Source organism: Panicum virgatum, chromosome 5N (assembly GCF_016808335.1).
Source record: "Panicum virgatum strain AP13 chromosome 5N, P.virgatum_v5, whole genome shotgun sequence".
Classification (NCBI taxonomy): Eukaryota; Viridiplantae; Streptophyta; class Magnoliopsida; order Poales; family Poaceae; genus Panicum; species Panicum virgatum.
Genome location: NC_053149.1, coordinates 9,652,886 through 9,722,441, shown reverse-complemented (window position 1 = coordinate 9,722,441; position 69,556 = coordinate 9,652,886). Strand labels below are relative to the sequence as shown.

General features: G+C 45.6%; 6 protein-coding genes, 1 long non-coding RNA gene and 1 pseudogene across 9 annotated transcripts in view; 4 read left to right on the top strand and 4 right to left on the bottom strand.

Moving 5' to 3' along the window:
• Positions 1-1,941: 1,941 nt before the first annotated feature.
• LOC120676162 (endonuclease 2-like) lies at positions 1,942-6,916 on the bottom strand. Its single transcript, XM_039957385.1, has 10 exons — positions 6,772-6,916; positions 3,722-3,914; positions 3,445-3,619; positions 3,231-3,335; positions 3,080-3,135; positions 2,878-2,961; positions 2,686-2,778; positions 2,516-2,583; positions 2,259-2,332; positions 1,942-2,152 (listed from the first exon to the last, which is right to left on the bottom strand). The coding sequence occupies exons 2-10, from the start codon at positions 3,833-3,835 to the stop codon at positions 2,058-2,060; spliced, it is 864 nt and encodes a 287-aa protein (XP_039813319.1). The 5' UTR covers positions 3,836-3,914; positions 6,772-6,916; the 3' UTR covers positions 1,942-2,057.
• On the top strand, positions 4,867-8,559 carry LOC120676161 (endonuclease 2-like). The gene is made up of 8 exons (XM_039957384.1): positions 4,867-5,065; positions 5,182-5,353; positions 7,143-7,241; positions 7,358-7,497; positions 7,584-7,676; positions 7,826-7,893; positions 7,992-8,065; positions 8,178-8,559. The coding sequence occupies exons 1-8, from the start codon at positions 4,874-4,876 to the stop codon at positions 8,306-8,308; spliced, it is 969 nt and encodes a 322-aa protein (XP_039813318.1). The 5' UTR covers positions 4,867-4,873; the 3' UTR covers positions 8,309-8,559.
• LOC120676160 (protein MAO HUZI 4, chloroplastic-like) lies at positions 6,804-14,935 on the bottom strand. Of its 3 annotated transcripts, none has more exons than XM_039957382.1 (7): positions 14,278-14,884; positions 14,015-14,201; positions 13,777-13,877; positions 13,554-13,682; positions 13,351-13,439; positions 13,161-13,266; positions 6,804-6,941 (listed from the first exon to the last, which is right to left on the bottom strand). In XM_039957382.1, exons 1-7 carry the CDS (start codon positions 14,326-14,328, stop codon positions 6,906-6,908), a joined length of 699 nt encoding a protein of 232 aa, XP_039813316.1. In that variant the 5' UTR covers positions 14,329-14,884; the 3' UTR covers positions 6,804-6,905. The 3 variants fall into 3 exon arrangements, with proteins under 3 accessions (XP_039813316.1, XP_039813315.1, XP_039813317.1); XM_039957381.1 differs by lacking the exon at positions 6,804-6,941 and adding an exon at positions 12,420-12,792 and having other exon boundaries at positions 13,161-13,280; positions 14,278-14,935; XM_039957383.1 differs by lacking the exon at positions 6,804-6,941 and adding an exon at positions 12,668-12,792 and having other exon boundaries at positions 14,278-14,883.
• A 476-nt stretch (positions 14,936-15,411) lies between these two features.
• Positions 15,412-21,338, bottom strand: LOC120676158. The gene is made up of 10 exons (XM_039957380.1): positions 20,602-21,338; positions 20,174-20,311; positions 19,234-19,419; positions 17,529-17,666; positions 17,305-17,426; positions 17,042-17,174; positions 16,833-16,962; positions 16,648-16,727; positions 16,439-16,570; positions 15,412-16,094 (listed from the first exon to the last, which is right to left on the bottom strand). The coding sequence occupies exons 1-10, from the start codon at positions 21,049-21,051 to the stop codon at positions 15,858-15,860; spliced, it is 1,746 nt and encodes a 581-aa protein (XP_039813314.1). The 5' UTR covers positions 21,052-21,338; the 3' UTR covers positions 15,412-15,857.
• A 6,708-nt stretch (positions 21,339-28,046) lies between these two features.
• Positions 28,047-41,193, top strand: LOC120676793 (annotated as a pseudogene).
• A 3,400-nt stretch (positions 41,194-44,593) lies between these two features.
• Positions 44,594-45,987, top strand: LOC120672228. The gene is made up of 2 exons (XR_005674011.1): positions 44,594-45,326; positions 45,614-45,987. It is a non-coding gene; the product is annotated as an uncharacterized LOC120672228 (long non-coding RNA).
• Positions 45,988-57,345: 11,358 nt separating this feature from the next.
• On the top strand, positions 57,346-59,391 carry LOC120676967 (zinc finger protein STAMENLESS 1-like). The gene is made up of 5 exons (XM_039958313.1): positions 57,346-57,407; positions 57,957-58,069; positions 58,471-58,593; positions 58,694-58,775; positions 58,872-59,391. Coding segments are annotated over exons 1-5 (774 nt in total). The 5' UTR covers positions 57,346-57,405; the 3' UTR covers positions 59,326-59,391.
• An 8,735-nt stretch (positions 59,392-68,126) lies between these two features.
• The window catches only part of LOC120673809, a 12,134-nt gene continuing 10,704 nt past the window's right edge, over positions 68,127-69,556 (bottom strand). Inside the window, exons 6-7 of the mRNA XM_039954819.1 lie at positions 68,767-68,807; positions 68,127-68,633 (exon numbers count right to left, since the gene is read on the bottom strand). Coding sequence (XP_039810753.1) covers positions 68,385-68,633; positions 68,767-68,807 — 290 coding nt within the window. The 3' untranslated portion in view covers positions 68,127-68,384. The remainder of the gene's footprint in view (positions 68,634-68,766; positions 68,808-69,556) is intronic.

The following is a 69,556-nucleotide window of genomic DNA, read 5'->3' as shown; positions in this document are numbered from 1 at the left end:
TCGTTGTGTTCTGGAGGTTGTTCTCGTTTCTAATAAAATCGTGCATTATCCGGCATTGATAAAATATCATACATAGTACTTTGGAAAATGCAATAAATCCGATCAACTACCTGCATAATCGGTCAGCAGAACCAATAAAGTTTCTAAACAATTCTTGGTTACACCGGCGGACCGTCCGCACCATAGGATCCAACACTCCGCTAAGTAGTATGGATTGTCCGCCTGTTAAGATGTTCGGACATCGAAACCATCTTTCAATATTTTCGGACGTCCGAACCACTATTATTTTCGAACGTCCAAACCGCTACAAATAACGTTAGAATTGTGTGAGGCTGTCTATCGCCGGTTCAAACGGCGACAACATACTGTACCGTCTATAGAACAGTTATAGCCGGCTGTAGCACGGCGGTAACACCTTCCGCCGGTTCATCTAGAGGTAGGTCTTACTGCCGGATGATCCAGCAGTATCTTGAATGGGCTGTGAGCCAGTTCACATACCGCCGGTTTATCCGGCGGTAATTCTATACCACCACATGAATCGGCGGTCAAATGACAAATTTATATAAAAAAATTGAAGTATATATTTTCAAGAAATCGAAAAAAAAAATCGCTCTGCGCGGTCGGCTCGCTTTTTGTTTTCCTGGCCTATTAATGATTTTGCGGCCCAGGTTTGCTAATTCCTTCTTTCTTTTTTTCTTTTCCTCCTGGAACAAATGAGTTAATTTTTTGTTCCATGCGACAAATGTTTTTGTTACACATTAAATCTAATAAAATTTATTTAATCATTAAAATACAACATTTATCATTTTTTCTAATGGAACAGATTGTTTATTTTATCTTTCTTTATTTAAATAGAACATTTATCATTTGGTCTAATGAAACAAATTATAAAACTCCTCTGACTTGATGTATTTTTATTCCTCCTAATTAAATTTTAAGTTACACAAGCATCAATAAAATTTTATACTAAAATATTATCAAATCATCACCCCTTTTTGTTCCATTTTTTTTCTATTTTGAACGGTGTATCTAATTTACTTCACAGAGCACACACGTGCCCACAAAGAAAAGGAAGTGGGTGGACAGCCCAACAAGAAAGGAATCAAATTTCAGCCCAAGAAAAAAAACAACTGACACGAATTTGCTTGTGCGAACGATCGGATCGCAGTAACATATCTTACCCCTAATCGGACCCGTTCTCGCCAGGAGAGTTCGGGAATGTCGCTGGGAAGGAGTTTTCCCTCTTGTTATATTTTTTCCTTTTTAAAAATATTTTATTAATTGTTGTTCTAAAATTTTGCAAGCAAAAGCAGGAGATCCCATATATACCTGTTAACCTAGCTAGCTCTAATAACTTCCGAATCGATACTCCCAAGTCAAATGTTTAACTTGGTAGTTCTGGACCAAACGCCAATGTTTCGGAATTATCTGGCCTCCTAAATTGCTAGAAAAGAAAAAAGAAATGAAAAGGCATGCGAGGATATCCAATATTTGAGGAGTTACCTTCTCATGGGCCTCCCTTTCAATTTAGGTAGAGAACGGAGCCGATCTAGATAGGAGAAGGTGAGCCTCCATGGGTGAGCTTGGTCCCCGGCAACGGAGGTTGCTGCCTATCCTTTAATTTGTATGGTGGAACTGTGATGATTAGCACTGAATTTTCGTTTTGGTGTGGGCCCACTGAAGCCTACATAGCTCTGTTTCTGATCATGCCAATGCATGTGACGTGATCCAGTAGAATTCTACTTGCACGAAATTGTCAGTCCTTTTTTAAAAAAAAAACTAAGAAATTGTTAGTTCTTAAAAATTCAAGTTGGTGGAGCTACCAAAACATTAACTTTCTAGGTTAAAAAAGGATACACGGCCTGCCAAGCTGGCTTGCCAGTTCCTTCGCATTTCGCTCTGGCATTTTGTCCTCGTCGTTTCCATCAGATTGCACAGACATCAGTAAACACCTCTTTTTGAAAGAACGCTCTAGTGCATAACTCAAAATATTGCGTGACAAACTTAAGAAACGAGAATAATGTTTATCCTCTCATAGTGAACGTATTACATCGTTTTTAACTAAATATCCTGTTCAAAGTAGCAGCTAACCGGACACCGCCCTGCGCTAGCCTCAAGTTGACGACCGGCAGCCTGCTGGAGAAATAAGCATCTGCACCAACAACACAAGTACCAAGCAATTAGGACATACCCTGAAGAATGTCTTAAAAGTTAAAACAGTTTCAATCAGACGGCAAGAGCGTTCTTTGTACTAGTACCTTCCAGTGTCGAGTCTTCATCAACACCCTTGTACGCCCAGTCGCACGCTGCAGCGATGCTCTCAGATGCATATCTTGCAGCATTTACAACCACAGATCCAAGTCATGACTCACAAAGATACGGTACTGAAGAATTAGCAGCATAAAGAAATATCTTGGAGATTACTGAATTAACTAACGAACATGCCAAGCTGTCCCGACAAAAGTCAACTAAATACCCAAGCAAAATTCTGAATGCGAAGCAAAGTAAAGCATACATGTCTGGGCATGCAGTCTGGTTCTTGCCGCAATCTTCCCAGCTAGGCACTTGCTCCGACCATTCTCCCTGCAGCGTGGATGAAGGTCTCAATGATCCATCACTTAGCAGTTGCCAATTGACATATATGGCAAAAAAAAAGCAAGCAAACAATTAATCCTAGTTTCATACAGCTATGTTTTTCTTCAGTGCGTCGATATAATCCGCGACGCCATCGCCGTAGAAGTCGTCCTCGGCCGTCTGGATGATATTGGCGTCCCAAACCTGACAAAATGGTGCAGAAAACCAATTAGTTCCAGTTGGAAGGTTCCTTCAGAAATCAGAATCATGGCAGTGTTTGGTTAGCACGAGCGGTATGCTTACATGGTGCAGGACAGTCTTCCTTCTGTACCAGTGGACGTCGATGGTGTTCCCTCCTCTGTCAGAAGTAAACCCCACATGAAGTGGCTGTAAAATAGAGCAGCAGTTGAGTGTGCAGAGTACAGGACAATAATAGCTTGAGTGATGAAGACAGAGCAGATCACAATGGACAGGGCACGGTAATCCTGTTCCAAGATTTTTGTACCTGGTGAATGTCTCCAATGAAGTGTGAAAGGAACAGAAGCGCTTGCGTCAGGTTATCTGCACTCAATAGGAGGCTTTTTATCACTGTCACAGAAGAGTATGCGACGACTGAAATTATTCAGAAGTTTGCAGGACTCGAACATGAGCATTACATTGGGCAGCAGAAGATCTCCCGTACGTGAGGAGCTGCGAGGTGTAGTTGTTGATGGCGCCGGCGACGCACCGTCCCTTGACGCCGTCCTCATCCTTGCAGTCCCCTGTCGAAACGGGGACGAGAAAACGACGCTCAATTCAAAACCGGCGCCGTCTGCGTGTGAAATCCAGAGTTTGAGAACGAAATTCAGAACGAGTGGCGTGGTCGCTTACGGTCGTAGCTGTAGGCGCAGAGTTCGTCGGGGGTGTCGATGTAGTGGAGCGCCGACGACCAGGGGTACCGGAACTTGACGTCGTCGGCCCAGGAGCAGAGGCTGCTGAGGTTGCTGCCGGCGTAGGAGGGCAGCAGGTCCCTCACCGCCGCCGCCGCCGCGCCGCTCAGGCGGCCCTGGGCAGCATCCCCAGCGAACAGGTTTCAGAAGAATGCCGCCGGACGAGTTGCGGAATGGATTCGCAGGCAAGGAGTGGTGAGAACTAGGCACACGCGTACCTGCGCGATCTGGCAGACCATGAGATGGCCGTCGACTCCCCAGCCGTGCGACGGAGCCGGCAGGGCCGCGGCCAGGAGCAGCAGCAGCGGAAGCAATGCCGCCGTCGCCTCCATCCTGGACTTCCTCTTGAGGAGCGAAGGTGGAGAGGAAGACGAAGAGGGAACACGGAGTGGTGGATCGATCGGTGCAGGACTGCAGGTGCAGCAGAGAGGGAGGTGATTTAAAACGGAATGCCAGGAGGGTATCTATGGAAAGAGTGATTGGCGCGGTGTGTGCGAGATACGGCACAAATGTTCGGATATCCCGTCGGATTACGGCGCGTGAACGCTCATCGGCTCATCGCGCTCACACCTGGTTGAAATTCGCAGACCGTGTTCAGACTGCTCTACACTGCACGCCGCTGCCGGCCTGCTGCATCCATGGGAGCGTTTCCTTTCTTTCTTTTCCCCCCTTTCGTGCTACCATGCTGCCGCATGTGCATCAGCACTCAAGCATTCACCCTCCGTTCTAGCGGAACTTTGAAAAAAAAAACAGCAATAAGCATGTTCAAATCCAGACAACTTCGGTGCAAACTGCAAAGTGAAAGCGCGGCAACAGGCGACACAACAAAACATAATAGTGTTATGTGATTTAATAGTTCGGCTGGTAAGTCGGCTGATTTAGTAGTGTTCTGTTAAAAAGAATAAGCTAGAATAAATCGGAATTCACACTGTACTCTAGTTTTTTTTTTTACCTTTTATGATCTGTCATCTAAAGTCTCAAAACTCTCGAATCCAATTTTGAAATTCTTCAATTCAGGCACTCTGCAAAAGGAAATTTCTGCTATTTTTTTCAATGTTTTGTTTGTTCTTCAGTTGATGGTTTTTTTCATGAAGCCGACATGTCATATATTGTTGGATGTTCGTGAGGCAATGGAAACAGTACAGAGTACATCACGTGTTTTTTAAAAAAAGAAAAAAGGAATGCTGCCATCGCATAAGCATAAGGCCAGCCCATAAAGGCCATCATTTGCTACTAGGCCTAAATCGCCATCGACGCACTATTCGGCCTTTATTCGGGCCGGGCCCAAAATCTACTGCCCACGTTTACGTTTACTGCGCCCAAAATTCTCGAGCTCCAATAAATACCAGCCCAGCACCAAAAGCTCGCCCATGCCTCCAGGAAAAAGACAGCGGCAACGGAGAAGAGGAAGGCAGGAAGAGAGCCGAGAGCAGAGAGAGATGGCGCCCCCGCCCCACCAGCGGGCGCTGCTCCTGTTCCCGCTCGTCTTCCTCCTCCTCGCCCCGCCCCGCGCCGACGCGTGGGGCAAGGAGGGCCACATCATGGTCTGCAAGATCGCCGAGGTCGCGCCCGATTCCACCCCCCGGGACAGTCAGATCGAACGGTCGAGCAGAGCAGGGCGAGTACTTGCTTGTTCCTTCCTGAATTCTGATAGGTGCGCCTCTTCCGCGGCGTGCAGAAGTACCTGTCGGAGAAGGCGGCGGCGGCGGTGCAGGCGCTGCTGCCGGAGTCGGCCGGCGGGGAGCTCTCGACGGTGTGCCCGTGGGCGGACCAGGTGCGCTGGCACTACCATTGGTCCAGCCCCCTCCACTACGCCAACACCCCGCAAGTCTGCAACTTCAAGTACTCTCGTATGGCCCCTCTCTCCTCGCTTGATTCGTTTCCCTTTCCATTCCATCTCTCCCCAGCTCCATGCTCGCCGAGGTCTTGTGTGAACGGTTCGGGGTTTAATTGCGGTCCGTTAATTGCTCTAGGACAGTTCACGGGCCAGAAGCCAGCGTTGTAAAAATGTTGAGTAGCAATGTTGTTAGGTGCCATTCTCCAATAGAGTTCAGGAAATTTTCACTGGTAAAGAAAAAAAAACTTCCCACCAGTAAAGGAAATATAGTAACCGTGGCCTTACACGATCCTTTTTCAGAAAAATGCGTTCTCGGTTCGAACATAAAAAGGTGAGAGAAAAAGAGGAATGCGTCGATGAAATTTAGTGTCGGCATGAGCAAAGGTAAGCAGTGCCGAGTGTGGTGGAGCCAGGCATAGTTCCAGAGCATAATTGAGCAAATAGTTATGCTTTTCTAAGGCCCTGTTTGTTAGCCGCTCTAGATTATATAATCTAGCTTATTGGTGGTGAATTATATAATCCAGATTATTAGGTGGGGATGATAACCTGAAATAAGCTCATTTTTATAGCTTATTGGATTATCACATTTTGAGGTTGGATTATATAATCTAGATTATAACCTAGGCTGTTTGTTGACCATCTTAGATTAGATAAGCTAGATTATATAATCTGAGGGTAAACAAACAGGGCCTAAGACTACAAATTGGCAAATACTAGATATTTTCCTAAAGTAGGACAAGTGTTGGGCTATCTGGTCGAGCAAGCTTACATGTTATTTCCGGCCTCTCCAACTAAAAGAGCAAACTTGCATGTGGTTTGGAGTTTCCTTAGGTTCATAAAAGGCTCGCCGTCCTAAATGTCAATGTCATTGGCGCATGTTTCCACCACTCTTCGTGGTCGCTTGCCTTGAGAGGTTCATTAACGGGCATTGTCAATCAAAGAATTTGAGTTAAAATTGGTGATCCATGAAAGAGATGCCGCGCATATCCATTCTGAACCTGTGCCTTGCTGATTGGCTCGTGCACGCTGAGGCATCTTCAAGCTCCATTGCCAACCATAAGAATGTTGCTTCTTGGAGTGGACAAGGGGTGGTTGAGTGAAGATGCAGATCTCCAATCTGCCTTTGCTTCACGCATCACCACATGCCCCGGCCCGGCCTCATTGGCTCATTGCTAAGCCCATGTCTTTTCAACCAGCCGCTTTCATCATAAATAACACTACTTTGGCCACCTATCTTAACCTCTCCCAAATTTCCTCTTCTTGAAAATATTGTAGTGCCAGTGGAATGCATAGATCCAGTGGGAAATAATTTAAAAACAAAACAAAATAAGGGGTGAACTAATAATTTGCACGTGGGCAGATGAGACAGCGAGACAGTTGTGTCGTTTGTCCCAGTTCAGAAAACTATAAAAGGGTATTTATTGTTCGTACCTCGATATCTTTGGCCCACGTTCTTATATATGGGATTATGAATGCGAGTATGTGACCACCTCCACCTGCGAGCACGTCGCCGGACACCGGCACCCGGCACCCACATGTGCAAGCATAATCTCTTGTAGCCTTGTTTAGAGCTGGATATGTAACATGTGATGCCAAATGACCTGGGAAATCCGATTGGCAATGCAAAAACATAGTCTTATGAATCACTTGCTTTAGCAAATAATTCTCTGTTTACTTGAGGTAATGTTCATGTGGCAAATCAAAGAGACGTGTCCGGCAACCCAGAAACTTACCAGACAGTGACTAACGGAGGTGTGCAGCAGCGTCAAACATGCACTCATGCACTTGGATGTACCTTTCAGGTGATTGCCACAATTCTCGTGGCGAGCAAGGGATGTGCGTCGTCGGGGCCATCAACAACTACACCGAACAGCTCTACAGCTATGGCCAGAAGACTTCGTGTAAGAGTGTGCCGAACTATATGCATCACATGTCAACACCCTGTGTCGTCCCTGTCTAATCTAGCAGGAAGAAGCTAAGCCGTTCTGAATTTCTGAACATTCGTATGTGCAACCAGATAACCTGACGGAGAGCCTCATGTTCCTGGCGCATTTCGTCGGCGACGTGCACCAGCCGCTGCACGTCGGCTACGAGGACGATGAGGGCGGGAACACGATCGTCGTGCACTGGTACCGGAGGAAAACAAACCTCCACCACGTATGTTCTTTCACCTCTGATAGAAATTCTTTGCTTCGTTCAGATTTACTCGCAAGGCATTCAGTCAGAACCTTGTGTTTTGCTAGGTGTGGGATGTCAGCATCATAGACACGGAAATCAAGGACTTCTACAACAAAAGCATGGATACCATGGTAGAGGCTCTCAAGACGAACCTTACAGTGAGTATGCTAGAACATTTCTATGCCGATTTATTGGTTTCTTCCATCCAGTTCAAGGGTGCTTCTCTTGTTTCTAAGAGAGCAAGAGACTAAGACTGTAAGTTGTAGTTCAAGGATGCTTTTCTAGTTTCTAAGACTGGAAGTTGTAGGGTGGATGGTCTGATGACATTACACAGTGGGAAAATTGCGAGAACAAACGGGCAACCTGCGCAAACGAGTAAGACTAGTATCCAATTCAGAAACTTCCATTTCGGTTATGTGTACTACAGTTTCAGACAGAAACTGGCATTATATGACCTTGATGATATCATGCAGCTATGCCATTGAGAGCATTCATTATTCCTGCAACTATGCCTACAAAGATGTGGAGCAAGACATTACTCTAGGAGGTAAGCAAAGCATATATATATATAGCACACACTCATATGACTAGAACTACATGCCATTTCATGTTTTTGTTTTGCATAACATTACTTAGAAATTCCACATTCTGGTATGCAGATGATTATTTCTTCACTCGATACCCGGTTGTGGAGAAGAGGCTAGCACAGGCCGGCATCAGATTAGCATTAATACTTAACCGGATATTTGATGGGGATAAAGTAGATGATATACCATTACAAGTACAGTAATAGTTATAATCAATATAAATATATGTGGGGTTATCCTTTGTTGCCACTATTACAAGGATGGGTACATTACATTACTAGTTTACTACACTAGTAAATCAGCATGAATTCTAGTAAGGAAGCACATCGTCCAGAGAAGTGATTCAGTTTTCTCTGCATTTGTAATTATAAACCACTTCTTATATATTTTTAATTAATACAGGCAGGCAACGCCCTTCTGTTGTTCCCTCAAAGTTAAATGAAGTTTTTCCACTCATTTTCCTGGTGTAGTGGTGTCTAAATTTTTCGGTTTGTCTGGGATCTCATGAATTTACTAGAATATATCTAATCAGTAGCTATTGAGTGCTACCTTAAATGAGTGAATGTGAAAACAGAGTCTGCAGTTGTGGTATATGAGGTAGTCCATATGGGCCTATGGGCCCTGATCATACTTAACACCCCCCTTCAAACTCAAGGCGGAGGTGGAGGATTAGAAGCATTGAGTTTGAGCAAATGAAGTCGATGTTGCTCTCGAGTTTGTGCTTTGGTGAAAAAATCTGCTACTTGCAACTCTGATGGCACATACTGAAGAGCAATTGTCTGTTGCTGACAATGAGACCGAGTAAAAGAGGCATCAACACCAATATGTTTTGTGAGTTCATGCTTCACAGGTTCATTTGCAATCTGTATGGCTCCGGTATTATCACAAAGGAGAGGTGTGGGGGTATCACAGGAAATACCAAAATCAGCTAGCAACCATCGAAGCCATACAATCTCTGAAGTGGTAGTGGCAAGTGCTCGAAGTTCTGCCTCCATACTTGATCGAGATACAGCTGACTGCTTCTTGGACTTCCAAACAAGAGAAGAACCAAGAAAAATACAATAACCAGTGACTGAACGACGGTCTGTGGGATCACTCGCCCAAGTGGAGTCCGAGTAAGCATGAAGACGTAGTGGACTATCATGAGCATAGAGTAAGCACTGAGATGATGTCCCTCTTAAGTACCGTAGGACACGAAGCAAGTGTCCAAAGTGAACCGATGTAGGAGCACTCACAAACTGACTCAAGATATGCACAACATGAGTAATGTCAGGTCGAGTAACAGTGAGATAAACAAGACTCCCGACAATATGCCTATACCGAGAGGGATCCTCTAAGGGAGCACCATCAGTAGGACGAAGTTGCAAGTGAAGATCCATAGGTGTTGCAGCCGTCCGATTATCAGTAATGCCAGAGCGGGCAAGAAGATCTTGTATATATTTGGACTGAGAAAGATAATAGCCCTTGGCAGAATGCAAAACCTCAATCCCTAAGAAATAATTGAGAGGACCTAAATCAGACATCTGAAATTGCTCCCCAAGTTGCTTCTTCACATGAGAAATGTGTTCTATATCATCTCCCGTAATCAACATATCATCAACATATAGAAGAAGCAAAGTACGTCCATGCGGAGAATGATGAATAAATAGGGCTGGATCATGTTCACTTGGTGAAAAGCCTGCAGCCTGTATTACAGAAATGAAGCGTTGAAACCAAGCACGAGGAGCCTGTTTGAGACCATATAATGCACGACGAAGACGACAAACATATCCTGAAGGTGCATGGACACCTGGTGGGGGTTGCATATACACTTCCTCATGCAAATCACCATGGAGAAAGGCATTCTTAACATCCATCTGAGAGATAGTCCAAGAACAAGAAGCAGCAACTGCAATTAGAGTGCGAACAGTGGTCATGTGAGCAACGGGAGCAAATGTCTCATCATAATCAAGACCTTGAGTTTGCTGAAAACCCCTGGCAACCAAGCGGGCTTTATATCTCTCAATAGAACCATCTGATTTGGTTTTAATTTTGAATACCCATTTGCATGTGATAGGTACTGCATGAGATGGTAATGGAACAAGATCCCAAGTACATGTGCGCTCAAGTGCAGCCAGTTCCTCAGTCATAGCAGCCTGCCACTCTGGAATATTGGCAGCTTCATGATAAGTTGATGGCTCATCAATAACAGCACCAACATGTGAGAAACCAAACTTGTCAGGTCGCTCAATAGTGGTACGATCACGTAAATTGTAGTGCTGACCAATCTGTGACTCATTAGAAACATCATGTGACTGATGAAGAGTATTAGAATCATTAGAAACAAGAGCATCAGGAGTGGCCAAGGAAGGCGGATTAGATGGAGGTTCGGTAGGAGCTTTGGGACGACGAGTGTAAACTTTTGTGACAGGTGGTTGTGGTGTTGTAGGAGCAGTATCGCTGGATGAAATAGGAGGAAGAAAAAGAAACGATGTGGACTCTGTGGGCGAATACGAGGGCTGAGTAGAAGGGTTGTAAAAGAACGGATGATTCTCAACAAATGTCACATCACGAGAGATACGCATGCGACGAGAGGAAGGATCATAACAACAGTAACCCTTATGCTCAGGACTATAACCAAGAAAAACACATTCAACAGACTGGGCAGTTAACTTAGTTCGCTCACGAGGTGCAAGCAAGACATAGCACGTGCACCCAAAAACTCGGAGATGGTCAGTTAGGAGGTATACCAAAAAGAACCTCACCAGGACATTTACCAGCAAGTTTGGAGGAAGGTTGCCGATTAATAAGATAAACAGCAGTAGAGACAGCTTCTCCCCAAAAATGAGAATGCACAAATGATGCAATGAGAAGTGTGCGAGCAGTCTCAATAAGATGGCGATGTTTACGTTCAGCAACACCATTTTGAGCATGAGCACCTGCACATGAGAGCTGAGCAAGGGTGCCCTCGGAGGTGAGAAACTGGCGAAAAGCTGACGACAAGTATTCACCTCCAGAATCAGAACGAAAAACTCTAACAGCAGTGGAAAATTGAGTGTGCACCATGCGAGCAAAGGACCGGTAAATAGAACATAGTTGGGATCGATGTTTCATAAAATAGATCCAAGTGTATCGAGAATAGTCATCAATGAAAATGACATAGTAACTGTGACCACCCTTGGAAGCAAAAGGTGAAGGACCCCAGACATCTGAGTGAATAAGATCAAAAGGTCGAGTGGAATGAGAAGTACTACTAGAATATGGGAGTTGTACCTGTTTGCCAAGCCTGCAACCCTTGCAGTGGAAACTAGAATCAATAGGGATACGACCAAGACGACCCTCATGAATTAGGGTAGACAATCGAGACCCACATAGGTGGCCAAGACGATGATGCCACTTGGCGAAAGATGACCCTGATGATGACACAGCAGATGACACACGAGCAGTGGAAGAAGGAAGATGTAAGGTGTCCAAAACATAGAGGTTAGAAGAATCTCTACGGCAATGACCAGTCCCAATCACACTTCCACTCTTACGGTCTTGGATAAAACATGATGAATCATCAAATCCAACAAAGCAGTTCAGATCAGCTATTTGACCAAATGATAAAAGATTCATAGATAGCTGAGGTACGCAGAAAACATCAGGTATATAAAAATAGGGAGAGTGAAGGGAACCCTGGTGAGTAACATGACATGATGTACCATCAGCAGTGTGGACAGAAGTAGCATTAGTGACTGATTTACATGCTACTAACTTAGACTTGTCAGACGTCACATGAAAAGAAGCCCCTGAATCCAGTATCCAAGACTGCGAAACAATGTTCTGAGAGGCAGCAGCGATTGACACGGTTCCATTAGTATGAACCCCAGCATCAAGTTTGATATCACTAGCCATAACACTGGATTGCAATATGTTGAAGAAATGCTGATACTTAATGTTGAAGAAATGCTGATACTTGTACTCAAACCAGAGAACAAAGGCTGGGCAGAGCTCCCGTACAGCAACAGACCAACCAGCAGAGGGCAAAAACCAACCAGAACAGAGCTGCACAGCAGAACAACAGCAGACCAGATCAGAGCATCACCCTTCTTCCGTTCTTCAGAACACCAGCGGAGCAGAGCACCCCCTTTCTTGCGCCAGCAGAACAAGGCAGCCCCCCCTCCGTGCTGCAGTACAGGGGGCGGGCGCAGAGCAGAGCAGCCCCCCACCTACCGTGCTGCAGAACAGGGGCGGGCGCGGACGGGGCGGGCAGCGACGTCCGCGCGCGGCGACGCGCACGGACAGGCGCGGCGCGCGAACGGGCGGCCGGCGACCCGCAACAGGCGGACGACCGCGACGGGCGGCGCGTCAGCGGTGACAGACGCCGCGACGGGCGGCGGACGAGGACGCCGCGACCAGCGGCGACCTGAAGTGCCGCGACGAGCAGCAGGCGACGGCGACGGCGGACAGACGGGGGACGGCCGCGACGAACCGCGACGGGCGGCCGCGCGAACAGCAGCGACGATGGGCGGGGTGTGAGACAAGGCGGGGCGGCGACGGGCCACGCCGCACGCGAGCCGCGACGGGCGGCTGCAAAAACGGGTCCGCAACTCGCGGATCCGCGACGGCAGACGGTCGCCGGACGGCCGCCGGCGGCGGAACAGTGGATCTCGGCGGCGGAACAGTGGATCTCGGGTGGGATGAGGTATCCCTAACCCTACCTGCTCTGTACCATGTTACCTTAAATGAGTGAATGTGAAAACAGAGTCTGCAGTTGTGGTATATGAGGTAGTCCATATGGGCCTATGGGCCCTGATCATACTTAACATTGAGAAAGTATAGACTATCACCCGCAAAGAAAAAAGAAAAGACAAGACAATTGTATAACTATCATGAACTGCTAGGAGACCCTGACAGTAAGTAAATTCAATTGCCGATAATTGGTGTGAGCCCATTTGTGAAAAGAATCGGTGCACTGAATCAATTTTATTGATATTCAAATCGCATAAAATCCACCAGCTAAACAATGGAATCCTACGTACAACCACCCAATTCCAATCATCAATGTGAGCGGCCAACCGCCCCCGCCAGTACCTTAGTCGCCACATGACACAGGATCCCAACCGGGCAGAAGAGCAAGCACAGCGAGACCGAGTGCCTGGTTTCGATGTTGTTCTTGAGGCCGTCGTGGTACACCTGCCTGCATTGCAAACACTAAACGCAGATGTTAACGAGTTCTCCAGAGTTCCACGATGGCATATGGTTCAGAGGCGTGCCTACTGACCTTGCCGCGAAGAGGTCGACGGCGAGGAGGTGGATCCAAGCAGAGGCGACAGTCATCTCGCTCGCGAACATCCTCACGATGCCCTGCAACTGCAGAATTCATAAGGCGAAAGCGTCTCATTTCTCTGAGCAGCAGTTAACAGCAGCAGAACATTCAGAGAATCCGTGGTTAATTCTTCAGTGGTGCTGTTGCAGTAGTAGTACCTCAGGAAGCCAGTACTTGCTTGCGAACATGGCGCGCAGGGTGTCAGGCGTCCACGACAGGTAGAGCAGGTAGGCGTAGAGGAGGCCGAGCGCAACGTAGGGGGCGCTGCTCTCCACGGTGCGTTTGGTCTGCGCGCGAGAGCAGGGAGATGAGGTGAGGGCGAGCTCGGAGACCGCCATGGCGTGTGCTCTCGAGTCGGGAAGGAGGATTGGTTAGACTCACGATGCTGGCGTTGGGCGCGACGACCATGAGGGTGTAGAAGGGGAGGACGGCGACGGTGCCCCAGGTGAAGGCGGCGCTGGCAATCTGAGACGTCGTCATCACTGCTCTCGGAAGGGAACAATTCATTTCACCCAGGGCAATTTAAGCAAACAAAATTCGAAGCTTTAATGCTCTCTTTACCAAAATTGAATTGTCGGAGGAAGCAGGGGGGGGGGGGGGGGGGGGGGTGAATGCGTACCCGCGCGGGGCCGGAACGGCGGCGGCCCCCTGCCGGTGCCGCGGGAGCCGGCACGAGGGGACGCCGCGGCGAACTCGGGCGAGAAGGGGCCGCCCAACCACGAGCGCGCGGCCGGCGGGCGGAGCGGCGCGCGGGGGGCACGCGCCTCCGGCCGCTGCCGCAGCGCCAGCGCCAGCGGGAGGCTGACCTGCAGCGAACCAGAGGCAGAGCGGTTCAGCCAATTGCACTCGGGGATTGACGCTGTAGTTGAGTCGGCTACATACCCGCGTGCTGGAGGAGAGCGCGAGGGCGGATGGGGACGCGCAGGGCGCCATGGCTCGGGAGGGGGCGGAGCGGGCGCGGGTGGGAGAGGTGGTGGGCTGCCATTCGAGCCGGGGCGCAGGTGGAGTCCCCTTTGTAGTTTGTAACAGCAGCGTCGTTGCTCGCTCTGCAGCAGTGGCGAGCGCACCTCAGGCCGACCGGCCTCAGCAGCAGCCAGCAGCTTAGTGCCGGAGCACTCACCGACTAGGCCACTCGCGCGCGCGCTGCCCTTGCCATGATGGGCGGGGCGGTGCCGGGGCCCGCCGGAGGAGGTCGGCCGGGGCGGTGGCGACCGGACGCGTGGGCGGGCGCACCGTCCGCACACCAACCCAGCCCGTGCTGGCACTGACTCCATCGAATTGCATCACGAGTCAAGCAAAGCTAACGCGCGGCCATGTGCCGCCGTGCGGGGGCTACCCCCTGTCCGAGCCCCGTCCATCGCCGCCGGCACGGCGCCGCCGCCTTGGCACGTCGCCGCCCGGGAATATCCATGCCGCACGGCTTCGCTCGTATGATTTCCCACACGAAAAGGATGTCCGGGTTCATGGTATCTGAATCCAAACTTTTGTCCGTCTGGTTGTACTTCTACTTTTTGTAACCAAAAAAACAATCACGGAGATCCAAGAGCTGTTCACTCTAATCAAGAAATGGTAGATTACGGGCAAATCAGTGAGATTGTCCAATTTTCAGATAAACTGCAGATAATTTTGTCATAAAGGAAAGCTTTCCTATCCACACCACCAAGAAATACTCCAAAGAGTCATTGTACAGACCAATTCGTCAAAAACTCACAATCCCTGAAATTAACCAGATAGCAGCAACACCGTGGCGATCCTTCTAGTTCGCCTCCAGAAATAGTAGATTAAGGACAAATCCGTGAGATCTAATCCAATTTCAGATATATTGCAATAAATTGCAATAAAGTAAAACAAACTTCCTCATCCACACCACCAAGAAAAACTCTAAAGAAAGTCATTCGACATAGTCCAATTCGTCAAAAACTCAAAATCCCAGAAATTCACCAGACAGCGACCGCACCGTGGGGATCCATCCAACATCACAGCTGCAAAAAGGGGCATCTTGGGCAAAAGGAAAACTGAGATCAGTACAGCAGCACATGCAATTTAACCCGATATCAACGCTAACAGATACATTTACCGGACAAGAACACAGCACACGGAATACAATTCAGGATTCTAGATTTAATTAAAGCAAAACCGTTTGCCATCATCATCTTAGATGTTGAACGAGAAAAAGCAAAAGTGTTAGTCATCTGGTTGAGCCCATTTGACCGAACCTTCTTCGCACTCATCAGTCTACTGATCCCCCAACTCTCTGCAAAGTTGACTACATCTCCTCCCAGGCTCTGTTGCTATTGGGAGGAGATGGGAAAAAAAACAGGCAACTCAACTCACGAAACTATATCCTTTTGATTCTAGCATCTATCCCCTCTTATTATGTCTCCCCCTGAGCTCCCTTCACTGCTGAGCGAGCCATCCCCTTTGGATGGTTTGTATAACTTTGATCAACATCTGGACTATGTTTAGAACGACAGGTGTGATGAGACCATCGCCTGGAGCTTCTCCAGCTCAGATGGAATGTTCATGTCAGGAGATAGCACGAAGCCAGCAGCAACAGCGAGCGCGATCACAACGAGGCTGCTCTTCAGGCAGGTGGCACCACGGGTCAGCTTTCCAAGGATCACCTTGCAGTGCTTATCTGCTTCTTTGATAGATGCCTGCTTCCCAGCATCTGTCACTGACTCTAGCGCTGCCTCATTCTGCAATTGCAACAAATGAATAAATTAGAACACTTGAATATCTGGATTTACTGAGCGTTCAATTAATAATGTGTTTGCCTCGATCAAACTAGCTCCCTTGGTTTTTGCATATGGTTCAGAGTGGGAAATGCGAAGTAACAGAATATGTATCTCATTTTTGACATCATAAAGCCTTTAGGTACTTTATGAAGTGAGCTAACATTCATCAAACTATTCCTGAAGTTTTAGTTTTCAGGAGAAGCAAAAGTTGCACACAAAGCAAAATTTGGATGACGCAAACATCTAAATCGTAGAAGGTTAATAAAGACGAACAAAGTAATTTATGAAAACTGACTTAGCTTTACCTTAGCCTTTAAGTTCTTCACGGTTGCCTTAAGAGCTTCAACACTGAGCTTAGGAGACATATCTTTCCAATCAATTGCAATTTTGCTCAGGACAGCAGCACTGGCTTCAATATTTTCAAGATAGATTCTTTCCTGAAAATCAAGATTATTCAGCTACAGCTTTCTTTCATGGGGCAACAATACAAGACCAAATAGGTAAGACTACTCACCCATTGCTTGTATGACTCTGTGTTTTGAGTCAAGCACCAAATAAATACATCAACAGCCTCCCTGGTGAGCTCTGCATTGTCTGAATATGATATCACCAAAAGCTAATTAGATGTGTATCAAAACAAAAGCAAAACATAGAATATGGTACAAAGTTAAGTGAATAAAACACTGTTTTACAACTTACTTTCTTGTATTGCCTTTGCACACAAAGGCAAAAGTTGTTGTGATGCTTGTTTCACAGTTTTAGAGCCAGGAGGACCAGCAAGAGCCAACTCCTTGACTGTTGGATAGGCCGCTTCAAACCTTTCTGTAGCCTACAGAATTGCTTTAGGTAGTCAGAACATGACTCATTCGAAGTTTAGTGAACAGGAGTGTAGAAATAGCAGAACGAACCTTGACCCGAGCACTAGAAACAGGAAACGTGGCTCTCATGAATAAATCAAATGAAGCAGGGGGAACCAGGCGCTCCCCCTTTCTAACAGCTCCATTCAATAAGATTGATCGAGCTTTGGGGACAGACAAAATTCTACACATAAACAATGTGGACTGTTAAGATTACAAATATTTTTAAGTGTATTAAAGTAGAATCAGAATGTGCTCTAATAGAGAACACAAACAACGCAATGTCATTAATCAGATTTACAATAAGCCAGTACCTTTCAAGCAACTGCAAAGCGAAATCTCTTGCCTGAGGATTCCCACTTGACTTCGCACATAATGTGGGAAATAAGGAATGAGCCCAGCAAAACATACCAGTCACTAGGTCACCTTGAGATGCCTGTGGCATATCAGAAAAGAATTAGTGTAACAAAGTTATAAAATGGAAAAAAAATAGCACAGCGTAGGTAACTAGCATAACTGCTACCAGACAAAAGAATACCTGAGCAATAACCCAGACAATGATGGGAAGCTTTTCCTGTCCAAGATATTTATTGTTTCCCATTATCTTCGGCATAATGTTTATTAGTACCTCAGGCTTCCTTCTTAAAGTCATGGCAAGAACAACAAAGATTGCAACCTGTCAACAGTAACTTCAGTAAAAAATTACAACAACAACAACAACATAGCCTTTTTTCCCAAGTAAGTTGGGGTAGGCTAGAGATGAAACCCGAAAGAAATAAGTTCAAGGTTCAGGCACATTGATAGCTAGTCTCCAAGCGCTCCTATCCAAAGCTATCTCTTTAGAGATATTCCAATCCTTAAGGTCTCTCTTAACAGACTCATCCCACGTCAGTTTAGGTCTACCTCTACCCCTCTTTACATTATCGACCCGCTCAAGAACCCCATTACGCACCGGCGCCTCAGGAGGCCTTCGTTGGACATGTCCAAACCATCTCAGCCGATGCTGGGTAAGTTTCTCCTCAATTGGTGCCACTCCGACCCTATCCCGAATAACTTCGTTCCGGACTCTATCCCTCCTTGTGTGCCCGCAAAACCACCGCAACATCCGCATCTCTGCTACACTCAGTTGTTGGACATGTCGCCTTTTTGTAGGCCAACATTCAGCACCGTATAGCATCGCCGGACGAATTGCTGTCCTATAGAATTTGCCTTTTAGCTTTTGTGGCACCCTCTTGTCACAAAGGATGCCAGAAGCTTGCCGCCATTTCATTCAGTAAAAAATTACCATCCAAAAAAAATAATGGAGCTGTGCATCTTAACAAATGAAAGGCCAATAATGCACAAGTGTTTTGTCAAAAAGAAAATGATTTATCATATATACATATATGTCTGCAGACGCTATCGCGGGCTGCTGGCTAGTGGAGCTCGCTCTCAGCCAGCAGACCCGGGTTCGAGTCCTGCCTTCTTCTAAGTGTAATGCGGGGAGGCAGTCTGCCTCTTCCATCTCGTTTTTTTTTTCTGATGCAATCTTGGAAGATCTTACAACAATTATTTGATTCCACTCATGAACATCTTGCAGAAAGAAAATAAAAAGGGGAAGATACAGCATACTGGACAATCAAACTTCACATCAATAATTTGAAACCACAAGTCATGAATGTAATTAACGCTATAATTTCAGGATCAGATGATGAACAAAAGCTCATTTGAATAAACATTGAAGCAGTCCTAGTGATCAGATAACTATGGTATCATCAAATTACTTACTCATCATCATATAAAAAGGTCTAAAAAGAACCACAACAGGTTATTTGTAACTGTTGATACACAATCACGAACCTGAGCACATGCCACTACAAATTGTATATTCCTATCTAACCAAGTCTCTATAAATGCACTAGCAAATATATTACTTCTTGACTCTAGTAAGAGGGAACCAGTTTAACTCATGATTAAAACAAATGGCATGGCATGTCCACTCAGCTTAAGTTACAGGTTTATAAAGTTGACTAAATACATTTCATCATTTCCCCCAGGATGCTAAGATAGTGTAGTACACTCATTTCAAACCAAAAACCAAATGCACATTTCATCTTTTCCCCTAAGATGCTAAATTGCTAAGAATAGTGTAGTACACTCATACCAAACCAAAAAGAATATGATTCTAAGTATAATATTATTTGCAGTTGATCGCATCTACATTATACCTCATTCGATTACAGTTAGAGTTGTCATGAGATTACCTGAGCCCTTGGAGACTGTTGGACAACCTTCTTTGAACCCTTAGTTCCTGCTGCTGGCCCTGACAATTCAGACATGATGCTATCTATACACCACAAAACAAAGTCTCCCAGGGCACCGGATGATCTTTGACTGATCCAATCACCGGCCGTCTTGATGACTGGCTCGGGAATATGGCACAATGGGATCTGCCCAATACAGAAACCAATTAGATGCATACCACAAATAAGTGAATAACCAATAAACAGAAAGCAAAGGAAATTATCATGCTTAAATATCTCAGTGTAAGGTATAAATACGACCATGCTAACGGAACCAAAACGGCAGTGTCCAGTACCGCCAATACACTCAAAACATTAATTGCATGTGTAGCTACCATTTTAGTGTTGTACAAGACACATAATAACAAATCAATGTGATCCATGAAAGACTATCTCCATCCTAATATGAAACAGGTGGCGAAATAATAGTAATTAAATGACATGATCCAGCTGTATACTATGATAAAATTAATCATGAATCCCAAACACATGCGAATATGGTGTGATCAAGCCAATACTCTTGACATGCACGCTACAATCATCATGTTGATGGCTAATCAGGACTCGAGCACTCATAATCAGGGCGCCTCCCTGCATACTGCCACCATGCAGGGAACACACCCGTGAAGGTAATAATCTTGGGGATTTAATTACTTCTCATGGTAGGCCATCTCAGTTCGTTACGAATACGAAGATACGACAAAAAGTACATAACCGTTTTCCAAAACAGGGATGCTGCTGCATGAATTTTCTAAGTTTTGGCGCGAAAACATAATTTCCAAATACATCAGTACGTACGGCTACAAGATAGCAATCTATAGTGCAAGCATATAGCTATCCTAAAAACAGCAATTGCATCACATGCATAGATTGCGGAATCTCTAGGGAAAAGATAACTCACGTCAACCATCTTGGACACTGGGGATTCCTTGAACATCTTTGCCCATGGAAACTGGGCTGCGCTTACTGTTACAAATGCTCGGCCAAAGTAGTCAGCAAACCTCATCAGTTGAATGTCCTGCTGATTCTCGTACGATCCCTGCGCACAGAATAAATGATAAGAATCTGCACACATAAAAAAGGATTCCAACCTTTTGCAGGATCTAACACTTGAACCCAAACCCAAAGCTCCACCGAGATCCCAACTTTACACCCTAAGATCCGACTTTCTGTAGAACTTCCTAACTATAGGAGCCAGAATTTCGACTCGTGTTGATCCGGAACCCCGCCGGACCTCAGCATTCAGTCGGAATTTCAACAAACCCCGCGAGATCCAACGCTAAACCCTACCCAGATCTGAGCGCACTTCCACGGAGACGGGAGCGTTACCGAGATGTCGATGAGGTGCGCGGCGAGGTTCTCGGCGTCGATCAGCGCGGCGGCCTCGGTCACCGTCACCTTGGGCTTCTTCACCTTGGGCTTCTTGGGCTTCTTGGGCTCCCCCTCCTGGCGCGGGGCCGCGGCCTCGTCCGAGTCCTCGTCGTCGGAGTAGCCGGCGGCCGCGGCGATCCGCGCGTCGTCGAGGTCGGCCGCCCTGGCGGCGAGCTGCTGCTGCAGCGCGCGGTGGCGCTCCTGCGAGCGCTTCTCGACGGCGTCGAAGACGCCCGCCTTGCCGTTGGCCTGCAGCGCCAGATCGGGCGCGGCGGCGCGGGGCGGCTGCGGCTGATGCTTGCGGTTGCGCTTGGGGTAGGACACCGTCTGCCAGCCGTGCGAGGGGTCGGAGGCGGCCGCCGCCATCGAGGAGGAGGAGGAGGCCCCCGCGACGTCTTCCATCGCCATCGCCGGCACGCGGGGCGGGGGTCAGGGCCGGGCCCGTCGAGTCCTGATCTCCGAGAGGCGGCGAGCAGGAAGAAGGGTGGAGAGTCTGTCAGAGGGGGGAGAGACGAGGACGCGCAGGGGAGGCCGGATTTTATTGCGCCCCGACGAGCCCCGGTGCCGCGTGCGTCGCGTGCACTGCACCAGCACCACCCCGCCCGGCCGCCCCGCTCTGGCCAGGTCTCCGCGCCGCGCTCCCCCTCTCCGTCCGGAGTTTTTTTTTTCTTTTCCGTTTCTGTCGGAGTGCTCTCAGTTCTGGAACTGCTTGCCGATCTTTTCCTTTTTACCTTTTTCTTCTGCTGCAGCCTGCAGCTTTGGGATCGTGTTAGTTTTGGAAACAACTTTGGTGATGGAGATATGAGCTGGATATGGATATGGATATGGTTTTCGTCACCATGGATGGATGGGGTAGGGTCGTGTGTGGAAAGGCTGCCGGCTCGTTTCCGGTGTCGCCTGAAGCTCATGACGCTGGTGGTGTCCTTGCTAACCTTTTTTCTTCGCAAAAAAACGTGACGGATATACAGTACGTACCGTGCTAGTTTCACGCTTCTAGAAACTAGCAAGATATGTGTAGCCTTGTAGATGGAATCACATCAAACTAGCAAGATATGTGTAGCCTTGTAGATGGAATCACATCACTGGCCGTCCAGTCCAAATCAGATGGGAAGCGATTCACCGGGTAGAAATTGAAGGTGGTAGGTGATAGTCTGATGTGAGAGATGACGGCATGACGCTGTGATCTGTGGGACTGTGGCTGCGGGGTGGAGTGGAGGACGCCAGCGCCACGGTGCTGGACGCCGTCTGATCATCTCGTCCGATCCCTTCTCCTGGAGTCGTCTGAACTGAATCTGAATTTCTGGCGCTGCCATCATCTGCCCGCCTGTCCGTATGTGATACATAAGGTCGAGATAAATCCTGCCACATCACGGGTGATCTTACGGCTAATGATCTTGTCCTCTAGAAGCAATTCATGTCAGCCCACATGGCGTGACCCCGGCCGTGAAAGAACGAGATCACTGTCCCGTTGTGGGACGGGCAATTATGTGGCACGACCATGCAGCTGCGATTGCGTCACCATGGTATCAAGTCGTTGCCCTCTTTTGTTATACCATGTATGAAAAAAAAAACAAAGCTTGAAGATGTGAATGGCCACACCTAGCAGAAGATAGAGATGCCAACACGCGTCGCGCGTCCCTAGCGCAGCCATCACACTTGTCCTCTGCCCTCTCGATCTCTGACTTAGCTTCCATCGAAATTGTTCGGCCACTCTACCGTGCCACTCGGCTTAAATAGCATGCATGGTCACTTATTACATACTCTATTTTTTTTATCCATGCATGTTTCCTTGTCCCTCAATTTGAATTCTAATCAAAATCCGAATAAATTAATCGAAAATAATCAGAACCGAACAATTCAATCGAATTCCAATTAAAATATGAACAATTAATGTCTCGCACAATCACAACACGAATAAGGCGGATAAACACAAAATTGATGGTAATACATAGATCTATTACATATTACCTATAGCAATGCATGGGCAGTCGTGCACTACACTAGTATATGTAATGTTTAGAACAAATAGTTCACGGCGCTTCTTTTAGAACTGAAGGAAACAACTCATGTAACAATGAATCTTTATCCAATATTTATTATAAAAACATATATATAATGTTTATGTATGAATATGTGTTGCATGTCAACACATATATTAGACTAGTGTCGGTGGGGAGTGTTATCGCACAATTACCAAAATTGTAAACTAGATAGCGAGTTAAAGGAGTGTCATGGTGATGACACTCCTCTCACATTCCATGACACTCTTTCTCTCTCTCTTCTGTTATGTCAGCAAATTTAATGCTTATGCTACTACCATGATACTCCCATTGAAATTGGCGTTGTAGGACTTGAGTAAAAAGTGGTTACTATTAGGATGTAGGAAGTAGATATGTAGTTTTCTTATATTATAGGACTTTATAAGGACGTAGGAAGTAGATATGTAGTTTTCTTATATTATAGGACTTTGATAAAAAGTGGTTACGCCTTGTGTATTAGGACGTAGGGAGTAGATATGTAGCTTTTTTATTTTGAGATTACACAGTATAACTTAGACCCTCATAACGCACGCATATTCATATCTATGAACACATGTACGCAAACTACACTATCTCTATAAGTATCTTCGAAGATTGATTAAGTAAATTCAATTATCGAGATTGATGAAGTCATCACAGACACCTCGCTATCGACAGAACATCACTCTATCACTGAAAGCACAATATCGTTAAATTTTAGAATATTCGCTCACATAATAAGTCGAACTCGGGACCTAAAGTGCTACTGTAACTATAGTCTAGGTTCTTTCGAACTCCAATTATGTAGCGGTGCATCACTAACTAGCAGTGGCAGCTCATCGTTCCACCAGATTTCCAAAGGAAAATATCACACATGCATGTCTCGCCGATGGACCATCATGGGCTGTTCGGAAGTTAGGCCGAGATTTTGCTAAACCAGGCTGCATGTGGCTGAACATATGGCCCATGACGATAAGATTAGCAGCCTCAGCCATCTTGGTGATCGGTCACTTGTTGTACAATTTATTACTTACTCTCTGTTCCAAATTATCGATCATTTAATTTTTTAATTTTAAATTTGATCACCTGTCTTATTCAAAATATCATGCTAAATATCACTTTTTTTTGTTGTGGCTTACTTTATCAATACAAATTTTTAGCAATAACTTAAATTTGCATAAATTTTTTTAATAAAACGAGTGATCAACCTTGAGGTTTAAAGCCAAATGATTTATAATTTTTGGAACGGTGTGAGTACAAGTTAATTCCTCTGTCACTAAGCAATCATAATTTTTTTAAGAAAAAAAGACGACCAAACGGCAAAGCCTTTCACTAAGAATTTCTAATATCTAAAAAAGAAGTTATAATATAACTACTCTCATGACTTACAAGTTACTCCCTCTTTTTCAAACTAGGTGCATAGTTTTGTTATGTATTTGGATATATATTATATCTAAATATATAGTAAAATCTATCCATATAAAAAATAAAATAACTAATAATTTAAAATGGAGATAATTTAAAAGCAAATAATCGCTCGAGAAAAGTTTTGGCAGCAGCCTATTCCATGGTCGGACAGATAGCGCCCCTTTAAAATAAGAGTAAATTGCACTCATCATACAACAACTTGGCAGGTGAGTGCAAATTGATCCAACAACTTATAAAATACTTAATTTAGTACAATAACTTAATAGCTAGGTGCAGATTGATCCAACAATTTAGAAAATACTTAATTTAGTACAATAACTTGGTAAATTGGTGTATTCACAGTCCAAACATTACACGACAATATTTTTGCTATCGTCAAGTCACAATAAAAAGTATATTCACATCGGAACATATTATTTGACCGTAGATTTTTGTATCGCAATGGACACCAATAATTGTATTCTCAAAATAAATTAATTTTGGTTTTATTAAAAATAATATATTATTTAACCACCATTACAACAGCAACATATTAAGCAAAGTAGATGAACGTCAATAATTCTTAAATTTTATAAATGAAAATTATTGATGGTGATCCGGTTGTTGCTTTTCAACTATGTACAATTTTCTATTAGTTCGAATGCAAAAAATAGAATTATACCATTAGCATCACCCAAACACTGAAGTTCATAAGAGAGACCCTGAAACCTTAGGTTTTTCTGCGCTTCTGCTCATGTATTCAACAATGCTTATGTTTATTTCTGTTTATTTAGATCATTTTCCTTTTGAGACTTTAAAAACGAATATATGATACTTTAAAAATATGTGTACCAAGCTCCTAAAAGATATCAATAGTTTGCATCATTGTATTGACTTTTTTAGTTCAACAGTGCATATAATCAAACAAATCATAAACAGTGTCAAATTAAATAGTTTTAATTAAAATTAAATCACTATACAAAAATAATTAATGTAAAGACATAACACTAATTTCTAAACAGGGAGGGTTTTTATTCTGGCAAAATACATTGCCACGCAGGCGCAACACAAAAATCAATGGTCAAATAATACTTAATAATTTGTCCAAACATGAATATACTCTTTATTGAGAATTTGCGTTAGTTATATTGCCGTGTAATGTTTGGACTGTGAATGCACCTATTTTTCAAGTTATTGCATTAAGTTGGGCATTTTACAAGTTGTTGGATCGATCTGCACCCATCTGTCAAGTTATTACATTAAATTAAGTATTTTACAAGTTGTTGGACTAATTTGCACCCACCTGACAAATTGTTGTATGGCCGGTACAATTTAATCTTAAAATAACTAGTGGTGTTTCTCTACCGCACCGAGACGAGAAGCCTTCACATGTAAGGATGGAGTGATGGACCTACGAAGCTTCTGCGCCCGTCAACAACGTAGGGCCTCGTCTTGCACAGCAGCAACAGCAGAAGAAGAAGGCAAACACATAAAGGTCTCGACACGAGACGACGACTTTTGACTCGGACGTTTTCTAGGCTTCTAGTAAACGAACACTCGTATGGTGTATTCAGATCCGTGCACGCACATGGGTTCCAAGTCTCCAAACAAGTCACAACTAACTGACGCTGACCCTTTGGACGACGATGGATAGTAACTTATCAAACAGGCATCCATTCAAGAACCAGATGACATTGCTGTTGGATCCACGTGGTGTGGTCTAGTCTACTCGATATGTGAGATGACCGAGATAAAGGATATGTACGGACGTATGAAGTTATGGATCTATGATCTTAATACTCTCTTCAGAGTCCAACTCAGCCCTTGATCACTTGTATATAAACATATAAAGAATATGAGTCAGATCCATTTAAGTGTACTACTCACCATAAGCATATCTAAACTTGATGAATAGCCATAGCAATGTTCAAACACTTTGCCTAATTGCAGTAGAAAAAGAGCCATATGCCCACATCCACCATCCCTATACATGACAACCTCATTAACGGTAGAAACAGATGTGGATGGCAGCAAAGGAAAAGGCTTGCATACAGTGGCGGATCCTAAGGTGGGGCTAGGGGGGCTGGAGCCCCCTACCACCCAAAACGCCATGGAGCCCCCCCCCCCACAGCTCCCCCCCCCCCTAAAATTTTGGAGGCATTGCCCTTCCTTTCGTTCCTAGCTCCGCCCCTGCTTGCAGAGAGTAAATAAACTCAGATAAATGTTCGAAAGTCCTTTTTTATAGTGGTAAATGATCGGAAATCTACCTTTGGGTTTGCTCAAAGGCACGGCCCGGACGCAGTCAGCATCCCCGTTGACCTCACGAATCAACCGCTGACGGTGTTGCCGCCTTCCGTTACCGGCGGCGCCCGCCAAGAAAACAGACAGCGAGGCGGGCGGAGACAGGCCGGCCCGGCCGGGTCAGCATTTCGTCAGAGAAAGCACGCCGTCGTCTCGACCAACCCCATCACCGGAACAGATCTCATTGGCCCTATTTGGATATCCTATGTTAGTGTTAGTTTGTGTTAAATCAGAGCAAACTAATACCTAAATACCTAAACAGATGTGTTAGTTTGTGTTAGATGCAACTAACACCCCCAAAAAACTAGCACCTCTAAGAGGTATTTTTTGTGTTAGTTTTGGTGGGGTCCACAGGAAAAGGAGAAGTCCCTCTCTCTCTCCTCCTTCTTCTCTCTCCCATCTCCAACCCCACCCGAGCCGCCGGTCCCCTGCCCCCCTCCGCCATCTCCCTCCTCGCCGCGCCGGAGCCGGATCCTCGCGGCGGCGCTCCTCCCTCCTCGACGTGGCGGCCCTCCTCGCCGCGCTAGAGCCGAAACCTCGCGGCGGTGCTCCTCCCTTCTCGCTGTGGAGGCTCTACTCGTTGCGCCAGATCTCCTCCCTCGAGCGGCTGCGGTCGGGGTGATGAGCGGCGCGCGGCGGGCCTCCATGCTCCCTCCCTCGGCGGCCGAGGCGACCATGGAGCTCGTGACCGCCCTCGGAGCTCGTGGCCGCCGCGCGGGTGGGGTCGGGCGGGGGCGCTCGCCGCCGCCCATGGCTCGCCGCCGCCGCTCGGCTCCTCCCTCTGCCGTGCCGGTCGGCCTTGAGCTCGTCGGCACGGAGCTCGCCCGGCCTCGAGCGGATCCGCGCGCGGCGGAGCTCGGTCGTCATGTGCGGATCTGCGGGCGGCAGAGCCTTGGCCCCTTCCTCCCGAGCGGCACGCGCGAGCCGCCGGCGGAGCAGCGTGCGTGAGGCCGGCGAGGCGCCCCCCTTCCTCCTCCTGGGGCGAGTGAGGGCGGCGGCGTTGCCCCGGCCCCGGCGTGGCGGCCCGGCCCCGACATAGGCCGGGCCGCAAGCTCCGCGAGCACGCGAGCTCCGCGCGCACGGCGACCTCCCTGCTCGGCGGCGAGGCGCGGCATGAGGGCTCCCCATGGCAATGTGCGCGAGAGCGTCGAGCGCAATAGCGGAGCTCGAGCGAGCGCGGCTGCGGCGCGCGCCCAGCTGCACGCGGAGCTACGGCGGCGCGCGGGGTGGAGCGGCCACGGCGGGTGGCGGGGGAGCTTTGCGCGGCGGGGCGGAGGCGCGGCGGTGCAGCGGAGCGGCGTCGGGGCGATGCGGCTGCAAAGAGAGTTAAATGAGTTAAATGATTGAAAAAGTGATTTTATTGTCAAACTAAGACTAGCATCCAAACACCTCAAGTATTAGTGTTAGTTCTGTGTTAGAAATTGACACTAACATCTAACAGTGTTAGTGTAGGTAGGGGTGGTAAAGGGCCCAACATTTTGAACTAGAAAATCTAAGGATCGGGCCCTAAAAGGGCCGGGCTCTAAACATATGTATTTTTGAACTAAAAATTTTAAGGGCTTTATTGGGCTGTGAAGAGGCCATTAGGGCCATGGCCCATTACCACCCCTAAGTGTAGGCCATTGTCATAGTCGTAGTCGATTAATTAACTCGCGCAAAGAAAGAGAAGGGAAACGGCAGCGAGCACGCGGCCGTGGTAGGCGATGAGTTCCACCTTCCAAATTTGACGCCTTCCAAGTTCCAACAATGGGGGTGCCCAAAGCCCGCTCGATTCCTCCCTCCCATTCCCAGCCCTCCTCAATCCCACCAGTAGAACCCTCCTGTCCCTTGCTCCGGGGCCGGGCTCTTGGTTGATCTTTCCTCTGCTGCCCCATTGTCCTCCACGCCGGCCTGCCCTGCGCGGGCCTCTACCTCGCGCGCAGCACGGTGGGAGGCGTGGCGCTGGCACAGCCGACAGGCCGACAGGAGGCCAACAGGGAGAGGGACCTCCTCGTCGCGCGCCCAAGCTCACGCGCCAGCGGAGGTCCGGGGCGCCGGGCGCCGCCACCGCTCGCCCGCGCGGGAGGAGGTCCGAGGCGCCGCCGCCGCTCGCCTGCAACATAGGTTTACTGGAACCTGCAGCGCTCATTTGGTTCGTTCTCTCACTGGAAGTCTTGCTTCATCCTTAGTTTGCTTTCATGGAGGATTCGCCATTTGGCTACCCTTTGCCATCTTGACCAGCAATCTTGCTCTGCAACTTGAGCGATTACTGATAGTCCTTTTTTTGTGGGGGTCAATTCAGCTGTTCTGGATGATTTCGTATGTTACGATTGATTTAGTTTCTTGTTTATGTGATCTAGAAGACATCTATTCTTTGTGTGGTATAATTAACCTGTTGACTTGACTGAAGAGATTATTGGGGTCAATTTCGTGTTTATGCGAGCCATTAAAAAAGTCAACACGAGAGGATAGAAAATTTGAGGTCCTAACTCTAGAAGCCGGGGATGTGAAAGATCTCAATTAGTGGGGGGGCAATGTGTCACACTCATCTCATGCTTTTTCTTAGGTGTCGCTCTTCTTGTGGGTATTAATTCGGCCTGAATTGTAGGTGGACAGGTACCCATTATTCACAGTGCCAAAGGGGGCGAGGGAGTGAGCTAGGACGACAGCAGCTCAGGATCTAGTGGAAACAAAGGCATAAAGTGGTAAAGGTATCTGTACCAAGGTGAAGGTGTCTCGTACAGGACTCTGAGAGGTGTTAAAAGGAGCTCGTTGCTGAAGCTACAGAGACAAGGCACCGAAGGCAGGAACCATGGTGAGGAAGCTGAAGAAGCTATATGGCAAGGATGCTCGGGAGTTCTTTAATCAGGTCATGGTGGAGCAGCCCTTGCTGCCCTTCCTGATCCCACTCGGCCTCTTTGCATGGTTCGTCGAACGGTGGGTTGTGCCATTCTCAAATTGGGTTCCCCTTGCAGCTGCTGTTTGGGCTACCATTCAGGTATTTGTGATGGATTTTGCTCAATCTCTTTAATACCATGTTTAACTGGTAGCAGCAAAGCATGATAGCATGAGCAATTGCTCTTTCCTTGTTCATGAAGTCATGATCTTCCCTTTTGGTTGTCCAAACTCCAAAGTGCTCATAATTCCAGGGGAAAATCAATATCAAGCATCATTTTGCTTCTGCTCCTGCCTCATTTTATTTTCATGAGGACTTGTTTCTGCCCCCCTTACTATAGTTTGCTTTGTCTTCTTAACTTGTGTGATTATTGCAGTATGGGAGGTTTAAAAGGAGGATAACTGTAGAAGATTTGAACAAAAGATGGAAGCATCTGATACTGAATACAACCGTATGCTCTTTTACTCCTATTTTTGTTGATTTCTTTCATAGATTCTCAACCATATTACTTTTTATCTTTTACAGCCCACCACACCGATTGAGCCTTGCGAGTGGTTGAACAAACTTCTAACAGAAATTTGGCCCAATTACATGGAACCAAAACTATCGAGGAGGTTTCAATCTACTGTTGAGGTTTGCTTCTGCAACCTCGCTGAATATTTGTTCTCTATGGCTCTTCTCTCTGGGATGTATTTTCTTTAGCTTTAGAGCTTTAGACACTAAGGTGCTAGGACCAATTCACCATTAGTCTTGATTCATGAAAGATGTCAGTTATGCTTTGGATCTGCTTGACAGTGGATAGTTATAAAGTTGTTTGTAGAACCGCTTTTAGAAAATTTAATGTCTGGTTAACTGCTTTTAATTAAAGTTGCAACCAGAGATCAGATTTGTTTCTATTTACCAACAATTGTGAGATAACAAGGGTCAGACTTTGTACAAACTAAGTTTAATTTTCCTACTAAACTAAGGTTTTCAACAATCATTTTCAGCCACAGCTTCAAAAAGTAAGCACAGTGACATCAAGTACAAACTGTCCCTTAGTAATTTTGCGGGGGATGTAATCTAGAGAATGAAGTTTAGAGCATCTGAAAGATTTTTAGTCCATTTGAGTATAAGCAAATTAATTGCTATCATGAGAGGGCAGACAAGCTTTTGAGTAGGTTGTGTTATTAAGATTAGGTGTGTGTATTTGATTCTTTGAAGTGGATAGGTCCCAGATAAAGATACTAATTAATAAAAGAACTATATCATGCATTTTCCATACATAGCTGACAGAGCTCTATGATTTTGCAGAGACGTTTGAAGAATCGAAAACCAAAATTGATAGTAAGCTCTTTTTTTCTAATATGTTTCTCTTTTCATGTATTTATCATCTGATTTTAGCACTAAGGTTTTGTTTTCCTATCACCAGGATAAAATAGAATTACAAGAATTCTCACTTGGATCGTGTCCACCTACCTTGGGAGATGAGGGGATGCGCTGGATTACTTCAGGTGACCAGGTCAGTCGTCTAACTGCAGTTGCATCTGAAAGTTTCACTTGCCCATGATTTTCTTTAGACGGAAATAGAGGTAATAGGCAGTTTGTGGTCCCACCAAATTATATGACACTGATTAGCTTGTTGTCAGTATGTTAGCTATTTTATTATCAAACTTAGTCCTGCATCATTAAAGAGGATTAATTAAGAAAAGGTGAATCATTGGATACTTCACAGTACTTTTAACTTTTAATTACATATTGGCTGATTTTGCTTTCAGCTTTGTAATATTTGTTTGTACAGACCAGTAGGTCAGCTCCCCCTGTAGCTTTAGTAGTTTGAGTGTTTGACATATCCATCTACTTTCATGTATTCCTTAGAAGCTGAAGAGGTTATGTATTTCTGCACATAATTTGATGGAATATGCAATTTAGTAGCTACACCTTCTCTAACATAAACTCTTTTTTTCTCTCTCTCTCTTTCTCTCTCACAGCAAGTCATGAGGTTGCGTTTTGATTGGAATAGCCACGAGATGAGTGTAATGTTTTTGGCGAAATTAGCAAAGCCGCTGATTGGGACATGTCGCATTGTTATAAACAGCATTCACATCAAGGGAGATGTATGCTCTTTCCCCTCTCCATTGTGTCTTGTTCCTTGACTTATTATATTTGCTTTTTTATAACTCCGCAAAATACTTTTCATAATTCCAAAAGCTGAGAATTCTGTCATTTTATCAAGTTGAGTAGTCTACAATGAGCAGCAATGATAAAAAGTGGTTTTATTGAGCTATTTTTAGTTTTGCGTGGTTAGGAAATAGTGCTGTAACAACAATTGATTTGCATGATACTTCATATTGTGATTTAGTACGCTGAGTGTGTTATTTCACTGAATATAATAATGAATATTATTTTTTTGCTGCAGAGCAGAGAAATTTTGGTACACAAGTACTTTCATCACGTTAAAGCGCTTTTGTCCCTCGATTACACTATATGTACAATTATTCTGAATTTTGAAGTGGCCATTATTGCATCACCCACTTGTCTGTGCCAGAGTTTTTACACTATCTCTGATTCAGTTTATATTGTTGCAGCTTCTATTATCACCCATACTTGATGGTGAAGCTATACTTTATTCTTTTGAATCTACCCCGGAAGTCAGGATTGGAGTAGCATTTGGAAGTGGTGGAAGTCAAGCAATTCCCGGTATGGAGTTGCCAGGTGTCTCGACATGGCTGGTGGGTTTGTGTTAGCCATTTAGGGCCAAAATTCCAAGAATTAGGTTCAAATTGTAATTATCTAAAATGGCAGCCAGTGCATAACATAATTTAGATGTTATATCTGAATATCTAATAATATCTGGTGTGTGCTTCATGAACCATGCAGGTAAAGCTTTTGACTGAAACCATAGGGAAAACAATGGTCGAACCACGCCGACTATGTTTTTCTTTGCCAGCAGTTGATCTAAGAAAACAAGCAGTTGGAGGTGTTCTTTCAGTTACTGTTGTTTCAGGCCGAAGCTCAAATGGAGGGATCATGCCTGGAATTGCTGATAACAAGGTACCACATACATTTGTTGAGGTAGAAGTTGGCAATTTGATGAGAAAAACAAGTACCAGTAATGGTCTAAATCCTACGTGGAACAGTACATTTAACATGGTACTGCATGGAGAGACAGGCATTGTTAAGTTTCTTCTATATGTATTGGATTCTGGTGGTGTCAAATTCAATTACTTGACAAGCTGTGAGATAAAGGTATTCTAGATATAAAGCTATTCTCATTTTAGTGAATTTTCCCTGTTCTTGTGGCAACTGTGGTTCTTCCTATATATCCAAGGACACTCAGATAAACATTAATGTAAACAGGTCAAGTATGTTCATGATGGTTCAACAATATTTTGGGCTATAGGGCATAACTCTGGTGTTGTCGCAAAACATACTGAGCAGTGCGGACAAGAAGTTGAAATGGTTGTTCCATTTGAGGATATCGATGGCGAGGTACCTTGCCTGTTCATTTACATTCCTATTTCAGTTTTAAACCTCACACACGATTGTAAGACAAGAATGCTCAATTGATAGAAACTTAATAAGATGTGCTGGCTAATTTTCTCAAGACATCACCATACCTGTCTGGTCCGCCATTATACCATATATTTCTAGGAGATTGTCATCTTGACATGTTGTGAACTAGGCACTGTGACTTCTATAGTTGTAAACTTCCATTGGTCTCCATAGTTCTACATAGTTTCCTGTTGACTGGCGCTTTTGACATCTTTATGCTTGGAACATGTGATATTGTAGGAGAGAATAATGGATGTATTCCTCTAAACCCTAGAAGGGTGGGTATATATAGTTCCTATATATGGGCCTCTATACACGGGCTCACATATACACCAACACCCCCCCCTCCGCAGTCTGAACTACCGGTGCAGCGGTGTTCGAGACTGGACAACAAGAAAGCCAACACTCCCCCGTAGTCTGAACAACCGGCGCAGCGGTGTTCAAGACTGAACAAGGAGTACAAAGGGCAAATACCCCCCCCGCAGCCACAACTAGCCACCTACTACGTTGAGGCTGGAGCGAAACTTCGAGAAGGTCGAGGAGGGTAGTCCCTTGGTGAAGATGTCGGCAAACTGGGAGGTAGTCGGGACATGGAGTACCCGAACATCGCCGATGGCGACCTTGTCGCGCACGAAGTGTAGGTCGATCTTCACATGCTTCGTCCGTTGATGCTGGACGGGGTTGGTGGAGAGATACACGGCGCTGACGTTGTCGCAGTAGACGAGCGGGCTGTGGAGCTCCGCCAAAAGCTGTCGTAGCCAGGACGCCTCCGCCACGCCGTTAGCGACAGCCCGGTACTCTGCCTCGGCACTGGAGCGGGAGACAACCGGCTGCCGCTTGGACGACCAGGAGACCAGGTTGCTGCCCAGGAAGACGGCGTAGCCGGAAGTGGAGCGACGAGTGTCCGGGCAGCCAGCCCAGTCAGCGTCGGTGTAGACCACCAGCTCAGCAGAGGACGAGCGGTGAAGCACCAGGCCGAGGTCCACAGTGCCACGGACGTAGCGGAGAAGACGCTTCAGCGCAGTAAGGTGTGACTCCCGGGGATCATGCATATGGAGACAGATCTGCTGAACAGCGTAGGTAAGGTCCGGCCTGGTGAAGGTGAGGTACTGCAAAGCGCCGGCCAGACTCCGGTAGGCAGTAGGATCAGCCACCGGATTACCCAAATCAGTAGACAGCTTCGCCTGAGTGTCGACAGGAGTGGAGCAGGGCTTGCAATCAGTCATCCCAGCCTGCTCCAGAATATCAAGGGCGTACTGCCGCTGGTGAAGGAGAAGACCAGACGGGCGAGGCTCAACAGTGACGCCCAAGAAGTGGTGGAGCTGACCCAGATCCTTCATAGCCAACTTCTGTTGCAGAGAGGAGATGACACTCTGAAGTAACTGCTGACTGGAGGCTGTGAGCACAATGTCATCGACATAGAGCCGCAGATATGCAGTTTCATCCCCACGGCGGTAGATGAAGAGAGACGTGTCAAACTTGGCCTCGGTGAACCCTAATGTTAGCAAGAACGTGGCGAACCGAGAGTACCAAGCCCGAGGAGCCTGCTTCAGATCATAGAGAGACTTATTGAGCCGGTAGACCATATCCGGACGACTCGAGTTCACAAATCCCGCTGGCTGAGAGCAGTAGACAATCTCTGACAGAGTGCCGTGAAGAAATGCATTCTTCACGTCCAGCTGGTGCACAGGCGCAGCAGGGATCACCGGAAGCGGTGCCGGTGCGCCGGGAAAACCTGCAGGGAAAGGACAGACATGTAACGGTAGCTGAACCACCGGATCAGTCGGAAACAGAGACTCCCGCTCGGGGTCAGGAGAAGGTGTGGAGGAAGTGGAGTAGGAGAAATCCGACTCGTCAAAGACGGCGTGTCGGGAGATCAGAACGCGGCGAGAGGTGAGGTCAAAGCATCGGTACCCCTTATGGTCAGGGGAGTATCCAAGGAACACACAACGAGTCGAGCGGGTCGCCAGTTTGTGAAAAGCGGTGGCGGAGGGGTTAGGGTAACACACACACCCGAAGACACGAATGTGGTCGTAGCGAGGAGGGGTACCGAAAAGAGCGTGGTGTGGAGTGGGAGCAGGAGAATCAGTTGACGGAAGACGGTTAAGCAAGTAGGTGGCAGTGTGGAGGCTCTCAGTCCAGAAGCGCGGGGCAGAGAGGTCTGGATCAGAAGGGTGCGCACGACGTCGTTCGTCGTGCGAATCATCCGCTCAGCCTTGCCGTTCTGAGGAGAGGTATATGGACAAGACATACGCAGGTGAACACCCCGAGAGAGAAAGAAGGAACAGGAGGTGGAGTTATCGAACGCACGCCCGTTGTCGCACTGGACGGCCTTAACGGTGAGGCCGAACTGAGTGGACACCCAAGCAAAGAAGGAGGAGGGTGGGAAAAGTCTCAGACTTGGCACGCAAAGGGAAAGTCTAAGAGTAATGAGAGAAATCATCCACCACGACCAGATAATATTTATAGCCAGACATGCTGAGTACAGGAGATGTCCACAGGTCACAGTGAATAAGATAAAAAATATGCGCAGCATGCGAAGAAGAAAAAGAAAGTCGAACATGACGACCTAACTGGCACGCATGACAGAAGTGCTCAGCAGGAGCCTTAGTACATTGAACATCGGTACTACGACTGAGCTGAGCCAAAACGTCGCGGTCGGGGTGTCCAAGCCGGCAGTGCCAGGTGGTGGAAGAAGGCGTCACGGTAAAAGCAGCAGACGAAGAAGAAGCCGAAGGCGGAGCAGCGGAAGCAGGAAGTCGAAGAGTGTAAAGGGGCCCCGGGTTGTCACATCGGAGGAGCGGACGCTGGGAAGCCGAATCCTTCACAGTAAGACCAGAAGAGTCAAATTCGATAGAATAGGAGTTGTCAGCAGTAAACTGGCGAATGGAAAGAAGATTGTGAACCATCTGAGAAGCAACAAGAATATTAGGAAGACGAGGAGCAGAACCCACGGCGGTGACAGGAAGACAAGACCCATCACCAATCATGATGGAAGAAAGACAAGAGGGGTGTGGGGGTCGGACGGAAGAGAGGATACCGGCATCAGGAGTAGTGTGGAACGAGGCACCCGAGTCGGCGATCCACTCGGTGCTGACCGGCGGCGTCAGTCCCATAGTGCTGAAGGACTGCGCTAGAGCGGCCTGGTCCCACCCCCTAGGCCAGGTCGACTGCTGGCTGGTCGGAGCAGGGCCGGTGAACATAGCCGCCGGCTGGAGCTGAGGACGAGGCCCCCCTCCCGGACCCTGAAACGGCCACATCGAGATGCGCCCTGACCATGGGTTGCTGAAGGATGGCCAGGGCGTACCTCCAGGGGCAGGAGCGGGAGCGGGAGCCGAAGGCGGCGCCCCCCGACGGCCCCCACTGGTACCGTTACCCCCAGAAGCAGGGCCACCAGTACCACCACCACCCCACCCCCCCCCCCCCGCCGGCGACGTCCACGCCCCCCACCTCCGGTCTGCCCGGCGGGAGCAGCACCAAGGAGGGAGGTGGCAGGAGCGGCGGAGGAGGCCGGTGGAGCAGCAACGAGCGCGGCGGGGGTGGGCGAGGACGATCCGGGCGCGAGACCCCTGGTGATCTCCTCGAGGGCGAGGTCGTCCCAGACCTGTAGGAAGGAGGGGAAGGGCCTCTGGCGGGCGATCCAGATCTTCAGGTGGTCGTAGGTGCTGCTCAGGCCCCGTAGGACATTGAGCACCAAGACCCGATCGGACACCGGACACCCGAGGTCGTGAAGAGCATCGGCCATGCCTTTCATTCTCCGGCAGAACTCACCGACGGAGAGGTCCCCCTACTCGAAGGTGCGGAAGGTGGCGTCGAGCTGGAGAGCGCGGAACTCGGCGTTGCCGAGGAACTGCCCCTCGAGCACCACCCAGGCCTGGCGCGCAGTGCCGCCGTGGGTCCTAACGAGGTTCTGAAGATCTTGGGGGATGGTCCCAAAGATCCAGGACAGGGCGACGCTGTCGAGGCGCAGCCACACCACGTCCCGCATCTTGATCGGCGAGTCGACGAGGACGTGGTCGTCGAGGGCGTAGCGGCGGAGGGTGAGGAGGACCTGATCCCGCCAGTGTCCGTAGGAGGAGGACGTGGGGTCGAGGAGGACGGTGACCAGGGCCCTGATGTTCTGGATGCCGGCGGCCTGGAGGTGGAGCTGGGCAACCATGGGGTCAGTCGGGTCGTACCGGGGTCCAGATCCAGCGGGCGGGGCCTGGTGGAAGGAAGAAGCGTCGTGCTCGGGGACGATGGGTTGGCCGGAGGAGACGCGGAGGAAGTGCTCCGCCTCGGCAACCCGGAGAGCGAGGGCGTCGGCCGCGGTGCCCTCGCGCTCCCAGGCGAAGGCAGCCACGCGGACCCGCTCCTGAGCCGCCGAAGCCTCCGACTTGGCGGCGAGGAGGGCCGCGGCGAGAGCGGCGTCGGCCTGCTGACCGCGGAGGGCGGCGGCGCATCCTCGGGCGCCATTCCGAGCCCAGACCACGCGTGCGCGGGGGCTACGGGAAGCTTTCCCGCGGCGACGGCGGCGCGATGGGCGGCTGCAGCGGCGGCGGCGGCATCGGGCACCGGCAGGGGTCCCTGCGGGCCCTGCACGGGCTGGGGCGGCAGCTGCAGGGGCCCCTCGGTTGCGGCGCCCCCTGCAGGGGCGGCGGCAGCGCCTGCAGCAGTGCCTGCGCGGCCCAGGCAGCCCCCGCGCCGGCAGCAGCGGCGGCGGCGGCGGCAGCAGAGCCAGGCAGGGGCGGGTCCGTGGCGGCGGCGGCCGCTACAGGGTCGAGAAGGACCAAGTCGGCGGCCGGCGTAGTGGATCTGGGCGACAGGGCCCCGCCAGAGGAAGCGGCGGCCGGCGCAGTGGGTCTGGGAGTAGACCACGCGCCCGGTGCCGAAGCAAAGGAGATCCAGCGGCCAGCGGCGCCCGAAGCAGAGGAAGGGAGGGGATGGAAGGAGGAAGGAAGGGGGGTCTCCGGCAGCCGGCGGCTGGAGAGGGAGGAGAGGAACCCTAACCCTAGGCTAATAATACCATGTAGGAGAGAATAATAGATGTATTCCTCCAAACCCTAGAAGTGTGGGTATATATAGTTTCTATACATGGGCCTCTAGATGGGCCTCTATACACGGGCTCATATATACACCAACAGATATATTATATGATAAGGAAGTTTTGCTGATTTTTTTATTTAATAACACCTTTTGAAGCGAGAAAGAAAGAGAAAGTTCATCCATGTTCAGAGAACCAGTGGAAGTAATGAAATTTCATCCAATTGGACTTTACAAGCTCTGTGTATACTTTCTTAGAAGGGCTGAATAATTAGGTGTTATTTTGATGATACAGTACAATGATGTATTATATAACATCATTATTAATCCTTCTTATCCCCAAACTATAGATATTAGTAGTGTACTTTTACCTTCTAGACCTGAGGCTGTGACATTAGGAAATTTCCAAAAAGTTGCATCCCACCATTTGTTTGTTTAAGTTGTTACTTGACCCCTTCTTTTTATAAATCATTCGTATTCAGTTCCTACATCTTAATCGTGTCATGGTCTATTTTTTGCCCTGAACATGCACGAGAGCTGCGTATCAGGTTTAACCCACCCACCCCCCACCCCCCGACAAATCATACACAGACACAAAAAAAACTTGGAGTAACATAAAAATCAAACTGGGTGTCTATTTTCGTTGGATAAGATTCTGATTGTAACAATATGTAAAATCAAATTGGCATAACAATTGGAAATGGATTCTTAAAACTGGGTTGCTATAAGAAAGACAAGATATGCCATTTCTTGTCTCCCACACCCACCCTGTTCTAGTTTATTTTGTTTACAAAGTATTAATGATGGCATGAAGTTGTTCTGAATGCTTTTGACTGCAGTTAACTGTAAGCCTTGTGCTAAAAGAATGGCAGTTCTCTGATGGGTCGGTTACATTGAGTAATTATCCGAGCAGTGGTCTTCAATCCTCATCTGATGGATCACCAAAGCTTCAGTCCATAACAGGAAGGAGACTTAGGGTCAGAGTTGTTGAGGGTAGGGCCCTCACTGCAAATAGTAAATCTGGAAAGTGCGATCCTTATGTGAAACTTCAGTATGGAAAGGTTAGTTGTTCACTTGCTGAAGTTTAGTTCCACCAACTACTCAGTTAAGACAAATTCTAATATTTTATTTTGCTATTAGGCTCTATACCGAACAAAAACGCTGTCACATACAGTTCGACCAGTTTGGAATGACAAGTTTGAGTTTGATGAGATTGCTGGTGGTGAATGTCTGAAGATCAAATGCTATAGTGCAGATGCATTCGGTGATGAAAGCATTGGTAGTGCAAGAGTTAACTTGGAGGGACTTTTAGATGGTGCTAGCCGCGATGTTTGGGTCCCACTTGAAAAAGTAGAATCAGGAGAGATCAGGCTTGAAATAGAGCCCATAAAGAATGATCACGACAATAGCATGCAGGTATGTATGTGCTCTTAAGCACTAAATTGGATTGCGAAGAGCTTCCAGCATTTTTAAGATAGTGGACATTATGAATTTGAATATCTGAAGCTTACAGCAGTGCCAGTTTACTGATAATTGCATAACCCTCCGTTAGTTACCAATCTTGTTTTCTACATCTGAATTTTTGCTTCTCGTTCTTTTTTCCAGAGCTCTAGTAGTAAAGCTGGAGCTGGTTGGATTGAGTTGGTTGTAATTGAAGCCAGAGATCTTGTTGCTGCCGATCTGAGAGGCACTAGTGATCCTTATGTCAGGGTGCAATATGGGAACAAGAAGAAACGAACCAAGGTTAGATTACAAATTTATCTTGCATTCTTGCTATGTTTGCACGAGATCTCTGCCTAATTGGAGCTGCTAGTCATACTGATTTTCCCAGCAACTTTGCGACACTGCTGGATTAGTAGTATCTGGCATTATTGGTGGTTATTGTTTACTTCAGATTTGTAGCTCGTAGAGCACTACTCCCGCTGTTCCAAAATGCAAGACGTGTTAGCTTTGTCCTAAGTCAAACTTCTATAACAAGTTTATCGAAAAAGTATTAATATCTAAAGTACCAAATAAATGTACTATCAAGACATACACATATTTAATGGTGGATTTGTAATGAAACTAATTTGATATTGTCAATGTTGGTGCATTTTTTCTATAAACTTGGTGAAAGTTCGAGAAATTTGACTTGATGAAAGTTCGAGAAGTTTGACTTAGGATAAAGAAAAAGCATCTTACATTTTGGGACAAAGGAAGTATAATGAAAGCACTTCCTTGGTATTGCAAGGAGGCTTGTCACTTTTTAGTTTACACTCTCGCAGCTGGGGCTTGCCATTGTTTTTGCAGTTTATCACGTCTAAAATTCAGAAAATGTTATGGCCACCTGGCTGACCTAATTCTCATATATGTTATTATGGAGAAGTCGCAGTATGTTGAAGCTGACTTGTTCTTTCTGTTCAGGTCATTTACAAAACACTCTCTCCGCAGTGGAACCAGACATTTGAGTTTCCCGAAACAGGAGAACCCCTGATTTTGCATGTCAAGGACCATAACGCAGTCCTTCCAACCGCTAGTATTGGCCATTGCACCGTGGAATACAGCATGCTTTCTCCGAATCAGTCTGCCGATAAATGGATACCGCTCCAAGGGGTAAAAAGCGGAGAAATCCATGTAAAGATTGCACGAAGGGTACCAGTATCAGACTCGGGAAAGAAGAACGCGCTAGGGACAGATCCATCTGGCAAAGGACACAAGATAGCATCACAGGTGCGGAGCCTCAGTTCAAGTTACTCGCGCCGCACCCTTCCGAGTCATCTTCTCTTTGATATTAATTTATTTTTTTTCTGATGATAGTGTGATGAACATGCTTATGTGATTTTTTACAGATCAGGGACAGCCTGAAGAAATTCACACTTTTTTTTCTGATAGTGTGATGAACATGCTTATGTGATTTTTTACAGATGAGGGACAGCCTGAAGAAATTCACAGGCTTGATCGACGAGGGCGGTGACCCAGAGGCCCTGTCGTTGGCGGTGACAGAGATGGAAGGCATCCAGAGCGAGCAGGAAGGGTACATAGAAGTGCTGGAGCGGGAGAAGGCGATGCTGCTGCACAAGATACAGGAGCTCGGTTCCGAAATCATCAGAACAACATCTGGCCCTCCATTCCAAGGACGCCGTACTAGTTAGACCGACGAATGCTCCCAACTGATGAACATACACGTATGGGCAAGCAAAAACACCACTACACATTGAACACTTTTACTTCTGCATATACCAGCGAACAGTATATAGCTTGTAAGTAGGCTAGAATGGGTAGAGAAGTGACGACGGAGCTTACTGAAGTCGCTCCACTTTTGGCATTTGTGCACAGTTAAATGTAGAATTGATGATCCAACGGTCAGATTAAGAGCAAGGGCAATAAGAGGGGCTTTAAGCCCTTTCCATGTCATCTAGAGACACCATTTAGAGACATACTCTAGATGGTGTCTCTTGTGGGATAATCTGTTTTTTAGATTGTCTTTTGTGGGATATATGAACATTAAATTTTGAGTAAAATCCATTACCGGTCCCTAAACTTGTGTCGCTGTGTCATCCCGGTCTCTAAACTCACAAATCGACCGTTCAGCTCCTCAAACTTGTCTATCTGTGTTATTTCGGTCCATAAACTTGTTCCGCTGTGTCATCCCGGTCCCTAAATTAGAAAACCAAATGTTTACGTCCTCAAATTTATTCAATCATGTCATTCCGGTCCCTAAACTTATTTTGAGTCTCGTATGGGTCAAAACAAGGCGATCTAAAATCTATATATCAAAAAGTAATTCATAATTTTTTCATATGAACTTGAATGAAGATAAATTTTATATCAAAATGGTAGCCCTCGACGTAATCTATAATTTTATAGTTGAAATATTTTTGAATTAAAACTGTTTAGGGTCTCAAAATATTGTTGTAAGTTTATAGATTTTGAAATTTAAAAGTTAAAGTTAAATTTTGGGACTCTAAACAATTTTAATTCAAAAACTTTTCAACTGCAAAGTTGTAGATCGCGTCGAGAGATACAATTTTGATATAAAGTTTGTCTTCATTTGAGTTCATATGAAAAAGTTATAAATTATTTTTTGATATAGAGGTTTTAGATCGTCCGGTTCGGATTTAGATGAGACTCAAAATCAAATTTAGGGACTGGGATGACATGACTGGACAAGTTTTAAAGATCTAAACAGATGGTTTATAAGTTTAGGAACCGGAATGACACAGCCAAACAAGTTTGATGATCTAAACGATCGATTTATGAGTTTAGGGACCGGGATGACACAACCGAACAAATTTAGGGACCGGTGACGCACTTTACTCTTAAATTTTTACATATAAAAATAAATGAAAGCTCATGAAATACGTGAGCAAGAGATAGGTTGTGCTCCAATAGGTTGTGCTCCAAAATCTACTCTTGTGCTTTGTTTCTCGTGCTGAAGGCGTCTCGTACGTAAGAGCTCATGACACTCTCTCGCCTTATTTCTCTCTCATCCACGTAGGATTATTATGCTGACATGAACGGGCTAATAAACTCTTATTGTATCTGCTCTAATAGATGATCCAGTAAACCTGCAGGCTATCACTCTCTCACCTTATTTCTCTTTTATCCACGCAGGATTATTGCTGATATGAATGGGCTAATAAACTCAAATTGTATCTCCTCTATGTGTACGCAGACTATGGCCCCGTTTAGTTCTCAAAATTTTTCCTACAGTATCCGTCACATCGAATCTTTCGACACATGCATGAAGCATTAAATATAGTTGAAAAAAATAACTAATTACACAGTCTAACTGATTAGCACGAGATGAATTTTTTAAGTTTAATTAGTTCATGATTGAATATTATTTGTCAAGTAACAACGAAACGTGCTACAGTGACTTTTCACCCTACTTTTCACAAACTAAACGCGGCATATGGATGCTGGAAATTGGTGCGGTTCACAGTGTTCGAAGAAAAGAAATGATGCGCTCTCTGCTCCCTCCAATGGCCCGCGTTTCTTTTCAGGCAGCATGCCTTTGGCTGCGCCGCGACGCAGTGCCCGGACTGATGAGTCCACTTCTACATGGCGGCGGCCCGCCGCCAGGTTTCCAGGGGAGGTGTCGGCGTCGCCGGACATGGGCTGGAGGCAGGTAGGGCGGCGAAAGCCTAGCGGGGGATGCAGCGCCCGAACTGGAAAGCGTCCCGGCACGGGGGAGGGGAGGGGGATGAGGAGGACACGCCGATCAAAGCAGCAGGGGCCGGCCGGGGCGATGAATGCCCTACTTCCTACTTCGGCTACCACCTCAAAGCTACCAGTGGTAGTGCCAGTACGGCAGTACGACACCTCATGCTGAAGTCGATGCTCCCTTTTTTCTAAAAAAAAATCGGGTGTGAAAATGATGCTGCAAAGTCAATGTGGAACTCTGACGGAAGGGAGGCACCAGGGTCGAATAGTTTGACTTTTGGGACGTTGGTTGCTTCACAAATCACAAGGTCTACGAACACAGGAGGGTCATTTCTCTAAATGCATAGATTTTGCTATGCATGTAGTAAAATAACTAATAATTTGAAACGGAGGAAGCGCTTAGCAAATACTAAAAAGCAATCTACCATTTGATTTCCAAATCAGAAAAGAATCATCACCTTGGACCGGCCCCAAGCATGATGCAGCAGCAGGTATTGAGGCAAGGCAGCAACCACAATGGTATGGTAGCAGCTAGCAAGAGCGTGAGGACAAAGGGCACCTCTTACAACGCAGTGGCAGTAGTACTAGTGGTACTAGCGCGCGCGCTTGACAGTGTTTAGTTCCACAATTTTTCTCTTTAAACTTCACTATTCATCTATCACATCAAATTTTTTGTCTTATGCATGGAGCATTAAATATAGATAAATAAAAAAACTAATTGCATAGTTTTGATGTACACGACGAGATGATTTTTTTAGCTTAGTTAGGTCAAAGTAGGACAACAATTACCACAAACAAATAAAAAATACTACAGTATGCCACAGTGTCTAATATGACTCTTTTTACCACTATTTTACGAATCTAAACACAACTGATCAGATGTGTAAGGCGTAGGTGGTCAGCTACGCCAGGGGCCTAGCTAGCATCGACCGATCCATGATCGATCGAGGACCACGCGAGCGCATGCCATGCCTGCAGCAGGGGAAGGTACGTACGTGAACTTGCCTTTTGAGGACCCCTCTTGTTTTCTTGCTCCAAGATATATAGTATATATATTATTTAATTTCCAGCCCCGTCATTTTGGGGGAAAAGAATCGCATGTCCATGTGCTGCTTGTGTGCAGTGTAATTTTACCACGACTAATCATTGTAATTATACTGCTGCCATAGTTCCTTTTAAATTTTATCCCGAATTAAATTTATCTAATTTTGATCAAGTTTATAGACATATTTCACGATATATTCAATGAAACTATCTCGTCATAGATATTGATCATTTTTTTATAGATTTGATCAAAATTAGTTAAATTTGGTTTATGAGTTATGGCAAAGTTGTACATCTCTATGATCTATCCTAAACGTTTAAACAGACTAAATGGTCACCCACCGTTTAGTTATTTATGCAGGCTAAACCACTATTTAAATGAATTAAATGGTGATTAAATGAAATAAACGGCTGGACAACCACTTTGTTAGCTATATAGTACGTTTTTATCAAAAACATCCATTACCAGACTAAGGTTATTTTTCGTATAGATTTCTCGCAAGAAGTCTATGGTACAGTGTCAAAGAGCGGTGGAGATCGACCTCCACTACTACAAATATGGTTATTGCAAACGATCTATCACCGCCGGTTTGAAACAAACCGACGGTGATATACTATCTCCGCCGGTTCTAAATGAACCCGACGGTGATGACCACTCATCACCGCCGGTTCGTGTTCTAAACCGGCGGTGATAGGTTTTCAAGTATCACCGCCGGGTCGTAACACGAGCCGGCGGTGATGCCTACACAACACCACCGGATTATAAGATAAGCCGACAGTGATAGCTAATTTTTCCTTATCTAGTCCCCTCCCTCTCCCTCGTCCATTCTGTGTCTCTCTCCCTCTCCCCGTGTCTCCCTCATCCATCTCTCTCTCCCTCCTCCCTCCTCCCTCCCCTCCCCGCCTCTTCCCTGTTCCTCAACGGGCCCTCCTCTCCTCCTGTGCCGCCGTCGGACGGAGCACCTCCCCTCCCTGCCTCTTCTGCCGTGCCACGCGGCGGGGATGCGGACGCGCTGCGCGAAGGAGCGGTGGCAAGGAGCAGTGCTGCGCTGCGCGGAGCAGCGCCGCGACGGCGGGGAGCAGAAGCCGGCTGCGCGCAGCGCGCCGTGGAGCAGGGCAGCAGCGGCCGGCCGCGCGGCGGCGTGGCGTGGCGCGTCGCAGAGCAGCGCAGTGGTGGCGGGGAGCAGTGGCCGGCCGCGCGCGGCACTCAGCGCAGCGGCGGCTGGGAGCAGCCACGGACTATGCAATTCTGCTGCTCCTCACATTATCAACCGGCCTGCAAGATGTTCGGCAGAATGCCGCACAAGATTCTTGGTGCAAAGGTTCAGGTAGAAATGGTTTAAAGACTCTACACGTCTCTTTTCTTTTTGCATTTAGTGCTGGCCAAAGAATTGAAAAATGCTCTGCATGGGATATGAACTGATTATCATTAGCTTCTTTCAGATGTTTATGTCTATATTATATCTTTCAAACCAAGAACTGTACTAATTCATATCCAATTCCATGTCAACTTCAGCAAGTACTGATCCTAGGATTTGTGTGGAATATAATTGGCTAATAAAATGTGATGAGTCAGATTTATCCATTCACCTTTAACTTATGTTTGGGTCTTTGTAATCAGCAGGGTCACTTACTGATAGTAGGAGCAGGAGCAGCACAAGGTGGCAACTGATCAGCTCCTCAAAGGCCAAAGTGTCACTGGTGCAGCTTTTTTTTGTGCCTTTTTCTGAATAATTCAAATCATCAGGCAATGTGGGATACTGAGAGCTATGTTGGTAGATTGTGTACTCTTCAAATTATGTCATTCTATTTCTAAATATAGAGACTGAATGCCACTCAAATTTAAAGCGCATTGCACCAATTGCCAAGAGAAAGGCATAAGGTATTTGAGTCGAGAAACGCACTATCATAAATCATTGTTTCTACCTGGTTGTAATGTTTTATTGTGAAACTAAGATTTTCTGTGTCCACTTTACATGTACATTTGTATCTAAATCATTTTATGACGAATGCCATATTTGTGCCATTTCGTTGGTAATCGCCACTAAAAAGGTTGGATCTAACAAAGGGCTGGTTTATTATATGTGATGCTCTAGCCGAAATGTGGAGTGCTTTGTCGGTTAATCTGTTGGTGTACGGCTTCTGAGGAGGTGAAGATGCTGCATCAGAGATGCTTGCTGACAAGGTGCCCACGAAAGTCTTTTTTGATTGGAATGCATGAACTTAGTAGTCACATAGATTTGATTGTCATTTAAAAACATCCATTTGTAGCCTGTAAAATAGATTTGTGCTTTGAACGGCCATTTGCTTCTTTTGTATTGCACATCAACATCATACAAATAATATGTTAGATACTTAGATATGATGTGCCTCATGCTGCAGTGAGCGATCCTTTTGCTTCATGCTACAAGACCCAATGCATATGTATGAATAACTCTATTAATGGAGTAACTTTCTGTGTCACTGAAATATAATTTTTATGTGTGGGTCTTAAATCTATGCTTCATTCCCAAAATATATATTGTCTTTGGTTGTTTGATTTGCATTACGAAATGCCGCCGTAGCGTTAGCACGGGCATTATACTAGTTTGAATAATTATATATTATATATGTTGTACAAATGATGCAATATTATTATATGAAAATATTTTTTTGATGGGAAAAAGGTCTTCACCGCCGGTTCGTGTCTTCAACCGGCGGTGTTGATGTCTCCATCACCAACGGTTCCAGATACGAACCGGCGGTGATGGGTGCACATCACCAACGGTTCTGGAACCGGCGGTGATGGCCCCGCTATCACCAACGACTTAAATCCAACGGTATCCAAAACCGTTGGTGATGTACTTTTAGAACCGGCGGTGATAGGGGTGGCTGTAGTAGTGCTCGGATCTGCCAATTGAACCATCTTATGCAATCCCCTCCCGTAACCAAGAGGAACGGCATAGGCGACAAAGGGTCCTCTTGGTGTACTGCGACGATAAGAGACGGCATATATATATATATATATATATATATATATATATATATATATATATATATATATATATATATATATATATAGTACTTTCTAAGAATATTTCTATCCAGTGGAATGAGGAAGCAAGGGTTGCTAGCTAGACTATCTAGTATTTTCCTGAATTAAGGTGTAGTTTTTCATTCTATTACTTTACAAGATATTTATAGATTTACAGGCAGTGGAATTCAACTGATTATGCGTTATTAACAGTTTTTGCCTTCAGTGTCCTTCTTTCTGCAAACAGATCATGAAGCAAGCACCATGTGCTTTAGCCCTGCTGAGTCGTTAGACTCATGCACAGAGCCCTAACAACTGAAGAAATAAATGTGCATTGTGCCGTGGGTACGCTCAGCGCCTACAGTATCCAGAACCAGAAGCTCCTCATATATCTGATGGTGCATTCATCCCTATGCGTACATACAGAGCGTACTCGCTTACGACTCGTCTACAGGGCCGCGGCGGATTTGGGCACATGATCGAATTGCAGCCGGCTAACTGCGACTATTCCGGCTTGTTATAATATGCAAGCGGGAGGTTGACGAAGGCGTAGGTGGGGCCCGCGGGGGTTTCCAGGTGAAGTGGCGAGTGCCAGTGATCGATGAGGCATCAGAGCGCGCGTCTGAGTGTCTCTGGGGGGCGCTAGGGTTGCCGCGCGCAAGCGCTGCGTCGCGTTGCCCGGCGAGAGGGACCCTGGCTGGCATTGGCAACCAGGCCGGCCTCTCTCTCGTCGCATGTGATCGATCGGAGGGTGTCGCTCGTACGTCTCGATTGATCGGCACGCGCGCGCATGCATTTTCTCTGCCTGCTGCCGCCCTTGCTGGCTTGCTTGCTGCTTGCTGGTCATGAGTACTCTGCAGGATAGATCGATTGTCGATGCAGCAGCAGCAGCTAGCAAATCGATCTTTCACACGCACTCCCACTCTCCTGTCCTCTCTTTCTGTCCTCTTTTGGAGCTCTTCTCGTCTGCTCGCTAAGCCCAGCAGCAGGTCCTCGATCACATCCCGCGTGCAGCACTGCTGGCTCGTTTGGAAGGATTCCGTCCATATGCGTCTGTACTACGCTCCTCATACGTAACACGGCACACGATGGTCGACCGAATTCTGTAGTTTCCCTAAAGTCTCTTTGGAGAACTCCGGTCGATCGATCGAGTCAGTTGGACTCAATTCGACTATCCTTGTTTGTGTGGTCCTTTCCCATTTACTTGTGATTACTTGTTCAGCTGAGATCATTACAAGAACTTGGCTGCGTGCGATCGCAAGCCAAATATTTTTCTCGTTTTGTAATGGGAAAAGTTCAGTTTACGCCTTCAAAATATCATAGAAATTGGATTTTCAACTTTTAACTACAAAACCAGATATCGAGAGCCATCCAAATATCGGAACCGAATAAATTTGATCCTTGTCGAAATCGAATAAGTTTAGATTAAAAAAAATTAAAAAATAATTAGATCCAAAAATTCAAAACTAATTATCTTAAATTAGAAAAATATGAAAAATGTATCAAAATTTTTTCAAAAAATATAATCTATCTATTATTGATCTATTTGAGTCTTATTTATTAATAATAGGCATAACTGTAAGCAAACAAATACTAAAGATATGAAAAAAAATTGGATCCGAATAATTGAGAAGTAGAGTGCCAATAGATAAGTTATATTTTTAGAAAAAAATGGTACTGCTTTCATATTTTTCTAATTTAAAATAAATTATGTATGAATTTTTAGTTTAAGTTTGAATATTTTAAATTTTGAAAACTGAAAAGGAACCTTTAAAACCACCTTAAGGGACAAACTTATACCCGGTGTCGACAGTCGGATGACCTCCATTATCCGTTTTTGTAGTTGAATGTTGAAAATAGGATTTTTGTGATAGTTTAAGGGTATAAACTGGACTTTTCCCTTTCGTAAAAAAAAATTGCAAGTCCGTCCGATCCATTGGCTGAAGTTGAAGTAAGGCTAATTAAACTAGATGATCTGAATTATTTCTAGTGCATCTGTCCATGTGCTCATTTATCTTGGATTTTGTTCAAGTCCGTCTGTTTTGTTTTCACCTCTAGTGCGTATGAGGCTCATGCACGGTCATGGTTGGCACCGGCAAGGTAGTGACAAATTGGCACAGTTTCAATCAGTTTCAGATTGGTAGACAGTGGTGGGGAAAACTGAAGAAGCACCAGCCTGTGCAATTCGGTCGATGTTACTCCTTGTGGCTTGGGAGATTTGAAATGAGCGAAACACAAGAAGATGCAATTTCTTTAATTGTGAAGATCAAGGACGATCAAAAGCAAGAATGTGGTGCATGGCCGACGCAAAAAAAAAGGAGAGAGAGAGAGAGATTGTTATTCAAATAGAGTAGTTTTTGTGGACTCTACTTTTTGTTTTCATTTTTCTTTCTGTAATTTTATAAAGTTATGACTCTTCTCCTCTATCAATAGTTCAATACATGCCGGACAGTAAAGCTGTTGGCGGGTTAAAAAAAATGGTTGGCACTGGCAGTAGTGAATGGTCCTTATTAACGCGGGACACGAAGGAATGTCACCGCTAACGACAAGATATGAGTTGGAAGATACATTGGCAGCCACATGACAGTAGTAGTAAGATTAGAAGAAAAAAAAGGTACGGTAATGGACCCTATGCCATACAATTACAACATCATCACATCTTCACAGGGGATAAAAAGTGGTACTGTACGTGCCAGCCATGCATGTAGCACATGATTCTATTAGTGCATTCACAACAGGTACCACTGCCCTAACTGCCACAACATGCATGCATAGTGGCAGTGGACACGCACCAATGCGAAGCAGGCAGCAGCGGCATGATGTGCATTATCGGTGCCATGCATGGTTCACTCTAGCTAGGAGGGTACGAGCAACATAAGATACTCCTATGTTAGGTCCCCATGCATCCTTAACACAGGTACTTTTGTCATTTCGATCACGCCAAGAGAGTAAAAAAGGACCCAACGCTTGCTCAAGTAGTGAAAGGGCCATATAAAACACATCACTCAATCAGATTCAAACAAGGCGTATCTATTCGCTGTGTTCGCTTGGCTGTGGCTCGTGGCTGGTGCTGATTTGTTATGAGACAACAGTACTGCTGACTAACTGGTAGTTGGTGGCTGGTGTTGATTTAGTATGAGAGAACATTATTGCCTTTTGATCCTAACAAGTCAGTTTTTTTAGCTAAGATCATAAATGGATAAACTATTGTATAAGCTTGTTGTTACTAGATTCATCATAAAGTAGATATTTCTTTCATTATTAAAATTATGTATATATCTTTATCGATACTTCTAGCTAGTTAGGTGGTGTATTATGATCGGCGCGTCCATCCCGGCCCTCTCCTCCACATAAGAGGTACAGTATATATATGTAGAGTACATAGTAGCGCTAATATAATGGACTTGTACTTAGGATGGATGGGTGAAGCGAAAGACAAAATATAAGTACTGTAGTAGTACTTCACACCTACTCCATTTGTTCAAAATTATAAGTTATTTCATAGATTTTTGCTAGCTATAATTTACACTATTTTATATTCATAATTTCTATAAAACCAAAACAGCCTATTATTAGGAGCGGTCACTACTACAGAATCGCTATTTTATCCCGGTTACCAACTATCTTTTATCCCGGTTTTCCACCCGGGATTGTCCATCCGGGACAAATATAGATATTCTTTTGTCCCGGCAGCTATTCAACCGGGACAAATGCCATTTTTCACGAATAAAAAAAAATCGGATCCCCAGCTCCTGCTTTCGCGTTTGCAAGCTGGTTCTCCAAATCCAAAGATTTATCCAAAACTGCAATATCAAAATCAAGATCTGATTCATAACACAATCTCAAAATCAATATCTAATTCATAACACATCATACATCAGTATTTCATACAACACACAAGTAAGAAAACACAAGATCTAAAATTGATTGATTCACATCACAAAGATCCACAAATTAAACGAACAAAATCAACAACAAAGCATGCGTTCGTCGCCGTCCTTGCGCTTGTCCCCGCCCACCTGCACTTGGCTGCGGCGGCAGCACGTCCTTGCGCTTGTCCCCGCCCACCTGCACTTGGCTGCGGCGGCAGCACGTTGGTCTGGTCCCTGCCCGTGCCCGTCGAGTCCCTGCCCACGCCGGTCTGGTCCCTGCCCGTGCCGGTCTGGGCGGCAGCGGCGGCTACCCGCACGCGCCTGGCGTCGCGCGGCGGCTCGTCGTCCCGCACGCGCGGTGGCCCGCGCCTGGCCTCGCGCGGCAGCCCGCGGCCGCGCAGCGGCTGGCCGACCCCTGCCAGCGCCCGCGTGGCGGCTCGCCGGGCCCTGCCCGCGCCGGGGAGGGACGGATCGAAGGGAGCTCAGGGTGGGAGGGGAGAAAACTTCACTGGGAGGAGATGTCGAGGGAGAGAAGAAAGAGATAGAGCTGACAGAGAGAAGCGGTGCAGTGAAAATAAATAACGCGTGAAAGGCCTTTTGTCCCGGTTGGAAACTCCAACCGGGATTAAATTTACCCTTTAGTCTCGGTTGGAGCCACCAACCGGGACAAAAGGTCCGCACAGCCTTTTGTTCCGGTTGGAGGCACCAACCGGGACAAAAGGCTCCATTTTTGTCCCGGTTGGTGCCTCCAACCGGGACAAAAGGCTCATATCCCCCCGCTAGCCCGGCTAGCCGTTGGACCCGGGACAAAAGCCACCTTTTGTCCCGGGCCCAAAGGCAGCCGGGACAAATGGCTTGGAACAAAGGCCTATTCTGTAGTAGTGGGTGGGAGTATTAAAATTAAATGAAAAAGCATGAGAGGGAGCAATAGCTACGTTCAAGGTGCTATACGGTGCTAGTAATGAGGATCTCTCAAAAGAACTTGCAATGGTACAATGGTGCTATACGGCCGGCAACGGATGGATCAAAAGTCAACAGGCATAGCAAATCACGAGGAAGCTGAAGCAGCCGCCTGAAGTGCAGTGGTGCAGCTCCCTGACTTGACCAGCAGTAAATCAACTGTCACAATGCTGCAGCATGCATGTACTTAAGGGTCACAAGCCTCTCTCTCTCTCCTTATTTTCTTCCTTGATGCATGGCTCGTGCTGCAAGCTGCCTAGCTTCACGTCCTACCAGCTTCCTCCGTTGTCTGGGCTTACAAGGCCAGGCATTGCCAGGGCCACTAACCTATACTTCTATGCCCTTGCTAATTCCAGATGGAGAGAAGAGAGAAGTGGAAACTAAAACTTGTACTACATGCCAAGGTCACTGTCACCGTGTATAAAGGGAGTCATATCACTTGTATTCATGTCTCATGTTTTCCATACAAATGGAAGAACTTTTATCACTAGCAATGTACAATGGGTATTAGGCTAATCCCAGTGCAAAATTTCAATACACGATTACCAAGAGTGATATATCATCAAAAGGCTTTTGAAACCATGGATGAAATGGGGCCTCCCAATGCATAGTTTCATTTCACAATTTCATAGGCGAGCTATTGCATTTAATTACTATGAATGTGATTGGGTGAAATCTGATGAGATGAAATTTTCTAACCCCCAATGCTAGTTTCATCAAGTTTCATAGTCTTGGAAACAGTGTATGTCACACCCTGAAATTTTTGAATTTCAGGATGTGATTAAAATTAAAAATAAAACAACAATTTTCTCACAATTTTAAAATTTTCTCAACATTTATTTTTCTTCGCAGAGAATTTAGTGTAAAAGAAAATAAATATTGGTTGTTTTTCAAATTAAATGATGTTGTTCTTCTGGTGATGCATTCATGTCACATGCATAGTGTTGTTGAGTGTGAAAACCTTTCAAAATGTGTTCTATCATCAAAAGTTCTTCCCGGGAATTTTCCGGATTTTTCTGGATTCTTTTCCCATTTTCCCTAGAGCAAACTCTAATTTTTAGAGGCTCTTACAAATCTTATCATGATCTCCAAATATTTTATTTGAGTTTGTTAGGTCCCAATATATTTCTAGGATTTTTTCTAGAATTTTCGGGCCATTTGGAATATTTTTCAGACTTTAAATATGAATTCTAGATTTTTCTAGAATTATTTTAATTTCGAAATAATTAATTCCGAATTTTAAATGGGCTAATTCTATCAAAAGTACATAAATCTCTAATGGACCTCAAGGACCCATTCGTGTGTTCCCTAATGGGCTAAAGGCACGTAAAACCCATTAGTATGGGAGGGAGGTTTAGTACCACATTACTAGTTGATGTGGGATTGTGAGACTTTTCTCCCTATATATTAAACCAACCTCTCATGGCAACTCCACACAAAAATATAGACTACACATAGGGAGGTTCCTTGTTGGGAATCCCTAAAATAATCTTTTCCTCAGAATCCCACCATCATCCGCATCCGTGCATCTCCGGTGAAATCCGACACCACCCTAGTGCTCAGCTTGTCGTCCTCTTCGTCGTGGTGTCTTTCTTCTCGCGAGTTGTCGCCATTTCGCCGTCGACCCCGTGCCATCTCCTCGACAAGTTCACCGCCCCCGAAGTTTCGCAAGGTAGCAAGGGAGCTCTCTGACCCTTTTTTCCCCTCCCCTTTTCACTCCTGCGCGCGCGCCCGCGCCCGCCGGCTCTGCTCCACCACCGCTCGCCACAGAGCCGCCTCACCGCCGCTGATCCGCCGTGAAGAGGCCGCAATCGCGTTCCTGGCGTCGCGCGCTACCTCCCCGTGCAAAACCCGTGTTGAACCGAGCCGGAATCGCGTTATCGCGAAATGCCGGCGAGCCCCCGCCGCGGTCTGCTCTCCGCCGGCGCCCACGCTGCCGCTCCGTTCGCCGCCGGCGAATCCCAGCGCCGCCCGCGCCGCCTGAGCCGACCCGAGCCGCCAGCTGCAAGCCGTGCGAGACGAGCCGAGCCGCCCGCCTTCCTATCCGCCGTCGGATCGTGATCCGATGGATCAGCTCAGATCTAACCCAAGTCAATACCGGTCAACCATAGTCAGTTTTACAAAGAAGCCCCCCAGTTTCTAGGAAATCAACCCGCGGTCCCCTCCAGTTCAAAAATAATTACAAAATAGCCCTTGGTTTTATGTTTAGACCCCTGGACTTTTCTGAAATAGAACCTGTCGTCCAGGAGATAGAGTTTTGCATGCTAACCCCTGTAGTTTAGGTTTAATCTTGTTTTAGTCCTTGAATTCTTTAGATCTAGCCCCTAGAAGCTCTGTTCTCTTACAAATAAGTCCTTGGAACCTTGTTTTAGCTATAATTTCTTCGTTTTAGCTCCGTTTTCATCGATTCTTGCGCTCACGTGATCCTTGTGACGCGTGCAATAGCTTTATAACCTTTTTATCCTCTGTGAGCACACTTTGTTGTGTCTCACAAATATTTTTTTTCCATTAGTCCTTAACCCTTTGGTTAATCGCGACTAAATCCTTACTCATTGTTTATCCCATAGTTTCCACGTCCTAGCTCCGTTTTCCGTGTTTCTTGCGCTCTCGTAACCGTAACAGCGAGCTCTATCCTTTAGTACGCTCTTTTTAAAGTCTTTCTTCTATTTTGGTGTATTGTTCTTAGTTGTATCTTCTTATTTTCTTTGTATGTTTGCCCGAAGATTGTTCTGAGTAGAAGAATCGCTGTTCGAAGATTGAAGATCAAGTTTTCCATGCGAGCAAGAGCTGAAGAGTAGTAAAAGTAGCTTTTTGTTGGAGAAAGGCAAGTGACCCTAACCATACCTCTGTCTATGCTTTATTTATAAGATTATATGATTTAATTGGAACATGGAGAACCACCCAAGAAAACCGTACAACCACAATACTATATGGCTCTGGTCTTGGCTGATTAATTAGAGACTCTAGCTTGTGACAGTCTTACCGAAAGGGCAAGAGGGGATGCATCGATGGGGTATAGCTCAGTCCTCTTGGGGCAATTGGTATTGTTTAATGGTTCTTTGCCAAGGTACCACCTCATTAGAACAGTGTTATGACCACTTTGACTTGAAACCTTAGCAGATTGTCATATGTTAGGGAATCTTTGTAAAGGCCTCGTAGCGCCCCTATGCAATCACACCTCGGAATTGTGGTATTGTGCCTAGCTAGCACATTGCGTGGTTGGGTTCAAAGTTCTTCGGAACTTTTACACGAATTGTGGTGAAAGTGTACAACCTCTGCAGAGTTAAAACTAACCGGTTAGCCGTGCTCACGGTCAAGAGCGGCTTGTACCCTCACATGATTAATAAACTTAAAGATGGATATAAATCACATTCTGGTTATTTCTTGTGGTCTCGCTGAGTACCAACCATAAGTGTACTCACCCTTGCTTACTGCTGCTCAGAAGGAAAAGTTGTTGTGAAGTCTTTTGAAGATGATGCTGAGTTCTAGGCGTACGCAATCCCCAGTCGATTGCCTGTGAAGTTTGGAGCCTTCGTTTCCAGGATAAGCTGTATAACTCTAGTAATCTTCTATTTGTTTTAGTTCTCTTTTTCGTGATACTGTTACTGATTATTCACTTATGATGTCTCTATATATATGAAACTTGATCTTGGCATACATATAGCTATGCATTCGGTTTTGTCCTTAAAACTGGGTGTGACAGTGTGACACAAGTTTCATCTAGATGAAACTCATTTCTTCTCTCTCTTTATAAATTTCTTACCATGTCATCATTTTTGCTTATGCGACACTTTATTTAATGTGCATGAAACCTCTATAAAACTTGCACTAGGACTGGCCTTACTACCATCAGCAGGAAACCTAAAGTGAGGGAGTTCACCCTATGGTCTTGTTTAGATCCCAAAACACAAAACACAAAATTTTTGTAAATCGCTTGCATGGTGTACTAAATGTAGTCAAAAAATAAATCGCATTACACAAATGAACTGTAAATCGCGAGACGAATCTAATGAGCCTAATTAATTGCTACAGTAATGCTACAGTATACATGCTCTAATGATAGATTAATTAGTTTTATTAGATTCGTCTCGTAGTTTACAGACGAGATCTGTAATTAGTTTTATGATTACTCTACATTTAACACTTCAAATATTGAAGATTCTCTTCAAAAACACAAAAATAGAAAATGCAAAGTGACTAAATACACCCTGAGTCCTACTACTATAGTACCTTCTCTCTTGTCCACCCCTAAAGGCCTAAACTCCCAGTAGTACTTCACACCAACAACTGCTAGCTACCAACCTACCATGTAGGTAGGATAGCCCAGCTCAAAGGCTAAGCAAAGCATGCATGCAGCCCTAGGCCTTAGCCTGGTGGATAGCCTCCCTTGTGCTTGTGCATGGCATGCCCCTCTCAACTAAATACTGGAGCAGGGCTTTGTAAGAGGTGCCCTTGTCTTTATTACCCTACCCTCTATCTCTATCTCTCTCTGCTCAAGCTGAGCTGCATGCATGTCCTACACCGCACAGGGTGACTGGATGAGGGAGAAACAAGCAAAGGACACAGGTCTACTGCCTATACATTTGTACAGATGTGAGATGTATGTGTGTGTGGATGCGCATGTGTGATGTCTTTGCTTCGCGCTTGCAAGATCTAGAGTGAGAAGTGCCCTAGCTTACTCCATTTAATGATTCATGCAGCAGGAGAGGAGAGGCCTCAGCATCTCTGTTGCTGGTTGCAAACAGATACAGCGCAGTGTTAAGAGTGTAGTGGTGCTGTGGGGCTTTCCTGCGCAGAGTTGTGGCCGGCGCGAGACATGTAAACCCTCTCTCTTTCTCTCTCTCTGTGTGGAGGAGAGAGAGAAGAGATAGATACAGCAGCCAGAGCTTCATTTGGATTGCAACCATCACAGAATCCAAGGATCACATTTGCTAGTAGCTGCTTTCAGCAGCATCTTGAGAGGGCTAGAGAGAGATATGGGAGGCAGCAGACTATAGGTGTGTGCGTGTGTGAATGTGTGCTGGGAGAGAGAAAGGGACGGCTGTGTGCAGAGAAGAGCACAGGCGAACTGATAGAGAACTTTCAGGCTTTCCTCTCTCTCTCCCCACATAATAGGTCTACTGGAGTACTCTCTCACTCTATGTCTCTATCTACTAGACAACTATGTAAACTCTGGTATTCTACTTCTTGTATGATCCGGCAGCCCTCCTGCCTTTAAGTTCAAAAAAAAACTCTATCTACGCCCCAAACCAACACTTTAAAGATCCACAGCCTTTCAGTATGCATTTGCATTTCCTTCTCCCAAACTGCACTACTGTCTTTTTGCTTTTGTGCCATATACTAATAGTAAACCGTAATACTCTACTCACATCACACCCTTAACCCTTTCCCTCCTTGCTACCTTCTCTCTCTCTCTCTCTCTCTCTCTCTCTCTCTCTCTCCCCACTGTTCCACCTCACCATCCGATATATACCCCGGCCGGCCCTTCTGTTTTTCCTCGATCTCCTTCTTCCAAAACTCCATTGCATCATAGTGTTCAGCTGTCTCACTCCCTGCTCACTCTGCTCCACCATGTAAGAACCACACAACTACCCCTCATCACTTTTCTTGCTGGTGGCTTCTTGCATTGTTCATCTCCATGTCTTGTACATCTCTTCTTCTGAATCACTATTGTCTCTTTGTGTGTGTCTCCTGCTTTATATATGTGAAGATCTGCTGCGTTCTCGTCTTTTTCCTGTTCATAAACCATGGCTCCTGTATGTTCTTTGTTGGCTATGCACACGGTGCTGCTGGGGTTCTCTTAATCAGCTGGTGCTTTCACAAAGGGAAGGAGTCTGGATCTCCATATAAACAGTTCCTTGTTGTCTGAGTACGTAGATCGTTCTGGTACAATGAACAACTGCTGCTGCGTTTCTCTCTCGATGCTGCTACTGTACTAGTTTTGTTCTATGCACAGCTTATTCTTCTGAGTTCTGAGATCCTGCGCTCATGCTTTTCTGTTTTCTGTATAGAGAATCTTCTATAATCTTATGATTCGACCTGTGCATAAACTGTTCTCCGATTCCTGTCCAAGAACTTAACTTCTTTTGTGGGTGTTCGTCTTCATGGTCCTTGAACTCCAGGAGGCAAGAAGGGAGCCCTTTGGACCTGAACAACTTGCCGGAGGAGTACGCGTACGGCAAGCAAGCGGTGGAGAGCTCCACGACCACCGCCACATCAAGCGCCGATGCAGTTCGTAAGGACTACAGCACTGATTTTCTCTTCTTTGATTCGAAGGTGAACTAATTGTAGCCGCGTCATGAAAGAAAAAGAAAATCATACAACTGAACATCAATGGAGTTGTTTCTAAAGTTCCCCGCTGCTTTCAATGTATGCCCGGCTAGCTACCGAGCTTGTAGAAATTAATCTTCAAGCATACACATGTTTTCTTTTTTTGAAAAAAAACATACAATATTTTCTGTGTTGATGGGACAGATTCCTCATGGATGACCTAAAATTTCAAGAAAAGATTCTACTCGTTTTGTGCATAATATTTCAATTCGTATGAAATGCAAGATTTTTCTATACACTTTGTATGTAGTGCATGTCGCTTCAGGGGCTGATCGATTTGTTCTTCTTACATATGTATGTCTGCAGGGATCAAGAAGAAGAGCGGCGGAGGGAAGGATGATGCTGCCAAGGTGTATGAATGCCGGTTTTGTTCCCTCAAGTTCTGCAAGTCTCAAGCGCTTGGCGGCCACATGAACCGGCATCGTCAAGGCAAGATTATATCATACACAAGAACCCTAGCTAATTGCGCCTAGCTTGGTCACATCTTCTTCCAATTTTATGGGTGATTGATTTCTGGGGTTTCTTCCAGAGAGGGAGACTGAAACCCTCAACCGTGCCCGGCAACTCGTCTTCGGCAACGAGACCCTCGCCGCCGTCGGCGCGCAGATGAGGTGAGGAATAATACTCCACCACTGCAGACGATCATGGTCGCGCCTTCCCCTCGTTTGTTAGGGTTTCTTACAGGCGTTGCAATTTTCTCTGTGTAGTTTCAGGGATGTCAATTTGGGAGGCCCTGCCCCATCGACCATGCTAGGAGGAGGCTTCCGGGGAGTCGCCACCGGCGGCAGCGTCATCGGCGACCCGTGCGTCCCGTTCCGGCCGGTTCATCCGCGGCCGCAGTACCATTACCTCTACACGGCGGCGCCACCATCCACACTGCACCCGATGAGCTACCCGGCGACGTACCCGGGTCCTCCGCGCCAGCCGGCGGTCGGCGACTACGTCATCGGCCACGCAGTCTCCGCCGGCGACGCACTGATGCAGCCGCCACACCGCGGCAGCTTCTCCTGCTTCGGAGGCCCACTCACCGCGCCGCCGGCAGCGACGACGGCGCCCGCCGCCGTTGCAGCGAACGTGCAGGCCGACAAAGTTAACTGCAACTGCAGCTTCAGCTGCGGCGGCCACAGCATAAATAATAATAATGTGAACGCCTCCTCTTGAGCACACGCGAACCGTACGCAATGGTTAATGCAGTTAAGTTAGTGTAAAGAGGCAAGAAATTACATTAGGAAGCTAAGGTTGTTTTTGAACACTGAATAGGGACAAGTGTTCTAAGATTCTACTTCTAGCATATTATGCCTGAAATGGATCAATGCTAAATCTTTGGTTTCTGTTGCATGGATTCTTGGTTTTGGTACTTGGTACATATTTGATAACAGATGATTGCAAAAATGCACAGTCAATTAATTAATTAATTATAAATAGATAACCATAATGCATGACCACACATATGTACAATTGTACATACATAGGAGTATAAGTAATTTCTGAAACTTGAATTTGGTTATTAGTTCCCATTATTGCAACTGTGATCCCTATACATACTATATGAACACTTCGTTTTAGACTCCGGCATATGAAACTTGAATTTGGTTATTAATTAGTCCGAATTATTGAAAGAGTAATGTGTTATGAACATAGCAAAAGTATAATATTTTAATATTACGATTTGCGAATCATCATTAATAATAAGATATTGAAATTCAGAATTTAAATAGTTTGTGATAGCATCGCACAACGTATACTCAAAATGCCACCTTTCTTATCGTTTCAAAAAATATCACTTTTTTGTGATGAATGGGAGTACTAATGGTTAGTGGTTCAACCGTTCAAGAGTGTGACATTCTGATAATATCTTTTGAACATAAGTTCCTAATACTGCTACTACTCCTAACACAACATTTACTTAATGAGTTATTGTAGAGTCTCTACCGTACCTTTCCCTAAAAACACATTGACTCATTAGAACTCCGGCGGCACATCATATTAAGGGCATATTTGGCAGGGCTTCAAAAGTGGCTCCAGCTGAAGCCCTGCCAAATGGTTCATTTTGGAGTGGCTCCAGGCAAGGAGCCGCATTTGGAGCCCCTTCCGGCTACCACTGGAGAGGTGGAGACATAGGCCCTGTTCAGATCTATAAAGCCAAAATGTAAAATTTTTGTAAATCGCTTGCATGGTATACTAAATGTAGTTGAAAAATAAATCGCATTACACAAATAGACTGTAAATCACGAGACGAATCTAATGAGCATAATTAGGACGTGATTAGACACTAAATTACTACAATAATGCTACAGTAAACATGCTCTAATGATGGATTAATTAGACTCATTAGATTCGTCTCGTAGTTTACAGACGAGATCTGTAATTAGTTTTGTAATTAGTCTACATTTAATACTTTAAATGTTAAAGATTCTCTTCCAAAAATCTAATATAAAATACAAAGTGATCTAAACAAGACCATAGTCCCCGAAAGTCAACTAGGCTGAAGATGGCAAAATTATGAGCTTGGCTCAAGTTTTAAAAAAAAAGCATGCTAAGCTTGCGCAGCACTACCAGGCTAGCTACCAGCCTGGAATCTGATGGGTTCTGAACAGAGGCAGTGAGAGTGCTCACTCTCGAGAAGGCTACTCCTCCGGATTTTGGACAGTGTCATGTTGTTGACTACTGCGCGCGCTGGGCGGCGGGCGCTGCTCAGCTGTTCTGTTCTTGATGGAACAGGCAACTTTCCGGCCGGCATGCATATTGCTACACTTATATCAGATGGGACTGGTGTTATCATTTCCAAAATGATCACAACAGCAGCAATACTGAATCCAAGAACGTGCATTTTCTACTGTGTGTTGAATCTTTACCGAGTGGAATTGAATCTTTTTTAGGAAACCTCCCGACGAGTGGAGTCTTATGCCTTGTGTTAACAAAAAAAATATTTTCTACATGAAAAGTATATATAGTAATAGCTCATTGTCAAGCACAAGTCTGTTTGTTCGACATCTGAAAGATAACAGCACGGAATCAAACAATATTCACCTAAATCTAATAGAGCAATATTCACCTTTATGTTTATGCATGTTTATGCTGTTTCCTCATTTACATGAAAGCAAAACACATTATTGACTGGTCAATGCAAGAGGTATGCATATGATTTAAGTATTCTATTTTTTACCCTAAATTTGATTTGAGTTATATTAAACAAAATTAGGGGAAAATTGAAAGAGTAAAAGGTACCTTGGGGGTCCTTAAACTTTTGGATCCTCATTTAGGTCTACACGAGGTCTTGAGCATATGCTTCCTTAAACTTTTTAAGTGGTTCATTCCAAGTGAGACATAAAGGGAACTTAGAGTGAATCACTTGAAAAGTGTCAAGTTTGAGAGTTTATGGATCTGGGTGAGAATTAATCCAACATATTTTAAGGATCCATGGTGCATTTTCAAATTAGATTTAATTGATTTAGCATTTTTTATTTATAGGATCATTTTACCTCCACATCAATTATGTTTGCTCAGAATTGAGTTGAAGAGTTTGAAACTAAAATTTGCAATATAAATTTGAGATAATCCTAGATAGTCTAGTAATTCAAAATATGGACCGATCAGTAAGTATTTTCAGAAATTATTTTTTTGTTTTATACTTTTGTATGAAAAAGTGGAAGGAATTCTATTGAATTGTTGTTTGGTGCATAGAAGAATCGAACAAGTACAACCACAAAATAGGTCATTTTCTTTTGTTTTGAAGAAATAAAAAACTCAATGTTAGAAAGTATAGAGAAGTTTCTATTTTGTCATCATATCACCAAATTTATGCAAAATGCCCTAGTTCATTCCAAATATTCATGTGTAATTCTATAATTTGTTATAGTTTCACTCAACACAAAGCCACAAATATCCTTATGTGCCCGACCTTTGTAGCACCTAACGAAAATGGCCCTCAATAGATTTGGTTCTAAGAGTTATGTGAACTTAATTAGGGGTGGAGCTAGCCGATGGAGTCTCCGATGTCTGCTCCATTGGAACCGTTGTCACCTCACTTGATTAACATGGTGTAACAGTGATTTGTGGCTGAAATCATTGTTGTCAGCTAACCACGACAAACAGGCCCGGCTCGGCGGCTCCGCCCCTGAACTTAATTACCCCTATGCCTTGAAACACAAGAATTCTAAGCTTCTACTAAGTCAAACAATTCGAAGTTTGACCAATTTTTTAAAAGAACAATAATATTTACGATATCAAAAATACAATTAGATCCATTATAAAATATATTTTCATACTTATTTATTGGATGTAGTAGATGACTAGATGTTAATGTCATACTCTATAAATAAATTTGTTTAAACACACAACGGTTTGACTTAAGGCAAACTAAGAATCGTGACGGAGGGATTATTTATTTGTTGCCACCTTTTCTCAGCGATTGCAGACTCTCTCTCTCTCTCTCTCTCTCTCTCTCATCTTTACTAATTAATAATAAGATCTCTCACTCGATTGGCCTTACGCTGCATACATAGCTAGGTTCCTAACCTGAATGGGCGGTTTCGTTGCTGTTGCAGACTGCCATCTAGCCCACACAACTACTCTGTAGCTCACATGCAGGTTTTCAGAGGAGAAATGACGACTGCTGTGTGAGCTTCTCGAGATACACTTGCACATATCATATCGATGGAGTCGTCAAGAGCAATAGAGCATGCATGGCTGCTAATGCTCGATCGCTTCCGGCGTCGATCGATATGATCTCTAGCTAGCTCTGAGTCCCTGCTTCCATCTACCGTGCACAGCCACTTTAATCAACGAGGGCCTGCACCCATGAGAAGCATACAGCCGCATCATAACCTGAACATCTCTCTCTCTCTCTCTCTCTCTCTCTCTCTAAAAATAAAGGAAGCGTAGAGACCTTTGCAGAGTGCAAAGTTTAGGTGTTTACGCTGCCAAAGCAAGCATGGACGACAAGCCAGCTACGATAGCAAGCAGCTTGTAGCCCTGGCCAATCCTAAGCTTAGCTTCGATAGCCTTCTCTGCTGTCTTCGACACTCTTTTGGTCTTTAGCTGCTGTGCGCCCCCATTTGGCACGCATATTAACAAGAACATAGATCCAAGCGCATGGATACAAGGCCTCAGATCGCACTCGAACAGGGAAAGAGAGAAAAGGGATAGGACGGCAAGAAAGAATGAGGATGAAACCAAAACGAAGGAAGAAACAGTAGCAGCAAAAGAGGCTTTTCTTTTTGGAAATGTATGCTGGCATGAAGCAATACGTTGTTTGTTTCGGTCTAAACCTGTTGCCCAATGATAATATGCTTTGTCAAGTGAAAAAAAATAGCAAGGTTCAAGCCCAAATCAAAACAAAGCTTTGCCGCACCAGTTTTAACCATAAAGGGCAGGAAACATGTATTTTATTACCCCAACTATTCAGTTTGTCAACTTAACTCCTTGACAAAGTATCAGCTCATTTAATTCTCACGAAATATTTTAATTTATCAAATTTTAAATACAATGAAAATTTCCTTTTTTTCCCTCATACCGATTGTGTTTTGTGATCGAGTGTTGTAGGGCTATACTTGGCATAATTCTTTAATTGATCTTTCAAAATTACTTAGCACCGTTTGTGATTATTTTCAATCATTTGGAACATCAAATACTATTCTAGCCATCAAGATATATATAAAAAATTAAAAATTCTTAAATTAATTTTCCAACATAGATTTTGATGGGCAATTTAATGGTTATGGTGAGTCGATCCAAATTAATGGTTTCGGATAAAAATGAGTTGACGCTGTAAATAGGAGGTCAAGTGGACAAAGTATGCTATTCAAAATAGTTAAAATATATAATTTTCCTAAATTAATTTTTGTTTTCATGCAGAGGAGGTATTACCTGTGAGCTAAAAGAAGTAGCCGCCCCTCACTAACACGACCTGCTACTAGAGGTGATAATCCGATCGGGCTTTTATCTTATTTAATTTTGAATTAAAAATATATAAGAGCGAGTCAAGTTGTATTGTGGAAAGAGTACTAGAGCCATGGTCCTTTACCACTCCTACCTAGTACTACACATAGGCATTATTATTGGTTCATCAATGGATTATATATTGTTCCATGAAAACTTTGCAAAATCTTTCGCTCAATAAAAAATCTCCAAAACTACATCGTTTTAAATAGTCCCGCCTTGGACCGAATCGATGACCACCCCTACCGAGTGGTATTTAACAAGTGCCAATGTGAGAAAAGACTTGTGTTGTCGTCAAGGAAAGACGCGATAGAGCAAACTGTGAGGTGCCATAGCTACTCATCGTACCGGCGTAGTACTTGCATGACAAGTCAGACCCTAGTCTGTCCTTTTACAAACCACTGCTCCCCCCTCAAGAAAAAAAACACAAATTCTTATATAAATAAATACAAATTCAAATTTCCATTGGCTATTTGGCTCAGTGGTGAGTGTAGCCAGACAGTGGGACCCGGCCGGCGGCTGGTGGCACACCATGTGTACTTTCCATAAAAAAGAAGCAGCTGGAGGGACATGCATGCAATGCAGCTGGGCTGGGACTGGCAGTGGGTCCCGTGCGTGTATCCATCCCATCTGGCCATCAGATGCATGCAGCAGCGGCCCTGTTTGGTTTGAGTGTTAGTATAAATAGCACAAATTTTGTCCAATTAGGTATTAAATAAAGTCAATTTACATAACTAACTTCACAATCTCTTCGCTACTTCGCGAGACGAATTTAATGAGACATCTGGTACACACGATTGGAGGACGGTCACTGTAACATTACTGTAACCAATCATCAATTAATTACCGTCATTAGATTCATCGTGTGCATACAAAAAAAAATTGTGCTACCAAATAGCATAGAAGAACCAAACGGAGCCAGCATCAGACGTCAAGATGGCAATGGGTACCCGAAACCCGAGTACCCGACGGGTTTTACCCGATAAAAAGACGGGTATGGAATGAGTTTTCTACCCGTGGGTATATGATTGGGCAAAATCTTGTACCCGTCGGGTATGGCGGGTACGGGTGCGGATGTATACTACCCATACCCGCCTACCCACGGGTAAGAAATACCCGCACAAAAAAATAAGCCATCTTAAGTGTCTAACTCATTTTAGCCCATATGGCCATGAATTTGGCCCAAATCCAATTAATCCCTCCTAGTATATATATTGTTGAACTCTCCTTCAAATCCTACTCCACACTCACTCCAATTTTAGTTTGAAATGAATTATTTTTCATATGAATATGTGATATTTATATGTAATTCTCGGGTATTCTTTTCGGGTACGGGTTACCCGTCGGGTATAAATTACCCGCCGGGTACGGGTATGGAAATATTTTCCCACGGGTACGGGTAACCCGACGGATAAAACTTAGTTCTAGCCGGTACGGGTATGGGTGGCCAATTATCCGTACCCGTTGCCATCTCTAATCAGACGGCAGCGATGCGTTGCTGGAGGAGCCAAGCCTGGGGCTGGATCAAGGCGCCGACCGGCCTCTACCTGCAGGGCGCTGGCTGCTGGTAGCTGGTACATGCATGGATGCATGGCCCGTCTTGAAATTAACACCAGGGGCAGAGGCACAGCGATCGTAGGGTGGCATCCACTTTGTGTGCTGTCAATCAGGCTATGGCCCGGTGACAACCTATATGTGTGCGAACGCCGTGGCAGGGGAACTAGGAGTCTAGCTACTCCGTAGGAGCTAGCCGGGTGTAAGCCTTAGCCGGGTGCCCGGCCGGTGACTCGACTAGTACTGCAGTACAGTGCTCGCGTCCGGTCCTCGAACAAGGGGACAAATCCCTTGACACCGGCGACAGACGATTGTCGGTTTAAGCATGCGTTTTGGGTGGGGGATCAGCGCGTCCTGTGTCATCAGGATTTGTTTGAGTGGGTAAGATTAACAAAATGCCGAGAAAAGAGAGGAGGAATTGGAAGGCAGAGGCCGATCCAGAACAATGGTTAAAAGGGTTTTCTTCCAACTCTAAATAATTTCAGCCTTTCGTAGTACATCCATGAAAAAAAAAATTATAGAGGAAGCTCTATGGATCCGGTGGCGGTAGGAGGGGCAAGAGCCCCTCCAGATCCATCGCTGAACCCTCCCTTGTCTCTCTCTCTGTACTCCTATTATTGAGGGAAGAAAAAAAGCCCCATCGTCCCTGTGGCACTTCAAGACACATCAGCAAACAAAAATTTTCATATTGTCACTGGATACCATGTACCATGGAGAAATTTTGTAGGATTTTGAATCTTATATGAATATTTCTTATTTGACCCCTTAGAACAAAGGATTGGACATCATGGAATCCTACAAATTCATATGGAATATGGTTTAATCCACATGAATTATAGAGACAATCTAACCTTTTGAAGAATTTCTTTTATGTTTATCCCTCTCTTTCTAATTCCTATGTTTTTCTTACGCTGCATCCAAACGCTTCCTTGAAAATTTTCATGCATTCTTAATTCATGTGGGATTGCAATTAATCTATAGGCAACTCCAATCCTAGTTTTTTAATATATTTTATCGCTTCAAGGCACAGATGATCTCTTTATCATGTTTGGCATACAAGGATTCCCCTAAAGTATTGACCTCAAGTGATGGTTTCAGCAGAGTAGATCTTAAGATAGGGTTCGCGATCTAGTTTCACCAAACTTCATCTATCTATCTTTCTAATTTTAGGCGAACTTCGTTTTCCTTTTATTTTCTGTTTTGACCAGGAAACTTCTTCCATCTTTCCATTAGTTAGTACTTAGCAGTACAGTGATATATGATTGGAAGAACTTATTGGGCCGTCAGATGTATTAGTGGGCTTTTGGGGCATCAAATCATCCTCGCTACACAGGGCTCGGCCCATATCAAACGAACGTTGCAGCCCCAGCCCAACTATGACACCGTGGCATCTTTGTTCGTCACTTGGGGCCTGATTAGTTTGATGCCAAAATTTGCCTCGCCAAAACTAGGCCAGGCCAAAATATTGGCAAGATTTTTTACCAAAATCTTGGCAAGTACTTTGTGAGGTGGGCTATTTTTTTGGATTCCAACCAATTGAGTGCCAAAATTTGTGGTTGCCAAAACTTTGGCAAGGCAAATTTTGGAACCAAACGGCTCTTGCTTTTCTCCGGCTTCTTTTTGACTTGTTACAGTGGAGAACCACTTTCTGACTGCGCCTATCTTTACCAAAAGCAAGAGCACCATGTCATGCATGTTCTCCATTTGGGTCCATTCACTTACCAGTCCTTGCTCTTTATTTATGCGACACTGTAGCACACATACACGTACGGGTTTTTCTTGGCAAATAGCCAAAGACGACATACGTAGATATAAATTATTATTAAAGCTCTCTTTTTTAAAAGGAAATATCCCTTTTCTTTTTCAGCGCTGACAAGCATGCATTTCCGAATCTAGCTCAAACAAATATTCTTTAGCCCAAAGATTGAGTAGACATTGAAGCCCCTAGTGATGATAAGTTGCAAGTTGCTTGTGTTTTTGGTATGTTTGACCTGTGAATGGGTGCATCCTCCCTTTACATATGCAAACAAAATGCCGAGGAAGATAAGTTTGCAAGAGCGCTTTTCCGGGATGACATTGGATCCACAAGAGCATCTGTGCAGCAAAAGGAGGGCGACGACGGATGGTGCAGTTATCCAGAAACGTTGAGGCAAAACCCAAGCTATCCTGGCATTTGTCACTTGTTTTTGTTGCTCTTCATACATCACCGATCCGGTGCCAGTGCGTGATCCGATCGATCCAAGGCCCCGTAAAGCAGAAACACATGGGTGAAAAGAAAAAAAAGCAAAGCGAAATCGAAAGCACGACGGCGTCAAGCAAAGCCGTGCTTGTCTCCATCCTCACCACCTCAGCCCTTTTGCTTTCCATGCCATGCACGGGCGGCGTGTCGCAGACGCATATGAATACTAGTAGACGCCATGACCCGTCACGGTAACTCGATCCACACCTCTCTAAAGTTCTAAGCTAGGTTCATGGGTGATCTTATTTATATATTTATTATCTACTTGCATATAAGCGCCTTTACAGTAACATCATCTCTGACCTCTTTTTACAGTGCTACTAGCTAGCAGATGAGGCTAAGTAGTGCCTTGCACATTCTCATGTCTACGCAATGCAACTTTATCTTTGCTCGACCGCTACATACCATCAAGAAAAGAAGATGCAGAAACGAAAAGGAAAAGAGGAGCTAGAAGATTTGCCCAGCAGCAGCAGCCAGCGTGCCCCTGTCAGTGTGCAGGGTAGAAGAGAGGTGACGGGTCTCGCTGCATCCGGCCCTCCAGATCGACGCGCACCCTGTTCATCTTCTCCTCGCACCAGTGCAGCTGCTGGTCGGTGACCTCCGGCATGCGCAGCACGCGCGCCACCACCTTGAGGTCGATCAGGCCCAGCAGGATCGACAGCTCCTCCTCCTCCCGCAGCCTCGTCCGCTTCAGGCACCGCCGCGGCCGCGTCAGGTCCTTGAGCCGGCTCTTCTTCTGAAGAATCAACAACCGGTGCATCAATTCATGTGTGCAGACAGGAACGACAAATTCTGATCAAAGTTTGCCCTAAACATGGATTGGTTTTGGCCAGTGGTTACTGCTAAAATGTGTGCAGACGACGACTCACTCTCTTGTTGGTTTTCTTGAGGGTGATGACCAGAGTCTGGATGAGATGCCCGTGGGGCTAGGACCTTGTGATGAGTGATTGAACAACACAGTGTGCGTGTGACGTTTCTCTTGGTTGGTGTCGATGCAGGTGATAGGTGGAGACTGAACATGCGGCGACGTGTGAAGAATGAAGATATGATGCCACGCCGATGGACTGAGAGCGGTGAAGGGTGGATCAAGACTTGCGTTCGAGGGATTTGAGATCGTGCGGTGTATGTCTACTGTACCTGACGACACAGCGAGAGAACGTTGGTGGACGGTTTCTTGGTTAAGCCACAAAACCAAGATCCCGGACGTTCGTTGCGGCGGACGTGGCTGAAGACGGGGACAATTGTCGATCGCGAGAAGATTCCGGATCATCGTGCGGCGAGATCACGGGACGCCATGGTGCTAGATGGAAGGATCGCGGACATCGAGATTGTTTGCCGTGGAGGATGATATTGCGTGATACGCGCCGATTACGTTAATTTGATTTACGTAATGGCAAATTTGTAATTTAGGTAGTGCCACCCTATGGGTTATAAATATGCGGCACCTAGGATTGAGGGGTATGCGTTTTTAGGGTTTTGGGGGGCGCTGCTACAGTAGCCGCCGTGAACAGTAGCCGCCGTGAACAGTAGCCGCCTCCCTGAAGCTCTTCTTGCGTGCACTCCTCTCTCCAGTTTAGTCTAGGGTTTAATTCCTAGTGAGGGATTTTTGTTGATCTCTCTAATCAAGAGAGGGAGGACGATCGGGCGGAGGCTAGATGC

What these genes read in the sequence shown, in the direction of transcription:
- LOC120676967 (XM_039958313.1), top strand. An exon ending in ATCAAGCGCCGATGCAGTTC is followed by an intron (nt 58,070 to 58,470) that starts GTAAGGACTACA and finishes GTATGTCTGCAG; the next exon opens with GGATCAAGAAGAAGAGCGGC. An exon ending in CATGAACCGGCATCGTCAAG is followed by an intron (nt 58,594 to 58,693) that starts GCAAGATTATAT and finishes GGTTTCTTCCAG; the next exon opens with AGAGGGAGACTGAAACCCTC.
- LOC120676158 (XM_039957380.1), bottom strand. Translation starts at nt 21,051, where the DNA reads ATGGCGATGGAAGACGTCGCGGGGGCCTCCTCCTCCTCCTCGATGGCG. An exon ending in CGCACCTCATCGACATCTCG is followed by an intron (nt 20,312 to 20,601) that starts GTAACGCTCCCG and finishes TTCTGTGCGCAG; the next exon opens with GGATCGTACGAGAATCAGCA. An exon ending in TGCAAAGGCAATACAAGAAA is followed by an intron (nt 16,728 to 16,832) that starts GTAAGTTGTAAA and finishes TATCATATTCAG; the next exon opens with ACAATGCAGAGCTCACCAGG.
- LOC120676161 (XM_039957384.1), top strand. Translation starts at nt 4,874, where the DNA reads ATGCCTCCAGGAAAAAGACAGCGGCAACGGAGAAGAGGAAGGCAGGAA. An exon ending in TGGTCTGCAAGATCGCCGAG is followed by an intron (nt 5,066 to 5,181) that starts GTCGCGCCCGAT and finishes CGCGGCGTGCAG; the next exon opens with AAGTACCTGTCGGAGAAGGC. An exon ending in CTCTCAAGACGAACCTTACA is followed by an intron (nt 7,677 to 7,825) that starts GTGAGTATGCTA and finishes TGGAAGTTGTAG; the next exon opens with GGTGGATGGTCTGATGACAT.
- LOC120676160 (XM_039957381.1), bottom strand. Translation starts at nt 14,328, where the DNA reads ATGGCGCCCTGCGCGTCCCCATCCGCCCTCGCGCTCTCCTCCAGCACG. An exon ending in GCCGTTCCGGCCCCGCGCGG is followed by an intron (nt 13,878 to 14,014) that starts GTACGCATTCAC and finishes TTCCGAGAGCAG; the next exon opens with TGATGACGACGTCTCAGATT. An exon ending in TCGCGCCCAACGCCAGCATC is followed by an intron (nt 13,683 to 13,776) that starts GTGAGTCTAACC and finishes TCTCGCGCGCAG; the next exon opens with ACCAAACGCACCGTGGAGAG.
- LOC120676162 (XM_039957385.1), bottom strand. Translation starts at nt 3,835, where the DNA reads ATGGAGGCGACGGCGGCATTGCTTCCGCTGCTGCTGCTCCTGGCCGCG. An exon ending in CAGACTGCATGCCCAGACAT is followed by an intron (nt 2,333 to 2,515) that starts GTATGCTTTACT and finishes AAATGCTGCAAG; the next exon opens with ATATGCATCTGAGAGCATCG. An exon ending in TGAAGACTCGACACTGGAAG is followed by an intron (nt 2,153 to 2,258) that starts GTACTAGTACAA and finishes TTGTTGGTGCAG; the next exon opens with ATGCTTATTTCTCCAGCAGG.